At 32.9% G+C, this 64,680-nt stretch overlaps 5 protein-coding genes across 8 annotated transcripts; 3 read left to right on the plus strand and 2 right to left on the minus strand.

Moving 5' to 3' along the window:
* Nucleotides 1-4,601: 4,601 nt before the first annotated feature.
* Nucleotides 4,602-8,036, plus strand: LOC101208434. Of its 2 annotated transcripts, none has more exons than XM_004133675.3 (2): nt 4,602-4,760; nt 6,238-8,036. In XM_004133675.3, exon 2 carries the CDS (start codon nt 6,545-6,547, stop codon nt 7,760-7,762), a length of 1,218 nt encoding a protein of 405 aa, XP_004133723.1. In that variant the 5' UTR covers nt 4,602-4,760; nt 6,238-6,544; the 3' UTR covers nt 7,763-8,036. The 2 variants fall into 2 exon arrangements, with proteins under 2 accessions (XP_004133723.1, XP_004133724.1); XM_004133676.3 differs by having other exon boundaries at nt 6,277-8,036.
* A 4,887-nt stretch (nt 8,037-12,923) lies between these two features.
* LOC101209253 (phosphoribosylamine--glycine ligase) lies at nt 12,924-16,432 on the plus strand. Its single transcript, XM_011652272.2, has 5 exons — nt 12,924-13,188; nt 13,639-13,958; nt 14,063-14,436; nt 14,914-15,444; nt 15,857-16,432. The coding sequence occupies exons 2-5, from the start codon at nt 13,673-13,675 to the stop codon at nt 16,268-16,270; spliced, it is 1,605 nt and encodes a 534-aa protein (XP_011650574.1). The 5' UTR covers nt 12,924-13,188; nt 13,639-13,672; the 3' UTR covers nt 16,271-16,432.
* A 1,427-nt stretch (nt 16,433-17,859) lies between these two features.
* On the plus strand, nt 17,860-39,940 carry LOC101209499 (uncharacterized protein At5g08430). The gene is made up of 10 exons (XM_004133680.3): nt 17,860-18,086; nt 18,842-18,921; nt 20,303-20,490; nt 22,584-23,460; nt 25,929-26,044; nt 33,417-33,476; nt 34,477-34,527; nt 34,608-34,678; nt 35,155-35,339; nt 39,208-39,940. Exons 1-10 carry the CDS (start codon nt 17,992-17,994, stop codon nt 39,723-39,725), a joined length of 2,241 nt encoding a protein of 746 aa, XP_004133728.1. The 5' UTR covers nt 17,860-17,991; the 3' UTR covers nt 39,726-39,940.
* Nucleotides 39,941-40,628: 688 nt separating this feature from the next.
* LOC101209743 (COX assembly mitochondrial protein 2 homolog) lies at nt 40,629-43,586 on the minus strand. 2 transcript variants are annotated; one of them, XM_011652273.2, is made up of 4 exons: nt 43,308-43,586; nt 42,514-42,583; nt 41,231-41,335; nt 40,629-41,123 (listed from the first exon to the last, which is right to left on the minus strand). In XM_011652273.2, exons 2-4 carry the CDS (start codon nt 42,556-42,558, stop codon nt 41,037-41,039), a joined length of 237 nt encoding a protein of 78 aa, XP_011650575.1. In that variant the 5' UTR covers nt 42,559-42,583; nt 43,308-43,586; the 3' UTR covers nt 40,629-41,036. The 2 variants fall into 2 exon arrangements, with proteins under 2 accessions (XP_011650575.1, XP_004133729.1); XM_004133681.3 differs by having other exon boundaries at nt 43,292-43,584.
* A 2,930-nt stretch (nt 43,587-46,516) lies between these two features.
* On the minus strand, nt 46,517-50,149 carry LOC101215808 (glycosyltransferase BC10). Of its 2 annotated transcripts, XM_031881778.1 has the most exons (3): nt 49,877-50,149; nt 48,895-49,537; nt 46,804-47,445 (listed from the first exon to the last, which is right to left on the minus strand). In XM_031881778.1, the coding sequence occupies exons 2-3, from the start codon at nt 49,435-49,437 to the stop codon at nt 46,804-46,806; spliced, it is 1,185 nt and encodes a 394-aa protein (XP_031737638.1). In that variant the 5' UTR covers nt 49,438-49,537; nt 49,877-50,149. The 2 variants fall into 2 exon arrangements, with proteins under 2 accessions (XP_011650576.1, XP_031737638.1); XM_011652274.2 differs by having other exon boundaries at nt 46,517-47,445; nt 48,895-50,148.
* Nucleotides 50,150-64,680: the final 14,531 nt, after the last annotated feature.

The following is a 64,680-nucleotide window of genomic DNA, read 5'->3' on the forward strand; positions in this document are numbered from 1 at the left end:
TAGTGCTTGATTTGTAGATAATCCTCTCATTCACTCCTAAGAAAAGATCTCACAAGTTTTTTCATCTAGAGAATCTTCAAGAATGAAAGCTCCTCTAAAGAACCATAGTTTAGAGTCATCCCGACTTGTCATAGCGCGTGTAGAGTGGGGATTCACCCTTGAAAAAAGGTTGAAATTTGTCTTAAAGTGCTTTTGCGGGTGAGGTTTTGACTCAAGGAGTTTAGTTTACTATTCTTTTAACACTTGTTTTAATCAAACAATCTCACTCTAGTTACTTCAAAACCATAAATGCTCTTATCGAGAAACTTGTCAGTTGTACGTGAATCAACTCATATTGCTCTTGTGACAAGTTTAAGTAGGCATGAAATTTATTTGATCATAAGGACCTTCGAAAAATCTCAACATTTTTTCATTGTCGTGTGTTATGAAGCTTTTAATGGCTTTACGTGTGCAACTATGCTTTAGGTGAGTTGCTATAATTTTCGATATATGACGGTGTTCTTTTCGTGCAATAGCTTTAATAAGTGCCTTCAATGATGAATATATGAAAATTTCGTACAAGTTTTTCTATTTTAGACTCAAGTGTAAGTAAGATAAGGTTTCTAGCTAGGTGATTCCAGGTTTCAAACACAGAGGCTTAGTGACAGATAATTGTATCTTCTAAACGAACTCTTGCGATGAATATATATATAAAGTAAATGTGTGCTTAATATGGGTTGAATGTTCAAATCACAAACAAATATGAAATGCAACATATGACATGGAAGGTGAAGGTGTGTGGCTGAAATAATCACTACAATATAGTAGGTAATAGGTAATAGTCTCTCTAAACAATGCATAATTAAGGGTCTCGTTGTAGGTTTGAACAACTAGGCACAATATGACAAAATTTTACATTCTCATACCGTAAATGTCATTTTGTAGAGTTTGAGTATTTTTTTAGTCCACAATCTTATTGTTATTTTACCTTTTCATGTCTTTTTTTTTCATTAAATTTTACATTCTTTTTTCAACAATTTTTCGCATCAGACACCCTTGTTTTAGACAAATATAATTTCCTTTGATTTCACATGAACCATAGGATGATAAAAGCACACTTTAGATCCGGCCTGTCTTGAGCTCATTTGCCTTAAGTGGATCCCATTAGTCATACAAGATCACCACCACCTTTACTAGAACCAAAGGAGCTAGCATAAGAAGGGAGAGCACGTATATTCCATAGTTTTCTAGAGAACTTAGATTTCCACATGACATGACATGTAGTCTTCTTAATGTGTCGTGCAAAAAAAGAAGAAGAAGAAAGTGAGTTAGTATGAATCACACTAGAGAGTAGAATTTCAAAAGTAGGGATAAGTTCATCAAAGATTCTCGAACAAGTGATTTTGATCCCTTCCTTACTCCATCTTTAAGAGTGTCATTGTGTTATAGAAGAAGCGCCAAATTGATCCCCAAATAATAGACACTTCTGACAGGAAACTGTCTTGTTCTTGTCAAAGTGTCCTAACATCTCATCATTAATCTACTTTTGATCGGAACAGATATTAAGACTATCCTTTTAATCATGAAGGATGAACAACTCCACCATTATCCTTTTAATAGTAAAAGGACACATTCCTTTCTTTTGCCTATTTCATAAATGTTACTTGATTAAAAATTTATTTTGTTAACTAGATACGCAAACGGCCTAACAAATCAAGATATTTCATCCATTAGCCATAACCTGACACCTAGAAGACCCTTTGTACGAGCTTCATGATCCTCTAGCTGTGCTTGCAAGCGACCTTTTCCTATAATCTTTCACTAAATCAATTGTTATGGATACAAAGAATGAATATTTATAATAACTAAATTGGTTATAAGTGATTAAAGAAATCGTAACTAACTATTAACCTTCTATCAGACTTCTTAACCTCCATTAGCTAATACTTCCTTCTTGCTTACACAAAAATCTCTTTTCAAACATGCTTCCTCTTATCCTGAATGATTCACACAAAAAATGACGACACGTCCTTTCCAAATACAAAAATCCCTCTCGAAGTTTAAAGCAACTTATGGTGTAATTTGGAATAGCCTAAACAACAAATTTGAATCGATTTTTAAAAACATTGACAAAAAAAAATATAACAAAATAAGTAATTTAGAGGTAAAGGAATATTTATACACTTAATTTAAAAACCATTTAAAATATTAATGCATTTGATAACCATTTCAGTTTTTCGTTTATTTTATTTTATTTTCTTTTTTAAAAACAAAACCATTAAATCAAACATGAGGGTTATTTTTTGCTTTTGTAATTTAAAAAACAAACGCTAATACAAATTTGAGAATTGTTTTTCATTCCCAACAAAAAAAAAAAAAAAAAAGGTAATTCAAGCTTACCATCTCCTTTTAGAGAGTGCTATAGTATTAAAAGATTGCTTGATATTAGAGATTCTTGCACTTAAGTTTTCATTACATGTCCACAATGTTGATAAAAGAATAATTAAATCATGCTTCAATTTTGTAAACCATTTTTGTAGTCGATAAATTTTAACACATTTATCCACTTTTAAAATATCTCGAAAAAAAACTTACAACTACTTGAAACATTTCGATTGTTTTTATACATGCGTATTTATATATTAAATAGGAGACAAAAAGAAATGGATAAAATGAAGTATTTATCGTAAAAGTTAGTTTGATTAATAGCACGGCCTTTATCTCTAGAGGTAAGAGTTCGAAAGTTCAATTCTCTACTTCATAGTTGTTTTATAGTTCTCGTATTAACAAATTTACGATATTTGAAATATTAAAATAATGATTAAATTTAAACAATATTACCTAATATAAATTTATCTAAGAAATTTGATGAATTATTGTGAAAAAATCTTCCCACCATACATGAAAAATAAGCATGTTAAGCGTTTAAGAGACCAAATGATTCGTTACCTAATTTTGTGATCGATTAATGTGTTGAAATTGCTCGAGATTCTCTTCCACAAGGGACTTACAATAATCAAATTCACTTCTTACATATTTGACTTTCACAATTTGTAGTTAGAATATCAAACTCTTGTTATAATAACGTATAAAATAAAGTAAACATGAACATAACTCAACTGACATAAACTTGTATTTCGAACTTTGAGATCTAAGATTCGATATTTTACTTGATGAGTTAACGAAAAAGAACTCTAAGTCGACCGTTGCATGCATTTTAAGTTGTTAATCATAAGCGTCAATATTTTTTTAACACTTCCAGCTTTTATTTTGTAATTTCAAAGTATTTGTTTTAATTTTGAAAACTAAAAAACAAATAAGTTATAAAAAAAAGACTAAAAGTAGATAACAAATTAATTATCAAACCATTCGTAAATGATTATGAAATGACCTAAACAATACAATACCGAGCTTATTACATTTGAGAAACTAATATAATCTACAATAATTTTTTTTTGATATTTTTACGAGTTGAAAAACTTATTCGTTTTTTTCGTATTGTATCATAAAACAAATAAAAATATCAATTTATATCCTTAAACTTAGATTTGTATCAATTTAAATTCTAAACTAATAATTATTTTTCGAAAGTTGTATGATCAATTAAAATACAAACTAATAATTATATCAACTTAAACTCTAAACTTTTACGAGTGTATCAGTTTAAAATCAAAACTTATATAATTGTATCAATTTAAACCATTTCTTTACGTTTTATTTGAATACATACATTGAAAGTTGAAGGTTTAAATTTGATACAATTAAAAAAGATTAGATTTTAATTGAATACACTTATAGAAATTTAGGGTTTAAATGAATAAAACTATTAGTTTTGAGTTTGAATTATTCTATGGGAAAAGTTAAATATTAAAATTAATATAAATAGATATTTGTCCTAAAAACAAAACATAAGATAAATGCTATTTTTAACATTTCCACAAAATTGTTATTTAAGGAAAAAAGAAAAAGAAAAAGAAAGAGATAAAGAGAACTCCAAGTTTTGATCCAACCATATATTAAGTATTAATTAAAACAAAGACTCAGAGTTTAAATGTGAATTTATGTATTTACTATAATTGACAATTTAATTGCAATAATATTCTAAGGCAACACCCAGGAGGAGGGTGTTAATTAAATACAAAGCAGAAGAAGCATGTGCTAATGTCCTAATTAATCTTAATTAATAATCTAATGTTTGCAATTACATCCCAAATTTATTCTCTTAATTTCTAAAAATGTTAAAATTAAAGTTGAATCTGAGTAATAAAATTATATAAATTTAGGAGTTTGAAATTTAAAATTTGAATAAGTTGAATAAGTTGAATAAGTTGAGGAGTTTAAAACAAAAAGGAGGGTATGGGCTTATTTGGAATCCAGCGTAGATTGAAGGCAAGAAAAGAGAATACAATGTTATTGTGAATCCAGGTTAGGAGTAGGTTAAAGGTATATCCAAACAGGAAGCAAATGAAAGGGTCGCCGCAAACGCCGCCACGACGGCATCCACGTAGGCTCGATGTAACCGAACCAAATACCTGAGCCGAAGCTAGAGGCTTCGACGCGCAGCTGGAGACAGCCTGTCACCAACAAAGTCCCACTCACCTATTCCCCTAACTACGTTCTCTCTGTCCCGCTCTCTCTCTCCTCTTTCTCTCTCTATCTCTCTGTCTGCCCCCATCTTCTTCATTCTCTCTCCCCCTCTCTCAAAGATTAGGGTTCTTTGGTTCCTTCTTCGATTCTTCCAAACCTCTCCTTCTGCATGCTAGATCAAGATTCCTCTCTCTGTAAGCTTCCGATTCATCTCTTTTTCTTTTCATTTTGTTCGCATTTCCTTTCCCCTTCTTAAATCCACTCCACATCGCGGTTCCCCCCCCCATCATTTTTCTTTTCCTCTTATATCTTTCTTCTTCTTCTTCTTCTTCTTTTCTTTTTTTTTTTTTTTAAATTGATTTTTCCTCTTTTTAATGGGTTCTTTCTTCCTTTTTGTACCATGCATGGTTTGGTTATTAACTATGAATTTTGATTTGGGTTCTTTGCTTCTTTTGTTTTATTTATTGTGAAATCATTTTGGTTGGGTTGTGTTAGGTTTTTTTGTGTTTCTCTCTATTTGTTGTATGTTTCTTGTTGGTCTGGGTTTCTTTAATGACTGCATTTTCAATAATTGATAATTAAGGGTTTATCAGATTTTTCTTCTTCTTAATGTTTTCTTAACATTTTTGCTTTTGGTAGGATTTTGTTTTTGAATGTTCTGTTAAACCCAAACCCTGGTTCTTTATCAATGTTTTAAGTTCGGAAAGCTGGGGGTTTCGTTGATTGTGATTGATATTACTGCCATGACCGACAATGCCAGCTAATATATCAAGGGTGTTTGGCTTAAGATGCGTGATTATTTAGTTTGGTTTGAATATGTAATTGTTTGTTCTTCGTTTGTATTGGGTTATTTATGCTAATACTAGTTCTGTTAATAAAATAAAATTTGTTGGTTTTACAAACTTTACTTTGTAGTTTGTTCATTTCACCCTTTACTAGAGTTATGTGTATACCATTTTAGGAAAAATTGATAGCTACAAATTTAATAGAATGTTTGACTAAGAGACACCGCTTGCATTGAACAGGGTGGGTGAAGTTTTATTGGTTTGTGTATTTTAATCTGTATCTTAACGTAATTATGTAACTCAATTTGACGTGTCATGAACTCATGATTAAAACTCTTTTTGATGTAAGGAGTTTTCTTCTAGCAGAAAATTGAATATATGTGTTTGAAATTTAGTTTGTTTTTCATTGATTTCTATCTATGTTAATTTCTCTAGTATCAGATGTTTATTTAGGAAGCTGGCCGTGCCTTTCTCCCCTCATGAACTCAAGAGAAACTGAACTAATGCATGCTAAATTTAGTTAAATGCTTTAAGAATTTGTTTCATTGTACCCATTACCTATATTCTTTGCCTTCGCTTCCATTTATCCTGTCTACTCTTATGTTATCCATCCTTTCCTTTTGGCTTATGTATCGGCGAATGATATGCTTAATCCTGTATTTCTCGAAGTTTTTTTTTGCACCAACTATTTCTTCTCAAGTATTCTTAAAGTTGACAATATATATTATTGCTTGGAACAACAGTGCCTTGAGGCTATAGTTTCTCCAAAGACTTGCTTGAATATTATGGTTCTTCATTATGACATTGGCACTTTCTGTAGTTTTTTTTTTTTTGTGGAATTGCAGTCCATTTGTTTTTCTCATTTTTATTCCAACACTATATGCAGTTGCTTCTCAGTTCTTATTTTCTTCCACTTCACTGGCAGATGATCTAAATGGATTGTGATGCCTAGAGCAGCTTGATACAAAGTTCGGCTGTGAAGATGGGCATTGTTCTTCATGACTGCTACTTCAAAAATTGCTGCCTATCATCTTCTACAGAAATTTGTGGTTAATTTGAGTTCTATGAAACTCTTCCAGCTTGGATTGCTCTGCTTTTGTTTTCATTAGAAGTGGGAAGAAGGCTAATAAACGATTAGAGGTCCTTAGTATCCATGCTGGCAGAGAGTATGCTTGGATTCTGTGCATCGAGTAATGCCCCTGACGAGATTTGCTGCCGATGCATTCGGTGTGGTGACAATTTGTTTAGTGGCCCTATTGATTCTTCTTGGTCTGTTATGCATAATTTACTCGTGCTACTTTCGGTCTCGCATTCATAGTGAAGGTTGCATTCAACTCAGTTACTTCAGTGGTCCTTGGATAATTCGAATTACATTCATCTTGTTTGTGATCTGGTGGGGTATTGGTGAAATTAGTCGACTAAGTTTCTTACGCGGGGAAGGAGGATTGTTGCATGACTTGAAATGGCAGGAAACCATTTGCAAATGTTACATCGTTTCGAACCTTGGGTTTGCAGAACCTTGCCTATTCCTCACACTCTTGTTTCTTCTTCGAGGCCCTCTTCAGAATATGGAGTCAGGAATTCTCAGCCGGAAATGGAACAGGAAAACAGCAGGATATATTTTTCTCTACTGCTTCCCAGTGTTTGTTCTTCAAATAGTTGTTATACTTATTGGACCCCGGTTAAACTACGATAGCAGATACGGTCGAAAACTGCCGAAATATTTTACTAGTGCAGTCACCATTGTTACTGCATCTAGTTCGAGAGGTGCTGCGGACATTGCTCTCTGTACTTACCCTTTACTGAGTGTTATCCTCCTCGGCTTTTTTGCCTCCATCCTAACCATCTACTTGTTTTGGCTTGGGAGGCAGATTTTGAAGCTGGTGATCAATAAGAACTTGCAAAGGAGAGTATACACATTGATATTCTCAGTTTCGGGATTCCTCCCATTAAGGGTTATATTACTTGGTTTTTCTGTTTCTCGGAAACCAGAGCAGTTTTTATTCGAAGCTCTCACTTTCTCAGCTTTTCTTGTACTTTTATGTTGTGCTGGGTTGTGTATATGCATGCTCGTCTACCTTCCGGTCGCCGATTCTTTGGCTTTGGGCAATTTACAGGATTTAGAGGCGAGGAGAAGGTCGAACGATGATCACAATGACACTATCTCTCTCATTGCCAACCAACCCCACGTCAACGATAGCTCTAGCTCCCCCCAAATGAGCCCTGCCCGAAACTCCGATGCCTCCTCAACCAAGAGGGGGTCGATCTCGTTTAGAACATTTCAAAAAGATGGAGCTTCTGCTGGTATGGGGACGGCAACTTTTGTGGAACTCAGCCTATTCTCTCCAAGCCGAGAGGTGTCCCCGCCGGGGTCACCTCCGTTGCTTGGTTGGCCGATGCGCTCTACTTGAGAAAAAAAGGCACCTTATTATGGCTGCGGTTGGGGGGGTGTGGTGGGTGGTGGTGGTGGTGGTTGAAAGCCTGTGAAGAGAAACTGAGTATTTGTCAATTTTGCAATGAAGAAAAAAAACACTGATTGTAAAAAGGAAACAAAAGGGTTTAGCTTCTTCAATAAGGATTTTTAATTTTTGGCTTGTGTTTTTTTCTCTTTTTTTTACCCTTTTTTTTTTTTTAATTTCAAATTCTAGATATGATGATGAATTCGCTTTGTGGGTATCTATATAACTCTTCATTCTTCACACAAATTTCCTCATGTGATTAAACTCTTCTAAATGACCATAAAAAGAAAGAAAAACGGGGTAGAAGAAACCCCTTGGAAAGTTATTTTTTTATCAGCTTATTTCTTGTGCCCATTCAAATTATCCCTACTCTTAATTTTTTGGATTTGGAAAATATACTCGGATGTAGATCAAGCAAATATTATCATACATTTTCTATTTATTAAGCTTATGTAATTCATTTTCTATTTATTAAGCTTATGTAATTCATTTTCTATTTATTAAGCTAACATAGTCTCTTGCTGATCATATAATTCACTTCCTGCTGATCATATAATTCACTTCCTACTTATCAAGTTGTATATTTTCTTATTTATCAGGTTCTAATTCACTTCCTACCTATCAAGTTGTCTATTTATTAAACTAACATGGTCTCTAGGTGATCACGTAATTCACTTCACTTCCTATTTATCAAGTTGTCTATTTTCTTATTTATCAAGTTGTAATTCATTTCCTCCTTATCAAGTTATCTATTTTCTTATTTATCAAGTTGTCTTTTTACCTATGAAGTTGCCTATATTGATATACTTCAAGTTGCCTATATTGATATAGTGAAGTTGTCTTATAAGTAGTGAAGTTGTCTACATTGATATAGTGAAGAAATTTGAGATTTGATTTTTCTTAATTATTTTCTTCTTTCTAAATTATTTATTTATATATTACATATTATATTATATTATTTTATTATTCAAATATTACATTCAGTTTTCATATTTTGATTGTGTTCAGTTTTCATCAGCACAAAACTCCAGTCATCTTCTCCGTCAAAGGTAAGTCTTAACGGTATGACGGTTTTTTCCTACTTGTTACAATAAATATTATTTTTCATATTTAATATATATTAAATTTATAATATAATTATAATATTTTATGATGACATTACCATGACAAATCTTATGAAATTAGAATTTACGGCTCCTCACAATAATGATATCAATTATTTGCCATGGGTTCTTGATGTTAAAATGCATTTAGACACCATGAATCTCAAAATTACAATTAAAGAAGAAAATACAACGACTAGTCAAGAGAAAGCGAAAGTCATTATTTTCCTTCGTCATCACATCCACAAGGATTTAAAGTCAGAATATTTAATAGTGAAAGATTCTCGTACGTTGTGGAATAAATTGAAATAAATGTATGATCATTTAAAATTAGTTTATGAAGCTCAAGCTCGTTATAATTTGATACATTTGAGGCTACAAAATTTTAAAACACTAAGTAATTACAATTATAAATTATTAAAACCAATTCAAAATTATTGTTATGTGGGGAGAAAATTACTGATATAGACATGTTGGAAAAAAACATCTTCTATTTTTCATATCTTGAATATGCTCCTGAAATAGCAATTTCGAGAGAGGTTTTACAAAATATTGTGAACTGATCTCATGTTTTCTTGTTGTCGAACAAAATAACGAGTTGTTGATGAAAAATCATGAATCCCGACCAATTGAAACAACATCATTTCCTGAAGCAAATGTTGTGAATTTTAATCGTGGACGAGGTCGTGGTCATGTTCGAGACAGAGACCGTGGAAGAGGAATATATAATAATTATTTTCGTGGTGGTCGTTATTATAATCCAAATTTCAAAAGAACCACACGAAACGATGATCATAAAGGAAAAGCTCCACAAACACTACAAGACTTTCTACAAGTTATCACGTGTATAATATTTCACAACCTTATTATTTCACAACTTGTATTTCTCATATTTCACACTTTGTTGCTATTATCATTATTACTTATTTTTCAATTTTCGTAATTGCAAAATGTATGAAAAAATCTATTTTTTTTAAAAAAACATTTATATGGGTATAAAAAATTGAGACAAGATAAAAGTACGTTTATTTATGGATTTTATGATTTAAATTTCATAAATACATCAAATTTCTTATTAAAAAATTAATTAATAAATTACCTTTTAAAAAATATAACAACTCTATATTTTAAAATGAGAGCTAATGGTGTGTTATATGAATTTATTAATTATTAGATATACGAAATTTCATATTAAACACCTATGATAGACATTAAAATATCAAAGTTTGATATTTTAATATTCTTGAGATGGATAAAGAAAATCATCTCTTAAACATAAAATAAACTCAAATTTTCTAATGACTCTCACTCCATCCATAATTATCAATTCATGCTTAGCTTTTTTTTTTTTTTTGATGTGAATTGAGAACCACGAGACATTTTTAAGAAATCAAATTAAAAATTTTGTTTTGTGAATCTTGTTAGTTTAGTTTAAAAGATAAAATTGAGTAACCATTTTATGAGTGGCTTAGACTGCTAACACCTTTCAACCTAAATCTGAATTTGACAAATGTTTTTCTTGGTGACCAATCACATCTTAATATGATGTTTTTAATATGATGGTCGGTGGCGACTTCAAACCTATAAGTATTATAAGTTGATTTTCCTTGATTAAGGCGGGAAACCTATTTGACCAATCACACTTTAGTATAATGGTCGGTGACGACTCCAAACTTATTTATTTATTAAAATTAAATAAACGAAGATGTCGGTAGCTCCGCGTCATAATCACGTCGCGACAACAAGATTTATGATTGATTAAAAACAAAGTTCATGATTTCAAAAAATTATAAAAGAAAAATTGAAGACGGAAAAAAAAGAACAAATATGAAATATTTAAATGACCAGTTTTGAGCTTTTTGATTTTGTTACCCAGATCATAAATATTTGAGTGATTTGTTATTATCTACGAAAATTAACCAATATATAATTAGCGAAAAAACATTTTATATCTTAAAACTTAAATTACATAATTCAAAAACTATGTGTAAATCAGTAAAACAAATGACCTTTAAGATAACTGAATTTGATGCAACAACAAAAACAAAAAACAAAAAACAAAAATCGTAAAAAACAAGTACTTTGTATTTTGAGTAAAAAGAAATGAAAGGTATGCAAGTTTATTTGAAAATGAAAACAATGTATCTACAAAAGTAAAACTTTTTAAAAGTTAATTTTCTAATTGACACAAAAAATTTCGAATGAACTCATATTAATTCAACATGCACAAATATCAAATACTCAGTATTAGAAAAAATTAATTCAAAAAGTGATTTGAAAAACAAAAAATAATAATATGATAAGGAATTGAATTTGTTATATGATGATATGTATAAAATAACAAAGAAAGAAGTCAAAATTATTTAATCAAATGTAAAGTAATAAAAACCAAATAAGATAAACAAAAACAAATGTATATGAAACCAATAATTTAAAATATGAAAATAGAGAAAAATTGGGGTTCTTTATCTCTTAGGTTGAAATCTCAAAACCAACTTTATGCAATAATTCAACTACTTTATTCCTAGATTCTGTTAAGTTTGAATCATTCATGTTTGGAATTACACAATATTTAATACATGATTTATGAGGGCAAAAACCAGTTCTTTTTTTTAGTAAAAATATGGCGTACACTTTTGTCAAAAAGAAAAATAAACTTATTAATCTAATTTTTCTTTTTGGAGACAGAAAGGCAAATGCTCCTCTAGGTTTTGCCATTCCAAAAAAGTAACATTTATTATGGTACACAATATAACTCATTACCTTTTATTCTATTTACCATAAACCAATTACCTTAATATGTTACCCACTCACAATTGAGTCTAACTTTTTTTTTTTTTTTTTTCTTTTAAATTAAAGTTTGTAGCCTCTTGACGCTCTTGATATAAATGAAAGTAATTGTTTGTTATGGGTGATCGATGTTAAAATTCGTTTAGATGCCATATCTAGTTAAGGAATGGCAAAGACTATGGTTTTTCAAATGATCGACAAATATCATGATTTTTTTTTGACATCTTCACAAGGGATTAAAGGTTGAATATTTTACGGTAAAAGATCCCTATAATCGATGACAAAGTTTGAAAGAAATGTATGATCATAAAAAAAAAAAAACAATAATGAAGGGATAAAAGCTCTGGCAACGGAATATTTAATATAGACCGCAAGGAGGTGCGCAAGATTTGTACTAAAATTTTGAAAACTTTTCGAAGAACCTCACAAGGCAAGCAAAAGTAAAGCGTTTTAAACTAAGCCAAAAGCAAAATAATTGTTGTAAATTTAGTAATCTAGGATTAAATTAATCTTAACTTGACATCAATGCCTTGATACTTGGAGAAGGAAAAAAATACTTAGTGAGTGAGGTTTTAGAAATCCTTCATGGAGAATACAATACAATCAAGTAAATTCATTTTCTATAAATAGGCTCATAACACCTCATTTAAAACATATAAAACACTAATTAGCCTCTATTTATTCATTTCACCGAGAACATGAACCATTCATAGCATAGACTAATGTAATTTCTCATATCACCGACATTCCTTAGAGAATTTCTTGATTCATTTCCCATTTCTGAAAGGTGCTAACTCAATATGCTCATTCTAACGCATTAACTAGATTTTTACTATCATGTGGTCATTTCACCCCATAGTTGTCTTGACTCATTATGTGCACATAATAACTAGTTTATGATAGGAATATAGCTAATGGTTTACTCGCATACATAACATACAATCATCACATACAAACTTTATCTCATAAACTTTCTTTTTAAATAAACAAGCTATTTAATCAACATCAACCACATCACATGAACATTTCATTACAACATAAAGACTAAGAACCAATGCTTTTAGAACACTGGCACTCACAAACAAAAATTGCTAAAGTTGTATTTTTACAAAATTCATCAAAGCTCAGTTGAAATTGTGAAATTAGATTATGAATAAAAGAAAGAATGATAGTAAAGAATAAACAAAATGTTTAAAACGATGACTTTTCTTTTGTTTATAGTGAAAAGATGAGAAGCTAAATATTCCCGTTTTATCACCCTTTTCTTTTTCCGTCTGTTTCCATATCGTCGAAGCCAAACCCAGCGGACAAAAGAACACAGTGAGAGAAAGAAAAAGGAGAGTGTAGCAGCCGACGAAAACACACAGAGAGAGAAATTAGCCCAGCGATTTGCGGCGTTCCTGCGTTCGTTGGAGTCGGGTATCCAACGGTATAGCCGCGGGCAGGATAGGACGTTTTCGAGCCGCGCTTCCGGCGAGTTTCACGGTGAGTTTCAAGATACAATTACAGCTTGGTTGTAATCATAACAAGTGGTATCAGATACCACTTCTATTCATAACAAGTGGTATAGAGCATGGTATAGTTATAACAAGCGAACGCCGAAAAATTTTACAGTTCTATTTGCCATCCATAGTTTTCTTTTCCCTACTTACGGCTAAAAACCAGTGGACTAATCCACTGGATTGTGAAAAAAATTTGAATTTCTTCCATGGGCGACCCAACCGGTTCGAAGCTCGGTTTTGTATATTTTATTACTTTCTCTTTCTTATTTTGTGCGCCTTTTCACTTTGAGGTCGTTTTCATATTGGTGTGTCGCCTTCTCTGAAGCGTCATTGATTTTTTCAATTAATAGGGATAAAGAAATTTGCACACGATTCTTAGCTTTAATTTTAACTCCATTTCCTGAACTTTTTGCTTTGTCTCTGCATTTTTTAGGGTTGATTTTGGAAGAAGAAAGCTGTAGAGAGTTATGTCTTGCAGCACTTTTAACCTTGGAGGAGGGTCGCTCAAGTTTTGTAGCATTAATAAAGGCAGCCAAATAAAGAATCATCTTCGGTTCTTTAATGGGTTTGTCTCAAATGGTCGATGCAATTTAGTCTCTAACTCTGCAATTTCTTTCTCTGTTGGATCCATCAGCTTCAATTCTCTTCCACCTCAGGATTTTCAATTTCACAATCGTTCACGTTTCTCCTCCCATGTCATCAACTGCTCTACTTTTAACTCAGAGGCGTCAATCTCTTCTAATAAAGCAAATGGTAATTTGGGGTCTTTGGAAAAGTTGGTCATGTTCGGATGATTTTGATGTTTGTTGTGGAAACTGATATTTGAACCTTCTTTCTTGGTTAACTAATACTTGCAGATGAACGAGTTATTGTATTGGTGATTGGTGGAGGAGGGCGAGAACATGCGCTTTGCTATGCATTGCAGCGCTCTCCTTCCTGTGATGCTGTGTTTTGTGCGCCAGGCAATGCTGGGATTTCGAGCTCAGGCAACGCCACTTGTATTTCTGAGCTTGATATCAATGATAGTGCCGCTGTCATTTCTTTCTGTCGAAAATGGAATGTAGGATTGGTTGTTATAGGCCCTGAGGCCCCTCTTGTTGCAGGGCTTGCAAATGATTTAGTTAAGGCTGGGATTGCTACTTTTGGCCCCTCATCTGAGGCTGCTGCTTTGGAAGGCTCCAAAAATTTCATGAAGAGATTGTGTGATAAATATGGAATCCCCACTGCAAAGGTTTGTTTGGATCTTAGCTCCGTACTCTTTGAACTTGTTTGATTAGTTCCTAGCGAAGTTTATGCCTGCAGATTTTTCACTATTTGTTTACACATCCAAACTTTGGTACACCAATCACTTTCAAAATGAGTTTTCATTAGTATGCATCATGCTCACCAACACTGTCATATAAACTGAAATTTATTTCATATCTCCTTGGACTGCATTGGGGTTTGGATAATCTCGCGGGATTGATTGATCTACTCATCCCATCAAGGGATGAGTTAGACACTTCTGCCCACTACGAAAAGAAATAAGTACGTCAAGAAAACTTTTGAGTGCAATGTTTGATCGTCGCATTGCAATATAGAGTTGGAAGTTTCAAAGGCTTCAGGAAACATTAATGAATTGAATACCTTTTCTTTGTGTACCTTTCTCTTATGTCTTTGCTTAGATCTGACTATCCTTTGCCTTTGCCACATGGATTACTTGTCACAGTATCAATCATTTACAGACCCTTCTGCAGCAAAACAATATATTCAAGAACAAAGTGTTCCGATAGTCATCAAAGCAGATGGATTGGCTGCTGGAAAAGGAGTTATTGTTGCTACGACGTTGGAGGAGGCCTATGAAGCTGTTGATGCAATGCTTGTGAAGGGTGCTTTTGGTTCAGCTGGTGGCCGTGTCATTGTTGAAGAATATCTGGAAGGGGAAGAAGCATCCTTTTTTGCACTTGTAGATGGAGAGAATGCTATACCCTTAGAATCTGCACAGGATCATAAAAGAGTTGGGGACGGTGACACGGGACCTAATACAGGTGGTATGGGTGCTTACTCCCCAGCTCCTGTCATAACAAGGGAACTTCAAAGTATAATCATGGAATCTATAATTCTACCCACGGTAAAAGGAATGGCAGAAGAGGGTTGCAAGTTTGTTGGGGTTTTGTTTGCTGGTCTTATGATAGAGAAGAAATCTGGCTTGCCAAAATTGATTGAATACAATGTACGCTTTGGAGATCCCGAGTGTCAGGTTAGTTGACTGAGCTAAAATGTTTTTGCTTGTAATTTTACCATGTGCACCTGCAGATATAGAAGGAGTTGGTTGTTACTCTATGGAGCATTGGAAGTTATCAAATGACTGAACTTTTGTGATCAATAATCGATATGTCACACTTGAATTTGACACCATATAGTATAGGTGCTTTCATTGTAGCTAAAAGTACAAAATAATGCGCTTCTTTTGATAAAGATGTAATTATGAAGGAAATTAAACAAAGGGCAACTTGTGGCTAAGTTTTCTAGGCCTATGTGTCTAGTTTCTTTTCTTCATTGTTCGCTAGGTTTTACTTCTCTTGATGAGGATTTCTTGTTGTTTGACTCTTTCACGACCCTTTTTCTTGACATGTTACTGATCATAAACCTCTGGCTTCGATGAAAAACAGGTGCTGATGATTAGGTTGGAATCAGACCTTGCAAAAGTTCTTATGGCAACATGTAGAGGAGAGCTAAGTGGGGTTTCACTGGATTGGTCCCCAGGGTCTTCAATGGTGGTCGTAATGGCGAGCAAGGGATATCCTGGGGCATACGAGAAGGGAACTGTGATTCGAAACGTTGAAGAAGCAGAGCTTGTTGCTCCATCTGTTAAGGTCTTTCATGCTGGCACTTCTTTCGACTCTGAAGGCAATTTCATTGCCGTAGGTGGCCGCGTTCTTGGGGTTGCTGCAAAGGGAAAAAACATAGAAGAGGCACGGGATAGAACATATCGAGCAGTTGAGGAAATCCGTTGGTCAGGTGGGTTCTACAGGAAGGATATAGGGTGGAGGGCTCTAGAAAAACAATTTTCTTTGAAGGAATAATGCAGAAGTTTGAAAAAGTTTTGGCATTGTATTAGTGAATAGGAACATGTATGAGTTCACATCCCTATGAATAAATTCACAAGGCCCAACTACTATCTACTTCTCACTTATTTCGTTAGTTTGTTCCAGTTTTATGAAAAAATGGTGCATATTCTTGACTCTTGAGCTTGGACCATTGTCATTTCCCTTCACATTTCAATCCATATATACATAAACACAAACAGAAATGATCTTGGATGGCTACTGAAGAAATCAACCAACAAAATACTCATAGAATCAGTTTTAAATAATTGCCCAAATTCAGGTCCAAAAAATATCGACAATCCATCCCACTGTAATATTAAACCTTTCTTGTAAACAAGAAAAATAAAATTTACCAAATATTATTCTAACTGGTACTCTAACTAGTTAACTAGTTAAAATGTAATCAAATGGATATTAATCTCAGAATTTAAAGCCGAATGTGATATTTTAGGAGTTGGTTTGGATATTAAGTTAACTATGATTGTTGATGTGGATGCTAAGTTGACTAAGATTGTTTCTAGAGTGGAGACTAATTTAGGTTATGTTTGAGATTATTGTAGTTTTTATGATCTGATTTTAGAGTTGTGACAAGTAAAATAGTGTTTAGTAAAGTTTAATTTTAAAAGAGAAGAAATTGGTTACTACGTTTAATAATAAATAATAAAATTGTGTAATTTAGTTATACAAACAAAAAGAGATTATCATCTCAATGTTTTTTATATTCATTTGTATATTGTAATTTATTATAACATAATTGTCTTGAAATATATTTGATTTGAATTGCAATTAATTTTGTTTTATCTAAATTTTCTATAAAAACTTCATTATTATTATTGTTATTATTTTTGGTTAAGATTGTCCACTAATTGTTTTTTTAAATTCTAAAAATAATACGATGAATTATATGACGTGCTTAGGTAAGAGTTTTTAGTCTCAACTTCTTTTTATATATTTGAGATTTATAGAATATCAAAGATATCAATTGAAGCTATTGTTTTCACTTGCCAAATTCTCTTCTTCTCCATCTCTTATCTTAGTACCAAAGCAATGAGAGTCTAATCGACCTTAATTTTTGACCCTCCTTCTAATGATTGCAAACAACTCATTCATCCAAAATCTCCCTAGTCCATTTGGTCGGATTTGTCCCTACTAATTTAAAAGCTATAACAATCTCAAACGAAATCTAGATGTGCTATTATTTTTTTCTCTATCCTATGCATGTGACATTCTCCTTACAAACATCACATTGTATGGTTGAGAGATCCTAATAATGATAATTTTCACACTTTTATTGTAGGGGCAAACAAGGGAATTCGTACGGTCTCTTTGACAAATATCATTATTAGGATGTTTTCACTTTTAGCCTCAATTCCTACAATTTGGAACTGTGTCTTTGACAAATATGATTTTGTGAAGATAATTTAACCATATTAATAATAATGATAGTTCCCACTTTTTGTAAGGACAAAAGAGGGAATTCACACGTTCAAAAAGTCCTTTTAGGGAATAAAAAGAAAAACAAAAACCAACCTAAAGCTCTTTCATCCCCACTATTTCATGACTTAATCATTGCCTTTGAATAATGGCTTTACACAAATCAGCATTTCATTTTTACCTTCCTCACGCTCACTCCTCACTCTCACTCCTCACTCCTCGCTCTCAACTGAGATACTGATTTCAATCTTCAATTTTCGCAAATGGGTAGGAAGAAATCCAAAACTATAGAAGAAGTCGGTGACGATTTTTGCTTCACTTGTAAAGATGGAGGACTCCTCAGATTCTGCGACTTCAAGTAAGTTCCATTCCACTTGAAAAAAATATGCCCATTCCTTGTTTTGTTTTGTTCATGCCAGATTTTTCTTATGAAAAGTGATTGTGTCAGCAAAAAGAATGATGATGTTGCTGATGCTTATAGAGGAAGTTCATGCATGGAAAACTGGGTCATCACCGAAAGAACGAAGTGGAAAAAGAAAATAAACTAAATATAATCTGCTGGTCTGTTTGTTTGTTAAAATTGGGTTCTTAGCAGTTTAGTTTATGTTTCATTGAAGCATGAGTAGTTTTTTGCGTCCACATTGTGATCTTCAGCGAAAGTTTCTCCTGAAATTATATTGGGAAAGTACACTGAGAAACTTTTATTGAGTATGATGGTCATGGTTAATTATTTAGTGTCCGATAGTTAAATCAAGTTCGGCTGTCCTAATCACCGCTCTACGTCTGGAGATGTTCTAACCTTTCTTTCACCCTTTCAAGTTTTCTCCATAAAAAGAAAAATCCAGGTTTTGTCGGTTTATGATGTTCATGAGTGAAGATGTATGGATGTGAACGCATTTTTTAGTTACCATGTTTGATAGAATTGTGTGTGCATGTTCTGTATATGTTTACTGGGAAACTGTTGTTAAAAGCTAAAATTACTTTAAGAACGTTCTATTCTGTCTAGAATGTTTGAAGATGTGATAAGTAGATTTTCTTCTTTAGTTTTTTTTTTCTTTATACAATTAGAAGGAATTTGGACATCTTATTTAATCGCTTACATAATGATTTCAGAGGTTGCCTTAAAGCGTATCACCCTGAATGTGTTGGAAGGGAAGAATCTTTTGCAGAGTCTGAAGATCGCTGGATCTGTGGTAAGATGCTAGTGCGGTTAAGATTTTTACTTTTAAGAGTGATATGTGTGGCATGGGTGAATTGTGGTTTGTTGTAATTAAAAAGTTGTAATGCGATTATGATTTTTACTTTTAAGATCTCTTTATCTTTCATTGTATTCAGAGTGTTAGTCTCTTTTTATTATATTATATTAATGAAAAGTATGTTTCCGTTTCAAAAAAGCTAAACATTTGCTGGCTGCAGAATAGAAAGTTCATGAATCCTCTATTGCCTTCTGAGTTATATTATTAGGTCTCAAGTCTTTCAAACTCCCTAAGCATTAAAGAGGTGCTTTTATTTTTATTGCAGCTTATTCGATATCTTATGCTTGGAAAAAGTTTCTCTTCATTTTCTCAAACTCTTGAGTTTACTTTGAATCCAGATAGGTTGAAGAAAATGTTTCAAATCTTTTGGTCCCTCTTTGTTAAGCAAGCAATTGATAATAATGCTTTTCAGCAGATCCTGATTTTGTATTCATTGAAGGAATTAGTCATTGCCTGAAGACCTACACCTCATCATTCTCTTTCATCAGTGCATGTGAGGATGATCTGATTCATTACATCATCTGAAGTTAGCTTGAGTAGTGTGGAATCTTTCTTTTGGTTTTGAAGATTTTTTTGCTGAAGATTCCATATGCACCACAAAAGGGAATCAGACCATCCTACTATTCCTTTCTTTCCAAATGCTAGGATCACTCGGAATCAGACCATCCTCACCCAAGTACTAGGATCACTCCACAAAATAATCTCTTACTCTCACTTACCCTGTATTTATAACAAGTTGTAACCACCCTAGTAACCATATTTACACAATAACTACTAGTAACCGCCCTTACACAATAACTACTAGTAACTTCCTATCTATCTAATTAGCCCTTATACCCCTTAATTAACATCATACTAAATATCTGATACCTAACAGACCGTTTCTCTCAAATTAACTGGATTATCTTGTTGCTTATCTTTGTTATCGTTCTTAGTATTTTCTCGTCTATCAGGAAGTTGATCTGAACCAGCAATAGAATATCATCACTATGTGATTGTTTCCTCTTCTTTTTTATTTGTTCGTACTGTCTCCTCGCTTTCAATTCAGATTTTTTACATATTTGAAAGGTTCAGTATCTTGATTATTTGAGTATATCTGTTGATACCTTACATATTTTCTCTTTGGTTCGAGGTTCTTTCAACATTTTTCTTCATTACTTTTCTAGCTTTGCTTTTAGGTTTATTGTTTTCTAACACCAGTTTCCAGAACACATTGGGAAGTGTGTGCTTGCTTTTTATTATATCTAGCAGTCTTTTTTGTATGCTTGTGCCATTTTTAAATTTTTGGTCATCCTCAAATCTGTACATTATGTATCAGGCTGCCATTCATGCTTCCTCTGCCATAAAACCTCAAAGTTCCGTTGTGTTGGCTGCCCACAAGCTGTATGTGGACGATGCATTTACAGTACCGAGTTCGTATGTATTCGAGGCAGTAGAGGATTTTGCAACCACTGTTTGAAGCTTGCATTACTTATAGAAGATGGGAAAGATGTTGACATTGATGGGGTATGTTGTATGCTGACTTGTCTTCTTTGTGAATTTTAGCCCTAGTCCTTTGCACATGCATTGCCAAGTATCCTGAACAAATCTCTCTCTCTCTCTCTCTCTTTGGTTCTATCCTATTGTTTTCTTCATTTATTTCAACTACCAAGACAAATGGAAGAAATGCATTATAAGTATTTCTTGAAGAACTTTATTAAAATAAATATTTTTTCAAAGAACCATACTAATGTGCAAACAAATATGTGAGCTCAAAAAAGAAAAAAAAGAATTCACTTATGCCTTTCCATATGTCTGTTTAAGAGGATTGCTCACTCTTTTTCTACTTGAGTCTTTTCCATATGCCTATATTACTTTGTTTTTTGATTAAAAAGGAAAATAATTCTTAAAATGACTTCTTACTTGAGGCACCGTTTCCAACCCAAGAAATTTAGGATGAAAATAGGTTGACTATGATGTGCTTCAAAATTCTGACCGTCATATGTAAATTTCTAATTATTCCATTTAAAGTGATCACTTTTTTTAGTACATATTGGGGGTGGAGGATTTGAACCCGAGAGCTCTTGTCCTCAAGTACATACATGTGTACGTTGAGTTGAGCTTTTGTTGGCTTTTGTAATTATTCCATTGGTGACATTTTACTCCATTGGTTCCCCTTCTTTTAGTCAGGGTGATTTTGTTGGCTGTTTTGTTTTTGTATGCAGGTATTTATTAATTTTTTCTTAATGAAAGTTGTTATTTCTATAGAAAAGAAAAGTTAGAAAGTTTTAAGCCCTATACCTCTTTGCAAATGACATTTTGTTCCATTTTATTCTTCTAATCAAATATGCCACAAATTGCAAAAAAAACCAGCTTGATCCAACATATGATATTTTTCTTGAAATTTGGGATTGTCAACTTTCACACTCTAGTCGAAAGGTCAATCCCATACTTGCAACTACTTGATGCGAATTGGGCAGATGGTAACATTTTTACCCTTATGAATCACATATACTTCATGTGAGACAAATAATTTGTATCAGAAACGTATTAGATAATGATACTTCCAGATACTTCTCAAATATGTATCTGACACGTGATTTGGCGTATTTGTTTTTGTGCTGATGTATCTGACATGTGATTTGGTGTATTTATTTATGCAGATGTACGTGACATGCGATTTGGCATATTTGTTTTTATCATAACCTTTTTCTAAAGAAAAAAAGATAAGCAACTCGTCTAATATTTTCCAACTCAAAGCAATCTATCTAAAATGCCCATCCTCTTGTCCAAGAGTAAAAGAATAAAATAAATATAGAATCATTTGATCCTCATTATCACATTTGAGTCCCCGCAAAGTCTCGTGAAATATAACCCTCTTGAACATCTTCAACACTTTAACTAAGAATTTCTTTGTTTATCTTGATGCTTTCTTCTAATCATTTTCTTCTTCTCTGATCAATTTGTCTCTTTTCTATTGCATTCTATTGGTTATTATACTTAAATATTTTTTATGTTGCTTTTTTGTATTGCACTTCAATTCAATGATTGTATTGTATCTTGCACCATTGCCATTAATTTGACACTTTATGATTTTTTGTGGATTTAGTGAATTACATTTAGTAACATAACTTATGTTAGATTTACGTTATCCTATATTTTTTCTAAGAAAAAAATGTATCTTCAAATGTATAATATCTCTGTTTTCTAAAAATTGACTTATCGCCATATCCTATCATATTCATATCCTGTATTTGTATCTGTGTTTGTGCTTCATAGTTTTTACTCCTTAAATTTATAATTCCCAGACCATTTTCCTCACAATGTCTTGACTTTTGACACAAAACTCCACTAACAAAAAGGAGGGAGATTAATGTTAGGGGAGAGATTAATATTGTTCTTCTTGCCATTTACCTAATATTGCATCAAATGGCTTCCAGTAAAACCTTGAATATTTTTCATTTCTAAATTCTCCTTTTTGTCCCGATTCCCTGACAACTTGATTCCATAACAACTTTCATGGATGTGCATGGGCGGTTATATCTCTGGTTTGGTCAATCAAACCTTATTGCTCCCTTTTAATCTTCTTATGAGTTACCTTTTTCCTTGCTGATTTGCAGACAAAGGTTGACTTTAATGATCGTGATACGTATGAATGTCTATTCAAGGAATACTGGGAACTAATGAAGAAAAAAGAGGGTTTGACAGCGGAACATGTTCATAAAGCGAGTAACTTATTGAAGAAGGGAAGGAACTACAGGTGTGACTTCAATTCAAATGAAATTGAGTTATCAGAAGAAGACACTGATGAGGGTGAAATATCAGACTACGAAGAGTTGGTGTATACAGAAGAAGATGATCATGCAATGGTGAGAAAATGTAAAAGAAGAAAGCAGAAGCTAGGCTCAACGAGAAAAAAGATGAAATCAAGTAACAAAGAGTTCAGTGGATGGGGGTCAAAACCATTGATAGACTTTCTTTCAAAAATTGGAAAATATACGAGCAAAAAGTTAACACAGCATGATGTGACTTCTATTATTACAGCCTATTGTAAAGAAAACAAGCTTTTCCATCCTCAAAAGAAGAAGAGGATTCTTTGTGATGCCAAACTACAATCTGTTTTTAGAAGGAAAACAGTGAATGTAAATAGTGTAAACAAGCATCTAACTGCTCATTTTGCTGAAAACATGGAGGAATCATCAGAGGATGAGAGTACAAGTAGTATAGAAAAGAATGATGTGGCTTATGTGAGGCCTAGTAAGTTGGGGTCAGTCAGAAAACCTCCTGAGCAGAACCCATCAGATATGTCACATAATTGTTCTGCTGCTATTATTGTAGCAAACATCAAACTAGTCTATCTGAAACGAAGTCTAGTAGAGAATTTTCTCGAAGATGAAGAATGTTTTAAAGCAAAAATGATGGGAAGCTTTATACGATCAAAATCTGATCCCAATGACTACTCACAGAAAAATTTTTACCAGTTGCTACAAGTTACAGGTATGAACTATATTTGTTGCTTAGATTAGTGATTAAATTTAAGAAAATATATGTAAGCTCAATTTTCAAGGCATCAAACCCTAGAACAAAATCAAATAAAATTCCCAAACATTCAGGGAGTAAAAATATTTAGTCAATCATGGAAAATAGGACCAATTAAAATTTCTAAAAGTATTTGGTCCAAAAATTCTGCAAGAGAATCATAAAGACCAAAATTACATCCTAGTTTAAAAAAGAAAACAAATAAGAGAAGTAGAACCCTAAAACACCAAAAATTCTGGAAGAGAATCAGACAGTTCAAAATTGCTTTTAGATTTTTTGTGCTGGACTGAGAATTCGGTGTCCTATTCCTTCGGGTTTGTTGTCATTTAATCAATAGGGAAATGATGGAAGTGACCTCCCTTCTTTCTTTGCTTGAGGGTTGTTCTTTTAGGGAAGAGAGAAGGGATGTTCGTGTTTAGAGTCCCAACCCTAGTTAGGATTTTTCATGTAAGTCCTTGTTTTCCTTGTGTTGGACCCCTTTCCCACTAGAGAGTCTGTTTTTGATCTAGTTTGGAGGATTAAGTGATGCATACCAAATGAGAGATTATTTTTCATGTTTAAAAGTTAGGAAAACAAGTACTCTATTTATAATTGAAAAAGAAACTAATCCTAATCCTAATTAATAAAAGAAACTAATTTTAATCCTAATAAACCTTTTGAACCAATCTTTTTTTGAAATGGAAGCGAATCTCTTTAGTAATAGATAAAAAAGTACATGAGCTCAAAGTACAAGAGGGTTATACAAGAGCTATAAAAAACTAGGGATCGGCAGTCACATCCGGATATCTCAACTAGGTTGACACCCCTATAACGATCCCATCATTTCCACAAAAACAAAAGAAAAAAGGAGAAAACAAATTCAATACTAAGCCATGATAGTGGAGCTTTACTAGGTCATGACTAATAACGAGTTTAGGACAATAAAAAGTAAGCATAAGAAAGAGAGGAGAAAGTAAAAACAGAATAAAATAATAGCAGCAAAATTAGGTTGGAAAAATAAAAGCTATCCAATTTAAGTTGCGATCTTGGATTCTGTAGCTTCCGAAAAACATTTTTGTGTGCTATATCAAAAGGATTAAAACAACCCATTGATTTATCATGAAAGACTCTTTGGTTCCTTTCAAACCAAATTTCTGCCAAACGAGCTTTTAGCACATTTTCCCAGAGTAGTGTAGCTTCTTCATTCAAGCTGGAACCTCTTAAAAAAACCTCCTCGCATTTTCTCTAAAATTTGCACCAAAAACCCAAGTCAGATTAAACTCTTTAAACAAATTTTCCCAACACTTGGCGGAATATTTACAGAAGATGATAGTGCTGGGGATATTCTGTATTCTGTAAACAGCAAACAAATGGAGGGAGAAAGGCAGCTGTTAGGCAGTTTATGTTGCATAACTGAGGATACATTCAAATTTCCCACCATCATGATTCAAACGAGGATATTCACCCTTTTCGAACTGCAGACTTCCAAATGGCTTTGTAGAGTGATTAGCCCAATGGGGAGGAAGGGGATAATTTTATAATTTCCTCATCCTTTAACAAATGGGGGAAAATAATTGACCATGATGCCCATGAAAAGTCCCAATGATCGGCAACCATTGGGGAGTATGGCATTTCTGAATAGCCGAGGGAAGGCAGCATTAAAAGGTATCTCACTCTCCCTTGGGTCTAATCAAAAGACTATTCTCTCATTTCCCAATATAAAGAGAGGTAGAGAGAGAAGTGCAAGGGAGAGTGAGATGGAAACACAGACAACAAAAGAGATGGAGAGAGAATACGATAGAAAGAGAGATAGAGAGAGAAACATGACGGAGGGTGACGTGGAGGGATAAACTTGATGGAAAGAGAGGTTGAGCAAATGGCTACAGTCAGAAGACAGCCAGCAGTTGGAAACGTCAGTAGTTAGTTTATTGTTTGAAATTAATTTTCTTAACTAATTTCCTCCATGGTGATTGGTTAAATTACTGAATATTTTGTCCTTTCATGCATTAGTTATGCTTCATGCTCATGCATACTTTATTTGTCCATCATGAAATTTATTATTGAATTTTCACCGACAATGACTACACCAAGTGAACCAAATTTTGATAAACCAAATTGTGGCGTCAGATATCTATTTATTTTCACTTTGAAGGTACTAAGTCAAGCAGTTTAAAATGAAGGTCCAGCTCATAGTACGATGAACCTTCATTCATAATGTTCTTTTCTTTTCCCTATTGGGAATATTTACGTGTTACTTCTTTCAAGATTAAAAGAAAGAGTTTTTCGAAATTATTTCCATGCACTTTAGATACCCCCCTATGGAACTGTGTTCTGTCATACCTTTCTGTTCCCGGAACTGATTGATTTTTGTTATTGCTTATTGAAGTGCTGCTGGCAATTTAAAAATTACCGTGATTTGCTCTAAACCTTTTTCTGCACCATCTCAGGCATAAAGATGGACTCGAGCAGGAGCAACACTGGGAAACAGGGGATTCTCTTGCAAGTTGCTAATAGACTAGACTACATACCAACCTACAATTTATCAGATGATGACTTTTTGGAGGTAGCAAATACATTATTTAATTTGTTTAATATTTTGATAAAGTTCATATCCCACAGTTGAGGGTAATTTTCAGTTCCCACAGTTTTTTTGGAAAACTACTTTTTGGTTTCCAAGTTTTTAGGAATAGGTGAAGAATAGTCCTTTTCATTAATTAGATATTTTATAATATGCTGTTTTCAAAGATAACTTAATGAATTAAATTATTTACAAATTTAACAAAATGTCAGTGTCTATCACTGATACACAGTACCATTTTGCTATATTTGAAAATATTTTCACTAGTTTAGTATTTAAAACAATTTCCTTATATTATATTAAATAAATATAACAATGAAACTAATTAAACTAGTAATTAAAACTTTTTCACTTTCCTTTCTCTTACCCAGCCCCCTCCTCCACCGGCACTCCTTTTTCTTTCTCTTCCTCTTCTTCCTCCTCTTTCTTTGTCCTCATTCACCTCTTCCTTCATTCTCATTCTTCTTTCCCATTAACCACAAACAAATCATTCCATTCCTCAATCTTCCCACCATCCATCTTCAACTTCAAGTTCTCTTCCACCATGTACTCCAGTCTATACATGATCGTGTTGCTGCTCACTTTCCGTAGTCTATTAGAGCTCCCATGGTTAACTTCTCAGGTAATAGTTCAAGTCTCTTTCCCTTTATCCAAACCCAACCACCCATCTTCATCTTCAAGCATCTTCAAGATTAAAGGAATGTTTTGTTTGTGTTAGTAGGGAAGAAGAATGAGGATGAAGGAACTGGAAGAAGAGGAAGAGAAAGAAAAATGGGTGCCGGTGGGGTGGGGATTGAGTAAATAGAAAGGAGAGAGAAAAAGTCTCTCTAATTATAAGTTTAATTATTTTTATTTTATTTAATATAATAAAAATATCCAATGAATGAAAAGAGGGACATTTTGAACCCGTTCTTCAGAAGAGAGACTAAAATGGCCAAATTGAAACCCATAGGGATGAAAGACACCTTTTTTTATAAACTTGGGGACCATGAAGGTTCTTCTTCCACTTTATAAGTTACTTTGGGGGATACAGTTTTTCTAGTGACCTTTGAAATTTGATAGCCATGGCTCTAATATCTCTTTTGGGACAGGGATTCATAGAAGTTGCTTTGCTCTCTGTGACTGAAGATCTTAGACTTATGATCTCTTGATAGGAAGAGAGACCTTTTCATAATTTTAAAACTATTGAAAGAGATAAAAAGAAATAACATCGAGTTATGTGGAAACCCTAGTACAAGGAGAAAAACCACGATAGAACTTTTCTAATTTCTTATGAATGAAATAATACAAGGGGAAAGAATTAATAAGTAACATGAGCCCTAGCAAAAAGAGGAAAGAAAATAGGGTTAAATACCCTTGGGGTTTCAACATACAACAAGCTCATACATTCTATCACTCCCCCTCTAGTTAGGATGTGAATGTCGATAAGTTGGTATGAGAAGCCCTTTGGTGAGAATATCAACAATCTGTTGACTTGAGGGAATGTAAGGAATGCATATGCTACTATTCTTTAATAAAGTATCTAGCAACTTCCACATGTTTAGTTCTATCATGTTGGATTGGGTTATTGGCGATGATGATAGGGAGTTTATTATCACAAAATAATTTTATAGTCCCGATGAAGATCATATAGAACCTTCATTAGCCAAATTTTCTCACATATCCTCAAACTCATAGCCTTATATTCAGCTTCAGCTCCGCTTTACTCCTCCATGTTACAAGATTATCCCACACAAAAGTACAGTACCTGAAGTGGATTTTTTGTCAACAACAAACCTTGCTCAGTATGAATCAGTGTAGGCCTCAATGCACCTTCTGTCCGTTACCAAGAGTCGTTTTCAAATACCTGAGAATTCGGTTACCCACATCCATATGTTCCTTAGGAGTCTACATAAACTGGCTAACAATACTGAATGCATAGGAGATATCTGATCTTGTGTGAGATAGGTAAATCAACTTTTCCACCAAGCGCCGATATTTTTCTTAGTCAATTGCAACTTTATCAACAAAATTTTCCAGTTTAGCATTGAACTCAATAGGGGTATCAGCAGGTTTGCATCCTATCATACATGTTTCCGTCAGCAAGACAAGGGTGTACTTTCTTTGGGATACTGAGATACCTTCTTGATCTGGATACCTCCATTCTAAGGAAATACTTAAGATTTCCCAAGTCTTTAATGTCAAATTCATTCCCCATCATTTTCAATTGGACAATTTCAACGGTGTCATCCCCTGATAACATAGTATCATCAACATAGACAATCAACAGAACAATCTTCCCATACTTAGATACCTTTGTAAACAAAGTGTGGTCATAGTGTCTCCATTTGTACCCTTGAGAACAAAGGTGGTAAACCTATCAAACAATGCCCTTGGAATGTTTATGTCCATACAAGGATTTTTGAAGCGTGCACACTTGATGGTCAAGCTGGGATTCAAAGCTTGGAGGGGGACTTATATTAACTTCTTCCTTCAGATCTCCATTTAAGAATGCATTATTAACGTCTAACTGAGACACCAATCTCTATTTACTGCAACAGACAGAAAGATCCTTATTTAACTTTGCAACAGGAGAAAAAGTCTCAAAGTAGTCGACCCCATAAGTTTGAGTGAATCCTTTTGCAATTAACCTGACCTTGTGTCTGTCAAGAGTTCCATCTACTTTGTATTTGAGGGTAAACACCCACGTGCATCTCACCGTTTTATGCCCCTTAAGAAAGTCTTGTTATTTTCAAGGGCTCTCATTTCTTCCATGACCACAACTTTCCACTCAAGACACTCTAATGCAAGATGAATATTCTTAGGTCTAGTGGTAGAGTAAAGACTAGTTGTAAAGGCTGTGAACCAAGGTACTAGGTTCTTGTAAGACACATAGTTAGAGATGTAGTGCTTCGTGCAAAATCTAGTACCTTTCCTCAATGCAATAGGAATGTTAAGAAACCGATCATACTCTTCAAGATTTCCTAAATGATCCTGTTTGGTCTCATGAACTTCAGTTCCTGTCACAACTTCATCAACACTGCCCTTTTCACCCATATCTTCTAGATTGGCTATATTCGATCTATTGTTCTCAACCATTTTATTGTCAACATGTGCGTTATTAGATTCAGTCCTACCTTGATCTCGTGATGGTTCAGAATCTTGGACTGGAGCCGGCCAAGCAGTAGTAGACCCAACTTCCTTTATGAGATTCCTCCTATAGTAGGTTATCTAGGGAACTTGGTTTGTTGGTAGGACCGTGTTATGAGAGTCGAGATACGGTAAGGTTAAGAGAGTAGGATTGGTAGACTCGAAACGAATCACACAGTTAGGCTCTTCACTAACACACACCCCCTGAAGAGGACCAAGGAGAAAGAAAGGATGATCCTCAAGGAAAGTGACATCCATTGAAATGAAGTACTCATGGGAAGAAGGATGGAAACATTTGTAGCCTTGTTGATGAGGAGGATACCCAACAAAACCACAGGCCTGAGCTCGATGGGTGAATTTAGTCTGGTTAGGGCCATGGCTATGAACATAGGTCGTGCACCCGAGCACACGAAGGGGAACCTCGGGAATGAGGCGAGTAGAAGGGTAAGATTCCTTGAGACATTCTAAGGGGTTTGGAGGTGGAGAACACGAGAGGGCATCTGATTGATGAATTGCAGTGCGAACATCACCCCACAAATAAGAGGGAAGAGAAGTAGATAATATAAGAGAGCGAGCCACGAGGTGACGGTTTTTTCGTTCTGCAACCCTATTTTGCCGAGGAGTGTATGCACAGGAACTTTGGAGGACAATCCCTTTGGAGAACAAGAACTCATGAAGGGTATGGTTTTGGAACTGATGACCGTTACTACGTAGAATTGCTATCTTGGCATTGAATTGCATTGCTACGGTGTGATAAAGGTCTTGGAATATGGAAGTGACCTCAAAGTTGTCGTAAATGAGGAAAACCCATTTAAGGCGGGTATGATCATCAATGAAGGTCACAAACCACCGCTTTCCAAACAAGATAAGTTTAGACCACCCTCAAACATCACTATGGATAAGGGTAAAGGTTAGGTGAGCTTATATGGTTGTGAGGGAAAAGAGACCCTATGTTGTTTAGCAAGAATACACATATCACACGATAGAGTAGAAATATCAACTTTAGACGGAAATGCCACAACATACAGTTGTTTTCAGAAGCAGTAAAATAAAACAATATAAAACTGGTCCTAGAAATATTGCTAGAGGAAGCATCGTCGTCAAGGAGGTAGAGTCCCTTACTGTGTCAAGCAGTGCTAGTCATCTTCCCCAAGCCTGAAAAGAAACAGAATCGGGTAATAAAGTTGCTTTGCAGTTCAACTCACAAGTAATCTTGCTTGTAGATAACAGATTATAAGAAATGTTCGGCACATGCAACACATTTCATAGAGGTAGTCCCTCAAAAGGGAGAATTTGCCCCTTCCCAACAATAGGAGCCATATAACCATCTGCTATTCTGATTTTCTCGTTACCAGCACAAGGAAGATAAGGTATGATTTGCTCATAAGAACCTATTAAATGATTTGTAGCGGTCGAATCTAGAATCCATGGATTCTCTTCCCATCGATAATGATAAGACTAAGGAACTGAGTCGTACTTGACTGAGCAATGACTCCTAGAGTAGACGAACTAGGTTCATTATGGTTTCCCGTGGAGCTGAATGGTTGAGAGTTTCCAGTAGATTCACTCACATATGCTCGCCCAGGATTTTGTTTGTCATTAGGTGGACGCTTCTGACCACCTAGAGGACGATCGTGCAATTTCCAACACGGTTCCTTTGTGTGCCACTGTTTCTTGCAATGTTTACAGACAGGAACCACTTTTCCATTGTGCTTTTCACTATCATGAGTAGAGGACCTCGCACTAAAGACAGCAAAGTCAATGGCAAGAGTGGTCGAAATATCATCACTCATATGGTCCTCTAAACGAACTTCTGAACAAACCTCTATCAGGGAGTTAATAGGTCTTTGGCCCAATATACAACCACAGACTACATGAAAGTTGGAGTTGAGGCCAGCAAGGAAGTCATATATGCAGTCAACTTCTTCAAGATGGGAATGTTGTATTCCATCACTAGGACAATTCCAAATGATCTCTCTGTATAAATCCATTTTCTGCCAAATGAGGGAAAGTTTATTAAAGTAGGATGTTATATCCATAGTCCCCTTCTTGCACTCATGGACTTGTTTTCTTAGAGTGTAGAGACGACAAGCATTCTTACGCTTTGAATATAGTTTTTGAGCTGGTTCCATATATCCTAAGCAGTAGCAGTGCATAATAATGGTTTGCCAACCTGTGGCTCTATACTGTTGATCAACATAGCCCGAATGAGAGAGTCCTCCCCTTTCCAGAACGTTTTTGGGGATTACTGGTTGAGGATGTGGCTGATAGACCACCAATTGTATTACAATATAGTAGAAGGAAGAAGAAGGGAGACACATGAGAAGAAGAAGGGAGACACATGAGCGAATGAGGGAGAAGGCAGTAAGAGAGGGGACCATGTTGGTGGGGACCGTAAGTTAGTTACATGAAAAATATGGTTAAAGGGGAAAGAGTCTGAGGGCTGGGGGGAATCATAGGCTGCCAATTTTCTTGAGAGAAAGGAGGGGTAGAAGAGTCATTCTGGTATCAGTCTTGTTCTTATTTTACTTGTATTGTTCCTATTTCTTGATTGTTGTTAAGGATTGAAGTATCAATTCTATGTTGTACTTTCTGAGAATTTTGTCAATATATATGAACACACATCTTGGTGTTCTATCAGTGGCACCTCGCCCGTCAGAAAGCCAAATTTATGGGGCCCCTCAAGTATCATTTTAATGGATTGAAACCAAGAAAAGTAGTTTTGGTCATTCAACTTCCCCCTGTAAAGACTCCTATAGTTTGTGCCACAGAACCAAATACATAAGTAGAAGGAAAATTAGGGAACGAAGTTATGGAATTCTCAGAATAATTGACAAGGTTGTAGGAATGCCAGACTGGGTGTGTGTGTAGGAGCTCCTAAGGCTGCCTCAAAAGCTGCAAGTTGCTGTCAAAACATAGCCAATTGCTATCGAAATGTATCCTGCACATTTGGTTTGGATTGGGCTGAGACTCACCAACTTCAAATTCCGACTGGGTATGGAGGTTACTGACACCGGGATGACAGTTGGATAGGGTCTCCGCTAGGATATAGTTTTCAGTTGGATAATGGTGAGATAAAGTTTGGTTCGGCTGGCCTAGGGCTTGCGGCTGCAATATGGCTGGTTAACCTAGGGTTTACTTCGACACTAAAGGAGGCAGGATGGATGAAGTCGAGGGCAGATTCATTAGGGTTTGGGGTGGCTGGGTATGCGGTGGCGTGTGGACAGCAACCAATGTGCTCAACGACGGGTGTGGTTTTGTGGCTGCCGCTGCTTGTTGAAGAACCCACTTGGCGGCACGGACTGCTGAAGGGTTACTGGCCGGTGTGGTCCAAAGGCGGCGGAACAGATTATCCATCGCTGCAGCAATCCTGGCATTGATGGTGGTGCTGATGTCTGCTGCTATCTCGTCAGTAGTGAGATCCTTCTCTATTCAAGTTCCATCAGATTGGTGTTTAGGGTTTCATCGGTATCTCACTTTGATACCATATTGAAAGAGACAAAAAGAAATAACAGCGAGTTACGTGGAAACCCTAGTACAAGGAGAAAACCCATGATAGAACTTTTCTTATTATTTTCTTATGAATGAAATAATACAAGGGGGAAGAATTAATAGGCAGCATTAGCCCTAACAAAAAAAGGAAAGAAAATAGGGTATAATAGTTTATATAAATACCCTTGGCCTTTCAACTTACAACAAGCCCATACTTTCTAACAAAAACTAATCTCTTTGTTAAACTATGAAGTTCCTTGAAATAAAATAACAAGTTCCCTTTTGTTTGTGCCGAATCTGATATAACCCATTCAAATTGAAGAAACAACTAATTTAACTTTCATAGATTGTTAAATTTGTATATGAAACATCTTAATTTGATGGTTTCAATTCAATTTGAAGTTTTTAACGAATGAATTTAATTTGCACAATCACATTTTCTTATGTTTCAAAATTCACCAAGTTTCACTTTCTTTCACTATAAATATCCAACAGTTACGAATCAATAAATCAAAATCTACTATTGATCACCATGCCATGCCTACATATAGTTGTGATCCGAGGAATTGGGTGGCATCACAGAATCAAACAATTCTACTAAAGTTGCATTGGAGGGATTTCTCTGCAGGGAGAAATTTCCTCCTTTTAAACGTTCTGCTTGCAAAAGAAGTCTACTGCTCATTGAAATATAAGACAATTTGAGAAAATTTTGAAGGTGTCGAGTATTGTATTGCAGGAAGAATGTGAGGATTTGCACCAGAGAATGAGAAATGGCCTGCTCAGAAAGCCCACGGTGGTAAGGCTGTAGAACTTTTGAAGCATATGCTTGAACTAGTAGAGAATAACTGGAACTTTTTTGTCTGGCCTTTTGTTCATGAGAGTAAATTCTTGGTTGAGCAAGTGAATGTTTTTCATGGACATTATAATAATAGCTTCATGAAGGTTTTTGTCACGAGGCTGATGGTGAGATTTTTTTTTTATGAATTACCAAATACCAATAGCAATCATCACAATGACCTATTCTATCCTAAATTGTTACTCACATTTATGGTTATTGGTAGCATAGTCTCTTAATAATTATCGACAAGGATATCCATGTATATGTCAAATAATCTTCATTCTTACTATTCTAAGAAAATTATTAAAAGAAAAAAAAAAATTCAAACAGCTAAGTATTTTGAAAACCTCCGCAATCAATGCTCTGGATTCAAATTTGGTGAAAAATGTGAATAAACCTTCAAAATCTAACAGTAAATATGTGTTGAATCACTATTGAAAGGAAACTGGAATATCCTTTATGTCCTCCAAGATCTTCATGATCTATGTCTAATTTCATATTCTAAATGTCTTTTTACCAAACATCATTATCTTTTAAGAATGTTTGTACTGGTGTATTTAAGTTCAATAACAAGATGAACTTGTGAAGTTCCTGCACCCTTTCTATATTGATATCTTCTTTGTTACCTCTTAGTACATTCTTTTCCTGTAGACCAATTTTCTGCAAATTTATGCAAAATTGATCTTGAACACGTCTGAGCTTCGTTCTTATATAATCTTATTTGTTCGTTCTTTTACAATGTTGAGCATCACGATGGCATAATCATCAAAGCGCATAAGTAGTGTGGTTTATTTGAATCTTCACACTCTCTTAATTTTATACCTATCTTACAATTTAATATTTATATACTATAAGCTATATCTTTCTTGAAGAACTTTTATTGCTATGGATAGTGGGATTACTCAAAGTGCTGATCCTTTACTTGTATCCTTAAATATAAGTCCTTTTTTCCCCTCAGGTGGAACTTTACGAGAAGGCAAAAAGTCTGCATGAGGACATCACAAAACATGTAGTGTAATCCGTTATTAAATTAAAGCAAATAATTGTTTTTAACTACATTCAACTGGTTTGTATTTCTTTTGCTGACAGTGGATTACAAAAGAGCTGGCTAGATTGCAAACGTGTATTGATCACGCAAACGAGAAGGGATGGAGAAGAGAATATCCTATCTCAATACACTTTATAGGATATGTCATTTTAAAAATAAAATTAAGGCAATGACTTGTTTTTGAAGGAATATAAAATTTAAGCAGACTTTCTAATTGGTGCCATTTTAATCTAATGTTGGTCCTTTACAATAGGGGTTTCTATCACGATACTTCAGTTTATCCTTTCCTCGTTGGACTTGAGCACTCATTGTATACATAGTGTCATTTACAGTATAGACACTTAAAGTTTAAGGCAAAAAAAGAAAGAAAGATGGTGTGCAATTGGGTTGAGAGGATAGTCGTTGCAACCTCTAAGATAGGACAGAACAAGTAAAAATCTAACCATCTACTTCATTTTTCTGCTTGGATCTATTTTATGCTGTCGAGAAATTTTCATGGGGTGGAACCAGGCCAGAATTTCTTTTTTTCTTTTTGTCAAAACTTTTAAGGATAAAATTAAGTTTCCTTAACCTCTGCTTTGTATAAACATTGTATGAGTTCATGGAAAAAAGAACTCTACTTCAAAAGCCATCAGAACAAGCACGATTGATACATGAGCTTCCAAAAGTGATACCAGATATTCCCGAACCCACATTTGAGGATTTGCTAGAGGAGGATGAAGAAGTAAATCATGTGCTTGTTGATAGAAGCGACCAAAGAAAAGTTGCAACAGGTTAGTGATCTTTGTCATAGGTAAGTGGTCTTTTTTGGTTTTTTTCCTTTTTGGTCAAGCTCTTTTATAACTTTTTGAATACTGGATGTTCAAATGCTCACTTTTACCTTAGGCAAAGTTCACTTTTGGATGTCTCTTCTATCCTAGTTGCTGTAGTGAATTTAAGAGCCATTGATCCGTTAAATTTAGTATGTATTATGATTCAGGCCATGACATTCTGTTTTCTGCCTCTCAAGTCGGATGTGGCTTTTCTATCCTTAGTGCTGCTTATGCAGATTTTACTGTATATATAACCATACATCTCTATTCTCCTAGTGATCTTTGTTTAGTTTGTCCTTTGTAGTTTGTTTGATTCTTTGAACTTGTGGGTCATAATTTGGGGACTAAGTCTTTTGATACGTTATTGATTTTTCTTGAAACTGAGAATTTTCTGGTTTCTCCTTCACATAATTCATAACATAAGGAGTCATCAGGGCTTTATTTTAGTGTTGATCGGCTCAGATCTTGGTTTGTTTCCTGAATTTGCTACATCTGGGTCTTAGATGGGTATTACAGCTGGTCAGGTTGCTGTTAAGGGGTGTAGCTGCTGGTCGTTTTAGTCTAGGGTTTAGGTTTATTAGTTTGCCAATCAAGAGTTGGTTAGCTCTGATCTCTTGGTAGTCCGGACATTTTCATTCAATTGAATAATATTTCATTCAATTGAATAATATGATAAGAAATACTTTATATATTCTACCTAAAGCACTGAGATATTCTTGGTACACAAGGAAAACGTTAGCCTCCAAAGTCCCATCTATGTAATAACAAACACAAGAGATATGGCTGCTTAATTATAACCATGGGATTTATAATGGTGTTCTGTTCGTTAAGGAGATGATTGATAGACCCCCTATCATATATCAATATAGTAGAAGAAAGAAAAAGAGTTAGTTAGTAGTTAGGCTGTTAGCCAAAGCCGTTAATCAGGGAGTTGGAAAGTTAGTTAATACTGTAAGTATTACTGTAATAAAAAGAAAGGGTAAGAAAGAAAGAAGGCAGGCAATTTTTAGTGAGAAAAGAGAGGTAGGCTTCTGTGCATCTTTGAAAGAAAAGATACAGAAGAATAGAATACATTTCAGTGGATTACCGATTTCTATGTGTAAAGGCGTTTACTAGATACTATCAATAAAGTTTACTTCATATTACATACGGATCCCATCAATGATCCACCACATAAGTTCCAAGGAGCATTGTGTTCCTATTGGGTGGCTCTTTTAGTAGCCTTTTCTAGGATAAACTCTTCAGCTTCAAGGAACTTACCTTGAGGAAAGAAAAATTAGTCCTCCTTAAACCAATGGATGGAGTCAGGCAGGTAACTGGCCTAATGGGTGTGCCTAGGATATTTCTCTGGGTAGTGGAGGGCTGCTAGTTGCAATTTTGCTGTAGAGAAATAACAGAATTCTTGGAGAGACCGGGAGATAAGGTGAAGAGGTTTGGTAGATGGTTAAGTTTGATGCTTCCTTGGGGACGTTGCTCACTTGGTATTTTTGTTATTGTGAGCTTTAAGCCTGATCTTGTTCTTTTGGCTTGTGAGTTCTTTTTCTGTAGTTAAGTGGGGTGGGACTCCTTATGTTGCTTCGTATTTTTTGTATACCCTTATATACTGAATATTGTTTATTTCTTTGAATAAAAGCTTGCCATTTCAAATAGTAATCATAATAATGATAATGATAATAATAACAAACCTTCTTCCGCTTCTAAGATCCATCAGTTTTCCAAGACTCCAAGGAAAAGAGGGCAGGACTGCAAACCCCTAACTTTACCAAGCTCTTTAACATCTACAATCAAAAGAGACATAGAATCAATCTGCATTGTATTTGTCTGAACCAACCCTTCTAAGAAAAATGATCAGCTCGACTAAGAAGGCGCAAAGAATATTGCGAGAAAGATTAGACATGAACTTTTCTTATTATAACTCTGATGTCTCAAAGATTCCAAAAAATAGGCAGATCGACTTAAGAGGAGTGCTGGAGGCAAGTCCTACTATTTGGGCTTAAAGGAGAAATCAAAGAAACTATCTCCAGGAAAGCCTAGTCTTCTACGTCCTCCCTACACTATTTATGTTGGAAAGAAGCCTATCCTTTCTAAAGTAGGGCAAGCCCCTCTTTGATTCAAATTACAAGTCTGATTCCACTAATTCAACTTCTTGATGACATTGCTCTATTGTGTTAGGATTTCACTCTTTAACAATAAGAATCCCAACAAAAAAAAAAAGGCAGAAAAAGAGACAGTGCTCTGTGATTTGATTATATTCAATAAACCTCAAGTTCATACAAGGAAATATCAAGAAAATAACAAGAAAAACAAGGAATTAACACACCAAAATAGTCCAGCTCCTTTGAGAAGGCTGGCAGCTTCTCCTTTAGGGACAGCAGTCTTTTCTATATAAAACCTAACCTCACCAATCCCTAAAATTATTCTATTTATACTCATCATTCGTGGGCCCACCAGCATCATTCTTTTCTCCATTTCTCTCTCCTAGCTCTGTCCCCTGCATAATTACTTTCTTACCTTCCTTTTATATTGATGAATAATCGATAGTCTTACATACTGATAACCCCTCAAATTTGTACAATTTAGGGGAAAGTTAGCTCTGTAGCGGGCGGAGGAATGTGTAATGGGGGAAGAAGGAAGAAGAAAGAAGGAAGAAGGAAGAGGGAGAAGCACAGTAGTTGGAAAAAAAAATAGAATCTCCAAGCTAGGAATGAATGAGGCCTCTCCTATCCGTCTTCTACTGTTTTGTTTTGGTGAATGAGAAATTGTTATTATTGAAAAGAGAGACAACGAGTTCACACCAATTTACGTGGAAACCCGAGTGCCGGGAGAAAAACCACGATTGTTTGTGTTGTTATTATTTTCTAATGAATAAAGCAATAGGTACAAGGGAGAATAAATAGAGTACACAATGGAATAAAAAAGGAAAAGATTTAGGAAAATAAGGAATACATTCCCATAATCTTTCCATAATTATTCTAGGATTCTAACAAGGAAAAAGCCTAGAAAAAAGGAAAGAATTCCAACAGTTATATGCATCCGAAAGTGAAAAAAAAATATCTTAACCTTTAGACAAACCTTTAGACAAGCAACACCATCTACAGTTTGCATGAAACGGAAATCACTAATATGTGGCCTTGTAGGTACTCCTTAATACAAATAGCCTATTATGATTCCTCTCAGTCCATCATAGCCAAGTGGTTATCAAAATTCAAAGGGGTGTCTTGTCAACAGTTACAACTGTTCTGAGTGCTCTTCTTTTAGAACCTTTTCGGCACAAACAAGCCAAAAGTGGTATAATATTCGTCATGTTACAAACCAAAATAGACTACAAACTTGGACTCCGACTTATGTAATTTTTCAATAAATATTTCAATGTTTAGTAATTAGTTCGAGACAAAGCTTCAGTGAATTTAGAAATATTTTTAATTCATTATTTTCATTGTGCAATCTGTAAATGATAAGTAATAATGATGATGATAATCAAGGGTCTCACAAATACATATCTCCAAGGTTAGGCCATGTAAAATGATCAATTAATAATTATAACAGAAGGCATGTCTCAAATGCGACTGAATTATCCACTCACATGGATTTTGGATCATGTTCTAGTAATTTCTTAGATTATATGTCTATAATTGCTTTGAAGAAGGGTTTGAATAGATCCTGTATGTGTGCTAGTGTTCATTTGAGAACAAGAGTAGATTTCCTTCGACTTCAAATGCTTCTTTACCAACAGTATTCTAATTAGCATCAAACATCAACATTTTAGCTCAACCTTTTTGCAGTGGTAAATTTAACAAACTATGTTTTATTTTCTTGCTTTATCCCTCAGTTGCTGATGTAGAAGAATCTCTGATTGGCGAACCAAATATCTCAGAGAAGCAGCAACACTTTGAAGTATCAACTTGTGAAGATTTTGCTAAAGAATCTTGCATCTCAGCTGCGGAGTTTCAAGCTCATGGAGAGCAGCATCAATCCATTCTGCCAAAGAAGAATGTGTGTTCCAAAACATTGCCTTCCAGCAACAATATTCCAATTGAATCTATCAAAATTCAAGAATCAAAGGCAAAAAACAAAATTTGTTCTGAAGTTCAATTGATTGAACTAAGCGATGTCGACGATGAGGATGATAATTTGAAGGTTGCAAAAAACTCAGAGAATCCAAATTTCTCCATGTGGTATTGTGCAAGTCCTCAAGGCGAGACGAGGGGACCATTGCCTATGTCGTTGCTGAAGCAATGGAAGGACAGCAGTGCATTCGAGTTGAAATGTAAGGTTTGGAAGAGTGATCAGAGCTCCCAAGAAGCAATCCTTTTAAGCGATGCCATTCGGTTGCTTTTCCCTGAATAGATCGTGGACTGCAAATATATTTTTACATCAACTCAATGCTTATATGATGTAAAATCACTGTACAGTTAGAATTGTATATTGTAGTGCAGAAAGAAAACTACTGCTGCATACTGTTTTCAATGGAAGCTCTTTTCTGATAAGAACAAATCATATTGTGTGAGATATGGAAATCAGAAATGGTATTTATCAATCTTAACACCAGGGGTTTAATCAAACTTTCAGCTATGTTGAATGTTAGTTTCACTCTTCCAAAAGAAATATTTTCTTAGGATTATGTTACATGATATGATGATAGCAAAGAGGTCTCTAGGCTATGGCAAAAAAGATCGTTAAGAGATTTAATCAACCTCTCTATAGATCATCTGGACATTGAGTATTAAATGCCATTTTGAAGAGTTTTTAGATGGTTTGTAATTTCACTATATCCATCTCTAAAGAGTTTCTTCAAAATTAACTTTAGGTTAATTCAGGTTTTCAAAAGTAGTATTTATTAAGATCTTACACAGCACTTCATAAGCTATGCTAAATAGATTCTAATTATTAATTTTTCCACAGGCACCATTTGTACGAAAACTGGTTTTGTTTCTATTTGATTCCTTTTGATTTTTTTTTTTCAGCAAAGTATTTAATAGGCTAAATTTGATTATGCATGAGTGGATATGTAATGTAATGGATTACAAGCCACGTTTGGTTTGAGGGCCTTAGGTCCAATTTATAATTCCTATACGTCACATTCCCTCCCTACCCCTAATGGTCAAAGTAAAAAGAAATGCTATCATCCGCCCACTTTATTGTGATATCTCATAAAATAGTATTATATAGCTGAACTGAGTGTTTATAGGCAATTGTACAATCCCAGAAAGAGAGACGACATTGCATTTGGCAAAGGTACTGCAGAAGAAATATGTGAAAAAGGGAGAAATCTTTCTCATTGTCTCATCACAATTATTGCGTAAATCATCAATTATGTCAACTAAACATGATTAATATTACGAGTCTATCACCAGTTTTCAAGCATTCAAAAACCACATTCCCATCTAACCAGCCTTGTAAATATCAAATTTCCGAACCCAAACTGCAGTATTGCTCAACATCACTTCACAATCTACAAGTTTGGTGTTCACACTATCATTTCTATCTCTTAGCTTCCACAATCTGGAGGAGTCATTCAAGTTCTCCAACCGTTGAAACTGGCAACAAATTCTTTATCTCTGTAATGAATTTACGACCTCTCAATCTCGGTCATTTGATAAGTTAAATATTTCCACTTGCAAATTTTCCATGGGAGCCATACCCTCCTCCCTAGCTACTTCACAAAGCATTTTCCTTTCTTAAAGCATCTAGCCTTTCCTTCATTTTTTTACTCTGTTCAAAGTTTGCCTTTCGTTTCAAAGCTTTCTGTAAACGAAGAATAGAAAGTGCCATTTGAGATGGATGACAAAAAAGGAACTTGTCAAGTTGAAAACAAAGCAAGGAAAGCTTGAATGTGGAAGCACAAAACTCACTTCCTGTCTGAAACATCGATCGAGCTTAATTTTGAGATCTGTGCATTCACCAAAAAATTTTCCAACAGGATGGTCTATATGACACTTCTGAAATTGCTCAATAATCTGTAAATAATGGAAGAGAAGGGAAAGGAAAAAATTAGCTTTTAAAAAGGGGTTCCACTGACAAAACTGCATAATAAAAGGGAAGTTTCGGCTTCAGTACAATACGAAAAGATACTCTTACCTCTTCTTTCCCTAATAAGCAAGTGCCTAGGCTAGCTTACAACATTTCGTTGTTAAGAAACTTGAACTCAAATAGGTGGCACAACTATAAAATTTGAACTTATTTCACTCATGAACACCTAGGAAATCTATAGCAATTCTCTTCACTTTGATTGGTAGGAAAGCAATATGCTTCTCACTTGCTAGTTAGTAGACAAATTTTAACTCCTACAGCAATTCCATAGCAGTTGTTCAATGTACTGCACCACCTATGGACCATAGTTCAACTTCTTGTAGCCTAATTTGGCTAGTGTGTCTGTGTCCGATACTTATCAAAATTCAAACCCTTGTTAGGCATGTATCGAACACTTGTTGGTATAACAAATATGAGTTTAGACATACATAAAACACTTGTTGTATAGACTAAAAAGACTTTTTTTTTTTTGTTTCAGATACTCCAAGATGGCAGCGTTAAGCGCTCAAGTCTCCTAAGAAAAAGGCGAGAGCTTTAAGCAAGGCAGCTGCATACATATATTTGGGAGAAGCAACCTTTGGAAAAACATGTCATCATCAACAAACTAAAAAGACAAACTTATGACAATAATAATAAATTTTGAGTGTGAATACGTAAAACTAAGTTTGCTAAACATATAAATACATCAATCCGTTTTCTTTTGAATTGTTTTTTGGTATAAAAATAATATATTTTTTAAAGTGTATACTTTAACAAATGCGTGATTTCTGCGTTGTGTCCTTGACTTTTTTTAAAAAATGACATGTTGCCATGTTCATGTATGACTGTAAGCAACCCATCATTTGATTTCCATTAGTATAAAACTAAATTAGATTGTCAATAGTTCTTTGCTCGATTGAAGAAGAGTTTACTTGAATACAACATTTAAAGAGGTAAAAACTGGTCTTCAAAGTTCAACATATGATTTCTTTATCCCACTTTCTTGCAATATAACAGAATTGATTCATAAACAAAAGGTTGTTCAGAAATGAAATGAAGATCAAGACAACCATCTAAAAAAATTCAACTATATATATAGATTAAGACGGTATAGTTTGGAACTCACTTCAGCACACATCGGGTGCTTGTGCAAAGTTAGAGGAGGATGCATATTCAGCTATGAAATTCCCAGCAACCTGCAACAAGAATAGTTTACAAAAGACCCATAATCATCTTCAGAAACCACAACCATTGCATTAATTTCGTGTCAGAGAAAAGAGAATGGATGCGGATTTAAAGGTTCCAATTCAAACTAATACCTTGACAAACCCATTAAAAGGCTATACTACAAAAACATATATGAATTAAATTGATCAACAAATAGAGATTGAAATCAAGAAATAAAATCTCACATTTTGAGGGAAAAATTAGAGAGAAGAAAAAACAATTAGAACACATAAACACCCCTCCCAAAAGCTATGAACATTTTCTAAGTTCCATCAAACTGCCCTTTAAATCTAGAAAGTAGCAACAAAAATGCATATAAAGTACAAAGCGAACCCCTCCCACCTACATCCAACTAAATTTCTTTCAAGACTAAACTAGACTTCAATAGTTGTAAAAGCATAAAACACAACAATCGGACTCCTACAAATACACAATGACATAGTTCTTTTCAACTGCACAAATTTAGCCTCAAGGTAATGTAAAAAACAATTAGAACACATATAAACCATGTCTAATTGGAATGTTTTTTCTTTAAAAAAAATCTTGAATTCTAACCTAAAGAAGCTTACAATTCAAAAATCTTAATATATTTTTTATGACGGGTGTAGAAAATATATGTTTCTATCACTCTAAACACAACCCAAATTACTAATATAAACAAAAATAGATGAACTCACCGAGAGTAGAACGTACGGTTGAAGATTTGGCTGGCGTTGGAACCTGCAGCGCAGTAGTGTGCGGCGGCGCGAGCGAGGCTGGAATCAGCGGCGGCAGCGGCAGCGGAGTCAGATCTGGGCGGAGCTTGCGGCTGGAGTCAGCGTCGGCGGCGGGCAATGCGACAGAGGTGCAGCGACGGTGGTGAAAGCCACTGACTTTGGAAGGAATGGAAAAATTGTGGGGAAGGGAATGAAGGGGAAAATTTGTGGAAAAGGAAGAGAAGGAAAGGAAATTTGGAGAAGAAAAAGCTATCATCTATAATTGTAATAACAATAATAAATATATTGTAAATATAATCACATACGTACGCTAACATGGACTCCGTAAGACACACTACAATTGAGTTATATTGTTCTTCATTTATTCTCTTCTCTTGTGTTATTTCATTTTCTTTGTTCCTTATTTTATAACAAGTTAGCACGAGTCTCATCACTTTGGAAATTGTGTAAAAAATGATTTTGATTCATGTTAAAGATCCACTAAAATCTTCTCTATAGTTTTGATGTATTTAGAATCACGTTCATGTACGGTAAATATTTTAATTTTGGTGACTTTGCATATGTTATGTATTTGGTGTACTCATCATTTATCTTCTCACCACCATCATTCATCTTTCTTGAATTTCAACATCTCTATTTTAATCATATATATGTAAAGTAACGTGTTTACAAATTGATTATTAAAATATATTTATATTTTACATTTGATCTCATAACATTATAAAACTCATACAACGTTTTATGTGAGCATTAAATATTGAATTATGGCTTAAAAGACATTTGTGAGCTTTTAAAACAGAAATTTTAAAACTTTTTAGAACGGTTACTTTGTATTTAAGTGAATTAGATCGTTGTTTGTCTCCAAGTTTCTCAAACATATTGAATTTGTTTAGGCATATACTTGTTAGATTCCAAACTCCATCATTTGAAAATTTAGACTTTTAATTAGCTTATTACATATTGTATATGTGCATGCGACTTCATTACAATCTTTGAAATTTTTGGGTTTCATTTTAATCTCTTAGAGAGAATAAGAATAATTGATGTGTTGCATATAGTACATCTATTTGTATTCTACTTAAAAGTAAATATTATGTCTTCAAGACTTGATAGTCTTGATTGGTCTTGATATACTTTATCATCTTTGTAAATCTATCAAAAGAGAAGTTTAGTAAATTGGGAAGACAAATGTTGTAATTGATATCATCTAGAGAGATTGATTATAAGAATAATATATGATATGCATATATTATATAAATAATCTTATGCAAATCGTGCATATATAGAAAATTTGTCTACTTTTACTTCTCAATTATATTACACATATTCGTGTAATTGATATATATGCAACAATGAACCTGGAGTTCATTGATCCAAATATAATTTTATTTGACATGAGAGTCATTTTGGGTCAATAATGAAATTAATGCATGATTGAAAATATACATTGATATCCATTGGAGAACTAGAAGAACCAACTAGAAGATTTTTTCATGTAATAAATTGTCAAGGTTTCTTTTTTCTCATTATTAAACTCTCACTAGCGAAAATTGAAATTAAAACTTTCATGATTTTGGAAGATCAGATTCATGGTTTATTAATTCTTGTTGACACATTTTGTGGATGGTCAAAGATATGCTTACTATATTGTTTTGAGGATGCTAGTGAGTTTGCATCCCAAACATTTGATAATTGATTGAGATAAGTGAACGAACATCTTGTAGCATATGTTTGAATATCAAAGCTTCTAAATCTATATGAGATCATGCTTAAGATGATGGAACAATTAAACCCTGGATGAATAATATATTTACTATGTAATTTACTAGTTCTCACTAATCAGACAACTTTTTCAATACTATGGGGGAGAAATTAAAAAAATGTTAAAAAAATAAATTGAATTAAATGCATTAAGTATTGTCTCATTTTGATCATCACGAAGATTACTTTGAACTAGAAGTTCCAAAGATGTCTCATTTGTAATAAAATGATACCAAATCAAATACACATGTATTTACATAACATTTACAATTGTAAGAAAGTGATCGAGTTACAACGGTTACAAAGATACCATCTAAGAATGATATCCCAGTGCAACAAGTTGTCAATACTACATGCTTGAAGCGTGATAGGCAAATGCGAGTTCCAAAGAGAAAGATCCTTGAAGAAGAAGTAATCAATTAATGTTTTGGTTAAGAATATGGATATTCAAGAAGAAATCCTGAATATGGGTACCCATAAGAATCTTAAAGTAAATAAGGATAGTAAAGAGATCTCGATAAAATTATATGTCATGATTAGAAATAGAATCGTACTTAAATAACTTGACAACATTTTTGCATACAATGTTGCTCACCATATATATTATTTATGAAAAATAAGTAATATGTACTTAGACATATTGAACAAACATATGTGAAAAGAAACAATCCAATCAAAATAAACTTATGTTTCAAATCGTGAGAACTAGTATTTTGTATTTGTAAGAAAAACAAATAGAAAGTGGGATAAGTTCCATAATAATTATCGCAAAAAACTGATATTGGTTAATATTGATTAAATGAGAGATACATATTCTCACATAGTGGATACAATATCATGAGATATCTAACATATCGTAGGTTACCAATCTTCCTATAGCTCTCCCTTAATTTCATATCATAACATTCATCTCATTGAATTTCATAGTATAATTCATACAATGTCATGTTCTGTAAAAAGAGGTATGTGGTGCCTTTAGCTTCAGAGTTAAAAGCAAAATGTAGTTCAGTTTAGAAGTAGAAAAGAAATACTTTTAATAAAAAAAAAGAAAAATCCTAAAAGAGTTATTGTGATATAAGTCTTTCATTAGTATTTGCTCATAATCCAATTCAAAACGATAGAACGAAGCACATAGAAGTTAAAGAGAAGCTGAATAATGGTCTCATGTGTACACCTTTTATGTCAACCAATAATCAAATAGTAGATATCCTCACCAAAGGATTGAACAACAAAAACCTTGTAAACTTAGTTAGCAAATTGGGAATGGAACAACTGTCTTTTGTATATTTTGTTTTATTTCCTTATTTGTAATTGGCTCCTGATTGGTAATTCTTTCCTTCCAAACTTATTTTCCTTATAATCTCTATTTAATGGGAAAGAATTATCTTCATCCATATGGAGACGTTTCCTCTATTGAGACAAATCTTAACAATAGATGAGAAATGAATAAAATAATATTGCTACACATGATTCTTTCCTTCTTTGAAGGATTCAATTGTTTCGAGTGTTCCACTAAAAAGGGGAACTCAAATCTCTTACCAAAAATCTATACAATTGAACCAAAACTTAATCTTTCTTCCACCAAAGTAGTGGGCAACTATAACAAAACTTGCCACCAAAGCCTATGAACTTAGTTAATCCATCCTCCCACCCCAAAAAAAAAGAGAAGAAAAGAAAAGAACATCAGATGTGTCAGATTTTGACTAGAATATTCAAAATTTCATAACTGATGAAGTTAGGTTGAGCAAGGGCTCCAAGGTAGATGGAGCAAACTTCCGAGCAAAGAGGTAACAAACATAAGTGATCTCTGAATTATATAGGCACTCTGTCCCATTGTTTCTTATAGATTCTATAAAACTTTCAGTAATGTTAGCTGGTCCATACATTGCTGGATGTGGACCTCCCATTGACCAATCGACCCACGTCACTGTGCGATTTGAATTCAGAGAACCGTGAAACATGTTCAAGTATGTTGGGATATAGTGTTCATCTGGGTAGCAAGCAGGCTTACAGAACTTCTTAAAAAGAGTGTAGTATTTGATGTCTGCAACAATATAAACAGCAAGAGCACGGCTGAGTTCAAACCACTGGGATCCTTTCCGCCAATGCTGGAGCTTAATATCTGGAAGCATTTGGCGACTGTACCGACCACGTCCGTATCGGGTTGGTTCATCATATGATTCTACAAAACTGTGGGCAGAGTTTATCAGATATTCATAGACAGTTTGAAAGTTGTACACTGGGATACAGCTCTCAGAAAGCAGGACAAAACGGTCGTTTGAGAAGTCGAGTAGGGCATTTGCTAGAAGCCGCCTCTCAGCATCTGCAAGTGATACCGTTCCCCAAGAAACACGCTGCAAAGAAAATGAAAGCAATTTGATAGGGGTAATGCAAAATTCGAGAATCTGAAAGCAAGTCTGTTTTTTCTTTTTTTGTTCCAAGATTGATAGAACACTTGAAAAGAGGTTATATAATCAGAGGTACCATATAGAACTTAGCAGAGTCAAATAAAATTCAGGATTACTGTTGACGACTACATGGCATAAAGACAATGTTTAGGATATTATCTCAGTTCAATTTTCAATAGTTTCCACCGGTGTTCTACGCATGTGATCCTTGAGCCATTATTTTAAAAGCTTCAGTACTTTTGGGCGTACGGCTTCCAACAGTAGCAAGGGAACACACATTATTTTAGAGGTTTGTATTCCTTAGAACTCAAGGAGACAATTATATAACCTATCGAATATATCATGTTCAAGGTCGTGAGGGTCATATTCCTTATGATCACAGTCTTTCGATTAGTTAGTATCTAGTATTTACTTATAATTTATCTTTCAAAAGAAATGAACAGGACTTACATATTCTGAAGGAAAGGAATCACAAAGATAAGGAGGTAGAGAAACAACATAAGCTACTTGTTTAGATGTCATTTTCAAACCATTATTGTCTAGTTGCTACCTTGAAATTACTTAGGGGCCCTTTGTCAAGACTACAATAACAACCTCTAGATCAGTAAATATACTATATAAATGTCTCTAGTTAACTAGAGTAAACACTATTTAAAAATCCTCATTATGCTATTTACCATTTGCTATAGTTTTTACTATTTGACATTCATCGTTTTTTTATTTTTTTATTATTTACTACCGTGTTTACTGTTTCCTTCTCAAACTAAAATAATCTACACCACAAATACATACTATTTTAACTCGAACTAAAATAATCTACATCCCAAACACAAACTATTATAACTCAATTACATTAACCTAAGACTACAACAACTCACTCCTTGTCCCCAAATACCCTCTTAATAAGGAAATCTGGGATGAAATTTTCTGCCTCTGTTGAAGGATAGCACAACCACAAACTGCAGATTACTTCAACAATCAATGAGAAGGGATTTTCCTTTAGAACCTACAGTAGTTTGACAAGGCGGACAAAAGAAACATCACCCGTGTTTTTATACATGTTCACATCAAAATCCTTCAGTCTCAAATTTACCAATGTACTTATTCTTTCTTTTCGATATCATGGAGGATATGTGATCTTATCCTACAAGATTTAATGTTGCAAAACTCAGTAAGATTTAAAAACCATGATTTCAAATTGATAACTTAAGTTTGGGCCTTCACACTGAACACATAATGGTGTTTCCTAAAAGCTTAGGAGGTATCTAATTTATATGTCACTAATTGCTATGGTGCATTTTGCAGACATTGAATATACTAACAAGCACATGGCAGCGAGAAAGTAGAATGGTACGATATCAATACCAAACAGATTGAAGAAAGAAAAAGAAATACCTGACTGGGTATTTGCCGTCGGTAGAAAACAGAACTTGTGGACACATTTAGCTTATAGCCTGGAAGGGCATGCACATAAATAGAAAACAATTTTTCATGGCCAGCAAAGAACCTCTCCCATAATGGCAGCATGGGCAGAGGGCCTCTAGTCAAGAACATGAAGGCCACTTTTGGCACTCTTTCGAAGGGATAATCATTCTCTCTCTTTGACACCATTGAAGCTCTCCAGAAAAGCTCATCATCAGACATAGCATGAGTCAGATTATCTGGATGGATAAACGTATGAAAGCTAGAACAATCCCTTCTCTCACATATGTTTGAATCAGTACAATTCTCTTCCACATGAGTAGTGGGAACCGAAAAATGATTGATAAAAGAGTAAAGCTCAGTCTGTGAGGTAAAGTATCTGCTAACGTGAGAAGTTGTTGCTAATCCAATAACAACTCCAGCCACAAAAACAACCAAAAATGATAAAATCTGCATCAGTTTAAGCAAACCAAGATGCTTCTCTCCTTCCTCCTTGTCCATCCTACACCGTGGCATTGCTATTGTGGCTCCCAAAACAAGAAATAATAATAAAAAAAAAAAAATCAGAAACAGATTCTTCAGTTTCCCAGTTTTGATTCTCCCAAATCCTATTCAACTACACAACAAAACACATAAAGGGCATAAGTTAAATACCCATCAAACCGCCAACCAACACCCAGTTTCTTAAATTGATCACAGGGAAAGTAATGAACTGTGAGAAATCTCTAGGCATTCGAGGTAAACCCAAGTTGAAAAAATAATGGAAGAAACGTAATGTAAAACCGTTGTGATCAAAGAAGAACTAGGAGACGATTCTGCCAATGTCCCCAAAACAACAAATCATGAGAAGTATGATCTTCTGAAAAAGGGTACAATAACAGAGCAGGAAAAAGGAAAAAAAAAAAAAAAAAAAAACAGAGAGAGAGAGAGAGAGAAAAGAATGCAATAGAAAAACCTCAGGAAGAATGGGTTTGAATCCTCAGCAAAGGATGGAGCAATAAGCGATCTGAAAAGGGAAAACGAAAGCGAAAAGGAGGAATATGAAGAAGTTAGAATCACATTTGAAAGAGATTGAGGTAACTCAAATTGGCATTGGGGTGGGGTTGGTGGGCGCACTGTGATTTGGAGAAGAAGCCAAACCAAGATATTAATGGAAAGAAATGTGAGATTTTGGTCTCTCAGAAAACGAGTTCGATTTCTTTCTTCTTTCTTTATTTTTTTTCTTTGCTTTTTTTTATTACCGGAATTTTATGTTACAAATATATTATTACTAATAATAATTTAAAAAAGATTTTAGAAGGAAAAGATTTGTGATGTGCGAAAGGAGAGCGCTCTTATCGCCGGGTAGAGCCGAATCCAACGGCGTCTCTTTCCATATAAGAAACCAACAAACAATAATATAATACAATTTTATAATTCCCATTTAAGTTCAACCATGTGTCTCATTTAATATCCACCGGTACATGTATAATAATCTAATCTACCTTTAATTCAACCCCTTTTTCAATTTCCACAATACAACTTCGAATCTTCTTATTTTTATATCCATTTTGGTTTGGAGCTATTGCCATAACTTCTCTACCCTCTAACAAACACCTTAATTATAAGTGTTTCTGCTTCCATCTTGGCCTCGTACATTCCGTCATTCTGTAATGGTCTTCAACTGGTCATTCGCATAATCCCATTGCATTGCGAATGATTTCAACAGTTTCTACTGTCTGGCCTTCTCGCTTCCTCTTCGACACGGTTGAACCATTCCTACTCTCACTTGAGCGACTAGGTCTGGGTCATGTGCTCATGATGTCATCGGGTAACATGTCTAGTCCCTGACTATACATCATAGGGATCTCTATATCGTTTCCATTGTCAGCAAAAAATTCATCGTACTCTCCTGACACATTCGACCCCACATCGACGAATGTCTCTGTGTGCCCTCTCCTGACACATTCGACCCCACATCGACGAATGTCTCTGTGTGCCCTCCTGTTGCACGATCTTTTTCATTACATAGCACAAGTCATCATAATGGGAAAATGATCTGTTTAGAAGGCTCTTGGCAATAGGATGACTCTGTTCAAGTGTTGCAGTAAATTGTTAGTTTATTTTCTATTAGAAACGAATAAAGGTTGACGAAACAAATAACATGCCTTCACCCAATTTTCTAACAATTCCTTCTCCACAATGATGCACTTATTCATTGTTTCAACTTAACCGAATGCACGACGGGCCGTGCAATTTTCCTATGGCCTGGAACGTCCTATTTAGGGTCTTTATCCGATAGCTAAAGCCTGGATGTTACGTCCTGGCATCTTCTCAGCCATCAACTTTTGCAGTCGACTATGGTACTCGGGTCTAAAGGTCCCGTTGTTGGACCTCCAACCACCGATGGAGACTAACTCCACCAAGCACTCAATGAGGGTAACCTCCTCCTTTTTCATCCACAAGTGCTTAGAGACCCTGGAAGAACTTGTCATACTAAAAAACAAACGCAAACATGTTAGTCAACTGAGTTGCATAAGTAAAAAACAAAAAACACAGAAAAACATAATACATTGTGCTTCAAGTGGATTGTCAATGTGTCTTGATCTCGTAGGTATACAAATACATTCATAAAAGAAATTTAAAGCATATGGAAAATCAAGTAAAATCGAGCATCATTAACAATTAAATGTAAACACTATACTACTATGACAAAGCTACATGTGCTACTTGAAGGAATAAAAGCCCTTGTCGATTTTACAGAACCACTTCTTAATTTAATTTAAGAATTCCAAAATACCTTGACAAAATAATAAAGAAACAATTTCTCTTACTAAGCATGCTTTCTAATTATAGATTAGAGTTACTTCCTTGACATCTGTAAATCTACAAAATAAATCTTCAAATTGGAACATCACCTCTCGCAACCTATCATCTAGGAGACCTATTATCATGAGATGGAAGCAATTGGGATGAAAAAAAGCTTAGAGATTTTTTTAGAGAAACTCTTTTGCAGAAAATCAAAATTATTAGGTGAAGAAAAACCATTTTCTTCTATGTATTTATAACTCTCTTTCCTTCTCTCAGTAAAAAAGAAAGTAAAAGAGAATAGTGAGATTTTATTTATTTAAAAAATATTAAATTAATAGAAATATCAAATCAACTAATTAATTAACCATTAATTAATTAGTTAATAATTAATTAAATATATTTTATTTAAATCTTATTTAGTAAATATCTTTTCAATATCTTATAATTTTATATTAATATAATTAAATAATATTAAGCTAAATTATTAATTAATTCTTTAAATTAATTAATAACTAAATTAAATATAAGCTAGTTGAATTTGAATCATATTCAAATAAAAATTTCTCTCATAACCAATAATTTTAATAGGAATCCAATTCACATTAAATTAATATTTAAACTCTTCCAAATATTTTATCTCTCATAAATTATTTTTGAATCATATCCAAAATTAAATTTATATAATAAAGTTATACAATAAATTAAACAATAATAATGATTTTTTTTATAAAAAAAAATAGAATGTGTCTCTTATTTAGGAGAGTGAGAAAAAAGTCGAGATGAATGCCCTATATCGTGTGAAATTAAAAAAAACACACACACTCGTTTTACCTAAATACTCATGAATCTATCCATTTTATTTGGAAATGACCCTTAAATTTGAGGTGCAATGATTTGAGTGGAGTTGGCATGTCCAACTCCCTTTAGGCAAGCCATATTATATATATCTTTGTAGTTTTATCAAAAATTGGACCAAGTTGTAAAGATCAAATAATGCAAAATTTAGTTTGAAATTCCTTATTCTCGTTCCTCAAACATTTGTAAGAGTTAGCATTGTTGGTGCTTTGGGCGAAGCATGCATGTAAAGTGTTTCTTTATATGAACTATGTCGTGATGAAAACGATTATGAAGTGTTTAATATCATATAAGCAGATTTTATAGATCTTTCATCCTAAAATCTTAGGCGTTGGGTTGGTTGTTGCAATCAGATCTGATCTCCACCCATTTCATATGTGATAAGAATATGTGTTTGGTGTCTAATTTTTAAAAATGTATCTTTTTGGGTTCATAAGTTTATAAGAATATAATCGTTTAACTCGTACTTTTCAAATTTTGTCTTTCTAGTCTCTGAGTTTTTTTAATAGATTTAAAAAGTCTCTCAAATAACTTTATACTCTTGTTTTAAACAATCATATAACTTTTTAATAATTAAAAAAATAGTTTCTAAAAAGAAAATCCTCTCAAATGATTTTTTTTTAATTTTAAATACCATATAATTATTTTTTAAAAATCAAACATAAGAATTTTAGAACCTTTTAAACCTATTAGAATACACAGACGTGCATTGCACGTGTCAAGATGTTTCTTTGTTTTGAAATTATATATAGGCTAATTTTTATAAGGTAACAAAACATGCATCTTAATATTTACTGTATAACAAAAACAAATAGTCTATGAAACTAGTAAAATATTTTCATAAATTTCATATTTGTTCTTGATATTGTGGACGATTCGTCACTTCTCTTTCTTTTTCTTCTTTGTGATTTATCTATCTTCTCTTCCAGATTCCTTCAGCTCCTCTTCCATATTTTCTTTGTTCTATTTTTATTCATCTTTTCTTTCTTTCTTTCTTCACATTCTCTTTATTTCTTTTCATTCATTTTCTAAAATATCAAGATCGTTTAAATATCACTTTGATATGATCTAAACAATCGCTTGTCTAGTAAACACGATCATTTAGATTTGAAGTCATTTTCTCATTGTTTAAAAAAAACTATACGATCGTGTGGATGTGATATAAATGATCACTTACCATACTCAACACAATCGTTTAGCATGGTCAACACAATATATCGTTTAGATTTGAAACATTTTTTCTATCGTTAAAAATAATTACACGATCGTGTATAATTTCCTACATAATTGCATATCATGATCGTTTAGAAGAAGAATTACACACGCTTGTATGGTCGATTAATTGCGTGTGTTGTCAAAGACATTTTTTTGTATTTTTCATTGTAGGTTTGTGGGCATAAATTTATATGTTGAATGATTGAGATAATGTCACTCAGTCATATTAAATAAGTACCTCAAAGATGTAAATTTTTTTATTTTTTGTTAAATTTTCAGCATTTGAATTTAACAAAAGCTTTGTTGTTTTCATTGAGATCGCTCTATAAAGTGCAACTACAACCCACAATTATATAGTAGGAAGATAAATTTCAACATATAATATTGCTTGTCCCTGAGAGAACCTTTGTTAATGGTCACCGTAAATTTGAGCATACTGAGAAACTACAAAAAAAAAAAAAAAAAATCACAAGCTCAAATTTAAGTCTAACTTACGATGTTGTATGAAATCAATAGTGAGCATCAAAATTGACAAAACTCTGTAAGTTTTTTTAAACCAAAGTTTGGATGTTGTATGTATTTATTGATTATTAACGAAGTAAAAGAGTTAGAAAAAAATATTGTATTATGATAACATTTCAAGTAACTTTATTAAATTATCAACAATAAATAAATATTAAATATATGGTTGTTGTTTCAATTACAACGACCTTCAACACCTCTAAAACTTCATCTTTTGTTTTATATTTTTCAACATCCTTTTAATTTTCAAGTTTTGAAAATGTTCTGTACAGTGTATAGTAATCATATAATAGTTTAAATAAAAATTGAATAAACTTTGATAAATCTAAAATTTGTTGAAGACATGAATTTTTATTAAAAAAATCAAGGATGGATAAATTTAATTAACACAATGTATTAGTAACAATCATTTAAATAAAAATTAAATAAACTATAATTCATCCAACACATAGTTTTTTTATTAGAAAAAATTCACTAATTGACATATATATTATAAATGAATCAACTTATCATAGCAATACAAAATTGATTTGCTTATCAAATGCGTTCCACACTATTTAAAGGAAATGAAAATGATATGTTACTTTTTTTTTTAAATGGATGATGGAATTTGAAAAAAAAAAAAGTAATTAACAATATTTATCATAATTTATATTTATAACAATTATCTTAAATTTTTTGAAAGATAGAGATAGTTTCAATCTCATTTATATTCTTAAATTTTGAAAATTAAGTCTAAATGAATCTGATGATCACAAATGCTAATTATTTAGTGACGAGTTACAAATGCATACATATTCATGTCTTACCATGACGAATGTATTGCCCCTTTTTTTTTACATTTAAATAAACAACATTAATCAGTGATGGAAACAAAAATAGTCCAAAAATGATTTTTTTGATAAGTGACTTTTTAAGTTAAGAAAAAATTTCAAAGAATAAATATATATATATATGTGTGTGTTTATAGCCAGACTTTCACTCCTAAATTGTTTTATTTGTTATTTACTTTATACCAATAGCTTAAAAAAACCAGACCAAAATTTGGAAAACTAAAAGGTAGCTTTTAAAAGCTTATTTTTGTTTTTGGAATTTGGCTAAAAATTCAAGTATTGTATTCTAAATATGCAAATTATAGTGACAAACTAACTTACTTTTAAAAAACAAAATAGTTATCAAACGAGTTCCAAACTCAATTTAGGGACTAAAAATATATTTTTTTCCAAAAAAAAAAGAGAGTATAAATTTTATATTCTTCAGTTTTTTCATAACACCAATAATATTGACTATTGAGCTATGATCAAACAGTGGGTTGTGGACTCTTTCTGTTGGGCCAAGAATACTCATGCCCAAGCAATAAAAGGCTTTCTTGGGCCAGTTTTGGCCCAACTAAACTTTGGTGAGTTTAGATTATAATTTGAAAATTTTGAACTTTGGTGAGTTAAACAAGTTCGAACTACATTAAATGGTTACTAAGGTATAAGCAATGTTATCTAATTTAATTTTATTCAATGAGTTTGTTAACACAAATTTTGTGTCATATCTTTTGTTGATGGGTTGATTAAATAAATTGGATTAATTAATGAAATACAAAATTAGTATGTCAAAATGTTCAAACCTTAATGCAGTTAATGATAAATTTTCATTATGGCTTTAATTAGATTATAATGGACCATTTCAATCACAAATTCTATAAAGCAAAACAATACGAGTAAATGTTGATGAAATTTAAGAGTATTTAATAAAACAATGGAAAATTTATAAAACAATTAGAAGATAAAAAGAAAATTTGTGATATAATAAAGCAACTAAGTATCTAAATAATTTGAACTTTTTTTTAATGAAGATCTTTGCGTTACAAGAATTGACTAAGACTTTTCCATTTCCACAAAGTCTTCCAAAACTTCTTTTACAAAGTTTAAAGTAACCCTCCATTGATGGATTTTATCAACGTCAAAGTTTAAAGTAACTCACACTATTAATTTATGGGTCTTATCAATGTCAAAACAAACAAAATCTTGGTGTGCAATAGTTGTTCTTCGTAGCCCATTAATTTGACGTCCTATCAAATTTCTTCTAATCAATCTAACATATTTGTCAATTTTACTATTGTTTAGAATGATGAGTATTTGGGTGCAACACTTTTATGTGCATGCATTTTTTACATTTTTACAAAGAGATAAGATTGAATATTAAAATATATCTGTTAATAGTATAGAAAGAAGAAGAATGTGAAGTGTTGATAGAAAGAAAATGTAAAAGAAGGAAAATAGAATAAGGTCTAAAGGTAATAAAATAATAGAATGGAATCCTAAGGAAAGGGTAATATATCCAATTCAATCCAATCCAATCCAATTGAAATGGTTACATAATTATGAATTATTTGAGAATGATTAGAGATCATGTGGCACACAGCCCCATGTCTTTTGGCCTAATTTGACTTATTTATTTATATTTTCTTTTTTCTATTTTATAAAAAAAACAAAGCTAGCTTTTGTATGTATCTAAATAAACAATAAATATAAGAAAACAAAGTAGTAAAGTAGATGGGGGCGGTTTCCAATCCCATCGCTAAACTCTTCTAACCACGACTGCCGCTTCCATCTTAATCATATTCATAAGTACCATATCACTATTATTAAACCAAATTACAACTTTATTCTATTCTTCTTTCTTTTTGTTTCATTTCTCAATTTATGAAACCCCATCAATTAATCCATATTATATTTAAAATTGATTGAAAAGATAGGTTTGAAAATAGTAAAATAAAAATATGTAGACATTAAAAAATTCAGCCCACAATAAAATATGTTGAAAAATGATATTAATGTATTGAAAATATAGGTATAAAATTGGAAATTAAAAAGAGAATAGAGATTAGAATTCAGCACATAAAAAATATATGTTGAAAAGAAATGGTGTTTGGTCTTTTATTAGCGTTGAAATTTCATTATTTTCTTTTGGGATTTAATATGATGTTGAAAACTAAGATGGAAGGATGTAGAGGAGAGACCCCACGTTTGGATTATTATAAAATGATGTTCATTCGTTCAAAATATAATTGAGTAGCATATGATATAGGTTGAAATAAATATAGTTGACACACACCAAGCTTAATACACCCTCACAATTAAGGCATATTCAAATTCTCCCTCCCTTAACTTAAAATTAGAAGGGAAATTAAAGCAAATGTAGAATGTGTTTGGTTTAATTATATTTTTCAAATATCTAATTTTGAAAGTAAGTCATTTAGAAACGGGAAAAACTTAAGTGTTTAGTAGGTTATTTTGTTTATTTTAGGAAAATTGTTTTAATGATAAACCGGTTGAAAATTATATGAGAATATGGTCTATCACAATACATATAGTAATCTATCGTGGTCTGTCGTTGATAGAAAGTAAAATTTTACTATATTTGTGGGGCAACTTGTCACACTCACGGATGTCACAAGAAAAACACACACAAAACAACTAAAACTAGTAAAATACTATAAGTAAAAGTAAAAGAGACACAGTTCAACTTTGTTCAGTGATAGACCACTGACGTTTGAGGGTTGTGTATTCTTACGATATACTACTTATTTGCATAATTCTTCTTTACAGCGACTCATGTAGAGCTTAATTCAATGTCACCTAAGTTCCCTCTAGATATGTGACTCCTTCCAATAATTTTCCTCTAAGTGTGAGTTTCCTTCACTTTCTACGAAACATAGGCTCCCCCTAAGTGTGGTAACATTATTAGTGACTTCACTTTAGTTTCGACATGAGCGTGAGACTTCCTCTCACGCTAATATCTTTCCTACTGATCACCAAACTCCCTTCGTTGACAGATCTTAGGCTCTCCTAAGATAGAGAATCTCTTCTCGTGGCTATGTCTTAGGCTCCCCCAGAGATTGAGAATCCTTTTTTAAAAAAACAATGCTCTAAGCGGATGAAGAACAATCAACGGATGAAGATCCTTTTTTAAATTGTGAATATCTTCAATATGTTGCAATCAACGGATGAAGAAACTTGAACAACGAAACATAGAGCAACAAGCAAGAATACAATGAAAAGCACAATTACCATAGAATAGAAGAACGTTTACTAAAAGAAAACAAATACGACTCACATGAAGAACACAAACAACTTCTTCAATAATCACAAGCGACAACCCTAAATGTGTTTCATAAATTACTTTAAATAATCTAATCCATAAAGAAAAATGACACCCACTAGAAAAAGATAAGTCGCTCTCCCAATATAGAAAAGATATTGAATAAAATAATTTAGCTATTCATAGAAAAATCTTTTTAAAATCAGTAACTACGCCTCCAAATAAAATATAAAGTCAACTTATAAAATCTCCAACAATGCGTGAATATATTAGTTCATGTTGTTAATAGTTTTTCTTTTTAAAAAAAACCCTTTTTTTTAAGTTGTTCAAAAAAGTGTTAAATAGAAGTATAATTTTTTTCCTAAGTTAATTAAAACACTAATTTAATTAGTAAATAAGACGTATCAAAAGATTATTTGTGGTTAGAATTCTCTATTTTTATTGCATAAAAACTAATTCTTTTATAATTCTGAGGTATTATAGAATGTGAATCCAACTTCATTGTTGGTGTTTATTAGAACCAAGCAAATGGGGAGTAAAAGGTGAGATGTACTACTCTTCAAATGGGACTCTCTCACTCTACTCAAATCAGGTACTCAATTTCCTGAAATACAATTTTAGTCTATAATTCAACATTTACATTCCACTCATGCATATTGCATATGCTAAGATTGCCCACAAAATTTTACTTTATCATCTTTCCTTCGATATAACCACGTTTTCTAAAACGATCAGTTTCATTTATACATTTTGGTCAAATTTCTTACGACAACCATCTTGGCTTTTTTAATGCCCTTAAAATTTAAAAGTATATGAGTTCAAACTTAGATTTTTTTTTGGCAAATTAGATTATCAAAGCTACCACTGACCTATGAACAAATGAAATTTGTGTTTGCTTATTTGGTGTTTAAGTGAATAAATAATCTAAACAAAATAAATTTGGTGATTAATCACAATAACAAAAATCATAAACAAAGCAACATGAATAAATTAGACTTGTGGTAATGATGACAACAAGTACAGTTCATAAATGTGTCATGTGTCTATATTTAATTTTTTTTCTTCTACATGTACGTGTTTAGGTTTGTTCATAGAAATAGATACAAACATTTTCATTTATGAATTTAAGGACAAAAGTTGAAAAAAATTGTTTTGAAACATACATCCTATGTATAAGTAGCTTAAATCAATTTGACTACCTTAGCAATCTTAGGAAATATAAACAATTTACCATGGCTTTTAAAATTTCTAAATTCTAGGTCTTTGAGTTGTTCGTGCCTTGTTTTTATAATGTGTCTGATAACACCAGTATCAATTACGAGAACTAGATCGTCATTTTTCACAATGCTAGCCTAATTGTTGAAACTTTGTCCCTTCCTATTCTTGTACATTGCAGTGGTCTACTCACTCTTACCACAAACTTAGCATTTTCCTTAAATATGTTTGGTAGCATCATTTCCATGATTTGTAGCTTCTTGAAAGTACCTCCCCATCTTTGTATACTTAAACCATAGTTGAGGCATGTTTTGATAAGTGTTGTCCTAAAGATAATTATTCGTTGGGTTTACGAGTAAACTACACAATATCGCCTCAACAAGATACAATGATTAGCTCGAGTAGAATTGTAGCTTCAAACTATGAACAACTCTTGGATACTTGCTCTCAACTCAACTCAATAACAAAAGAAATAAAAAATAAAAAAAAAAAAAGATAAGAGAGAACACTTCGCTTTTGGTGACAAATGAAAAAGTCAGATTTTTATTTATAAATTGACAACTTAGTAACTCTCCATAATACAAAATAAAGTTAAATAAATATAAAAATTTAAACATAAGTGAAATTTAACTAAAATCAATCGTAACTTATTCTAATCGAAGAAACAACAAATTTAATTCTCATACCTGATAAATTTGTACATGTTCGAAATATATCTTGATTTGATGGTTTCAATCCAATTTGAAGTTACTAACCAATTAATTAAATTTATACAAATAAAATTTTCATCTCTTGTTTTTCAAATTGAAATTTTGGAGAAACAAACTTTTAGGGCGTGGAACATATATAAATTAACATTCAATCACAACTATAAATATACTAATTCAAAAATCTTACTTCTCTATAGAAAATTATGTTTCAAAATGTTCTCATGCTGATGGTAAATTAACTTAAAACAAAAGAATAACAAATTTATAGTAAATGAAAAAACAAATGATTTGATAAAAAGTTTAAAGCAAGTCCATTACACATGCCATATTAATCTAAGTAGTACAATGAAAAGGAAAAATTTGCCTTTTTCTTTTCTTTGGTAATCTATCCCTATCTTATATAATATGAAATTATTATAAGGTAGGTCCAAGACACCACTATTGATGTCTGAAGGTTGAAAACTAAACTATAGGATAATAAGAAAAATGTGTGTATATATAAGAAAGTATGGGAATAAATATAAATAGAAGGCCCCTTTGGGTTTGAGAAGAAAAGAAAGAAATAAAATAGGTGGGTGGGGGCGGCATTGAAGTTGGAATATAGCGGTGGATAAAATGAGGTCCTACCCTGTGGGCTGTGCTTCATTGCTCACCATTTGGTTTACTTTTAATTCTAAAAAAATCTCAAACATTAAATTAAATCATTCATTACATGTGTCCAATTTTAATTAATTACGGGATTCTTATTCCTCTAAAAGTTAAATTCACTGTCACTGTCACACTATAATATAACTTTGATTTTAAGTTAAAACTTTTTAGCAATTGGGTGAAGACAACACAATCTGTTTTACTGAAGAAGATGAACATTATTAGATAACAGTTTCTAATAAGACGGGAACCAGTTAAAGCAGGTTGGTTGGTCCAATGGCCCGGAGAAAAATGTACGTTTATTGGCCTCAAACTCACACATTTTGGTGTTGGGTAACGTTCATGTTTCTTGTTTTTAAAAGAAATAGAAATTTTTTTCATTTTTAAGAAATTATTGAAACAAATAAAACAATTTTTTTTCTTTTTTCTCAATTATTTTTCTATTTTCTTTTCCATTTTTTCACGTAGTTTCTTTTTTTTCTTCTTATCTTCATCGTCTTCCTCAAATAACCATCTTTTTTCTCATCCTCTCATCATATTTTCCATCTTCCTCATCATCTCTCATCATCTTCCCTTTTGTTAGATATGAGTTTTCCTATTTCTCTTCATGCGGATCTAGGTTTTTGTTAGATCACTGTTTTCACCATACATTGTTGTCTTCCTCTTCGCTGTAAGTTTCGATCCTCCTCTTCATTGTGGGTTTTCGTCTTCCTCCTTGTTGACTCTATCATTTTACTAGAAGATCTTCTTATCTAGGTTTGATAAAGTTGTAATGTTTAATTGAATTAGAATGTAACAAAATAAAAAAAATATACAGAAAACAAGAAACAATTATCAAACACATTTTTTGTTTCTTTTTCTATGTTTTTTTTCTTAAAACACGAAAAACAAAAACAATTACTAAACATAATCATGTTTCTTGTTCTTAAAAAAATGAAAAAAAGAAAAAAGAAAACAAGAACATTATCATATTATTTAGTTACTATAAATTCCAATAAATCTTAACAATATTTTGTTACAAATTTATACAAGATATAAATGAATGTTAAAGAAATTGAATTTGATCTAACTTCCATTTCACATGTTTAAGCCAAACAATGAAGTAAATGGAAAAAAGAGATTGAGACCCAAAAATGAACTGAACCATCCACACACCACAGGACTACGTTCAGTCTTCTACAACTGCCAAAGAAATTTCCAAACACTCTTACAAATCTCCATTTCCGAATAGTCCAATAACATCAATTATTTAATCCATTCTCACACCTTCCTAACTTTGAATCAAATTTTAAAAAAACCTCTAAACCAGACAAGAAAAATACACACTCTATTTTCCAATAATCACTCCTCCTCACAAACCAAAATCTTCAACAATACGAAACAAAATTACCGTACAGACTTTCCGCTTTCCTTCTTCCTCTTTTTTGCCAAAGAATTAAATGTATTCACTTCAATTTTGCTCTTTCCATACACAAACCCACCGCCCTCATCATTACTTTACTGTCAAATAATATACTCATCTCTATATTAACCTATATTAACTTTTATTAACCCAATTAAAAGTAAATCGAATTTGGGTAAATATAACAATTGGATTCAAAATATTTATAATTAGTTTACGGAGAAGGAGAAATGAATTTTAGAGAATGAAAGTATTAGTAATTCTACACCAAAATTAAATTTGTTGTGATGTGGATGAGTTGAGTTTTGTCTCCACTTTTCCTAACATATTTTCCATGATATTAAAGAAACTAATTCACGAATGGTTTGTACATTTTGTTGTTGTCTTTAAGAATTTAATCTTAAAAGCTTTAACGATTAAGGAGGTTGATTGATCAAATTGAAAGAAAGAAAAAAAAAATACTCGATATGATATATGAATTAGTTTTGACCATAAATTGAGGCCACAAACGGTCAAATTTCTATTAAATAAAAATACAATGATTTTTAAATAGGTTTTCTCGCTACTGCAATCGAGTTGTTGATTGCATGTACGTTGTGTCAATTAGTTTTGTGAAAAATGTTGTAATCCATTCTCCTGCACAATCTTGTAATGATAATGTAAGTCTCGACTGCATAAATTATTTAATTCATTCTCATGACTATATGTTAATTGTAATGGCGAGTATTTGTGATAAGCTGTCAGGTTAATACACACAAATGATGCAACACGTAAAATAGCATGTCCCTATATATTATTAGTTTGATGTGCAAAATCTATTTTCACATTTTTCTCTTTTTCTCGTAGAGTTTTTATGATCATTATTTCATATGGTTCTTTTGAGATTTGGATGATTATAACGATGAACCACGAAAAATACTTACTTCTTATTTTACTGCGGTTATAACAATCATCAAATTCACAACATTCACTTCAGGGAATGAGGTTGTTCCAATTGATCGAGTTTGATTATTTTCATCCACCACTACTAACATTTACATCATCCGCTTCTGTGAAATGTTGTTCCTCTCGTTGATTGATATTTATGATTTTTCAATCAACAAGTTGTTATATCATTCAACCATGAGAATAAATTAAGTACATTATATTCTTCAAAATATTTTTCTCGATATTGCTACAACATGATCATATTCGAAATATAGAATAATTGTTTTTTGATGATCATATTGGTAATGACATTTTAGTGTATCAAACTTTCACAAATAATTATTACTATTAGTATCAAATAATAGAAATTTAATTTATACCAAATATGCAAAATAATATTTATTTTATTAATTATGACGAGTAGGGAAAAACCAAAATATCATTAAGACAACCAGAGGAGACAACCTACCTACAAAACGACAACTCGTATTAATAATGTGTTATGGAAACGAGGCACAACTGAAATATGGAAACCGAGAAAATATAATAGTAAAATATTAAATAAATAAAGTAATAAAGAAAATAAAGAAAATTAGGAAAATCTTAAAATTTCTCAACCTTATCGAAGTAATTTAGAAAATTCTCCAATGTAAGTCACTCTTACAATCTTACTAAATGTCATTATTTATTGATAATTTGACAAGTATGAGAAAAATTACGTGACTACTAAGATTGAGTATCTTATAAACACATAAGATGAGTGTTGGATGATTAATGGAAAGGCATGTGACTATGTCCATCAAGCTCACCGATGAACATCTATTATTAATAATAATACTTTCAAATTTATCACTTTCCTACCAATCATCTATTCCCCTAGTCATTGTTTTTTAATTTATTCAAATTATTATCGAGTCATTGTCTAATAACAATTATTTTTATGTGACGTTATCAATAATCTAAGTTGAACATAATTTGCAATTCAAGTTATATAAATTTTAAATTAAACTATATTATAATTGAATAGTAAATTAAATATCAATATGAAAAGAACCACAGTAACGACCTTAGTTCATAGCTAAACAGTATCAATTGAGTATTAATAAAATTAACTAAACATCATAATTAGATTTTTCCAATTTTAAAATTAAAACGTATTGAACACTATCTTCTTAGTTAAGATGAAGATACAACATTTTTAATATCAATCACAAAGTCTTTAAAATTAAAATTACATGTTAAACAGTTATCAACTAAAATTAAGATTAAAAATATTTTTTTTGATGTTGTTGGTTCAATTTTAATGGTAAAATTTTCAATAAATGTTAAATTTAGTGTTGGCAGAATTTTAAATTCTATATTTATTTGAATGCCAACTAT

This window comes from Cucumis sativus, chromosome 3, assembly GCF_000004075.3.
Source record: "Cucumis sativus cultivar 9930 chromosome 3, Cucumber_9930_V3, whole genome shotgun sequence".
NCBI lineage: Eukaryota > Viridiplantae > Streptophyta > Magnoliopsida > Cucurbitales > Cucurbitaceae > Cucumis > Cucumis sativus.

Coding starts and splice junctions, on each gene's coding strand:
- LOC101208434 (XM_004133675.3), top strand. CDS start 6,545: ATGCCCCTGACGAGATTTGCTGCCGATGCATTCGGTGTGGTGACAATT.
- LOC101209253 (XM_011652272.2), top strand. CDS start 13,673: ATGTCTTGCAGCACTTTTAACCTTGGAGGAGGGTCGCTCAAGTTTTGT. Junction 14,437..14,913: donor ATGGAATCCCCACTGCAAAG/GTTTGTTTGGAT, acceptor TACTTGTCACAG/TATCAATCATTTACAGACCC. Junction 15,445..15,856: donor TTGGAGATCCCGAGTGTCAG/GTTAGTTGACTG, acceptor GATGAAAAACAG/GTGCTGATGATTAGGTTGGA.
- LOC101209499 (XM_004133680.3), top strand. CDS start 17,992: ATGGGTAGGAAGAAATCCAAAACTATAGAAGAAGTCGGTGACGATTTT. Junction 18,087..18,841: donor CTCAGATTCTGCGACTTCAA/GTAAGTTCCATT, acceptor TAATGATTTCAG/AGGTTGCCTTAAAGCGTATC. Junction 34,528..34,607: donor ATGAGGACATCACAAAACAT/GTAGTGTAATCC, acceptor TTTTGCTGACAG/TGGATTACAAAAGAGCTGGC.
- LOC101209743 (XM_011652273.2), bottom strand. CDS start 42,558: ATGCATCCTCCTCTAACTTTGCACAAGCACCCGATGTGTGCTGAA. Junction 41,336..42,513: donor AGCACCCGATGTGTGCTGAA/GTGAGTTCCAAA, acceptor CATTATTTACAG/ATTATTGAGCAATTTCAGAA. Junction 41,124..41,230: donor ATCGATGTTTCAGACAGGAA/GTGAGTTTTGTG, acceptor CTTCGTTTACAG/AAAGCTTTGAAACGAAAGGC.
- LOC101215808 (XM_011652274.2), bottom strand. CDS start 49,437: ATGCCACGGTGTAGGATGGACAAGGAGGAAGGAGAGAAGCATCTTGGT. Junction 47,446..48,894: donor GACGGCAAATACCCAGTCAG/GTATTTCTTTTT, acceptor TTTTCTTTGCAG/CGTGTTTCTTGGGGAACGGT.